At 37.0% G+C, this 72,089-nt stretch overlaps 1 protein-coding gene across 1 annotated transcript; it reads left to right on the forward strand.

Moving 5' to 3' along the window:
- Positions 1 to 539: 539 nt before the first annotated feature.
- Positions 540 to 47,899, forward strand: U2SURP (U2 snRNP associated SURP domain containing). The gene is given in 36 exon segments (XM_079101070.1): positions 540 to 637; positions 9,110 to 9,154; positions 10,435 to 10,566; positions 12,126 to 12,224; positions 13,952 to 14,066; positions 14,658 to 14,791; positions 17,590 to 17,657; positions 18,182 to 18,276; positions 18,359 to 18,394; positions 18,485 to 18,567; positions 19,669 to 19,834; positions 20,002 to 20,213; positions 21,141 to 21,184; positions 24,289 to 24,362; positions 24,365 to 24,392; positions 25,449 to 25,519; positions 25,599 to 25,758; positions 27,252 to 27,414; positions 27,804 to 27,881; position 27,883; positions 28,802 to 28,822; positions 28,825 to 28,862; positions 28,864 to 28,890; positions 29,972 to 29,998; positions 30,004 to 30,021; positions 30,023 to 30,094; positions 31,514 to 31,670; positions 34,838 to 34,933; positions 35,534 to 35,600; positions 37,775 to 37,934; positions 42,209 to 42,319; positions 44,824 to 44,942; positions 46,114 to 46,153; positions 46,155 to 46,208; positions 46,210 to 46,295; positions 47,550 to 47,899. Coding segments are annotated over 36 exon segments (3,081 nt in total). The 5' UTR covers positions 540 to 592; the 3' UTR covers positions 47,689 to 47,899.
- Positions 47,900 to 72,089: the final 24,190 nt, after the last annotated feature.

Below are 72,089 nucleotides of genomic sequence, written 5' to 3' on the forward strand. Positions count from 1 at the left end.
TTCATTTGCACGTGCCCCAAACAGTTTCTATCGGATCACCCCCAGGTTGAGTCCAAGGCTCCTCTTCTCGGCTTTGCAGACACAACTCCAGCTGGACATTCACAAAGTTGCGTTTGCTTTCCTATCAGAAGGCAGGCTCGGAGTTGGAGCGTGCAGTACTCTTGGCTCGATCAGACCTGTTTTCTGCATTGAAGGAAAAGGGCCTCCCTCTGCCGCCAGCGCATTTCTTAACGAGCGGCTGGCGCTCTTCCCTCCCAGGAAACACAAATGCTGGCTTGCATCGATCAAGGGTTGGCTCTGGGGAAACAGACTGAAATGTCAGCCGGCCCTGAAAGTCAGGCAAAGGAGATTCTTTAAATTCCCGGGGCCAATGACAGGCCCAGGAACCGCGACGGCCAGAAGACTAAGGAAGGGGGCGGGACCAGGGAAGAGACTGGCACCGGAAGTTAAGAGCGCGACTCGGCCTGAATCCACAGTCCCGGCGTCGATTACTCAGCCTTACGGACCTCTGGCGGGCTGCGCTGAGATCCGCTCTTTCGGTGCTCGACTCGCTCGTGCTGCTGCCGCCGCCGAAGGAGGGGCAAAGCTCAAGATGGCGGACAAAACGCCAGGCGGATCTCAGAAGGCCAGTTCAAAGGTAATTTCTTAGGGGTCTTCATGAGTCAGTGGGTCTGTGGCTATCATCCGGGGTCTATGGACGCTTCTGGCTTACTGGGGGTGGTTGGGGTGGGGGTCCCAGTTCCGGTCGCAACCGTAGGCCTGGGCGCCGCCGCACGGTGGTGCGCAGGTTTAGAGGCCTGATGTCCCCCTTCGGTCCCAGCCTGGATTCGGCTCGAGCCCGGCGTGCCCAGGGGCCGGTGGCGTGTGTGGTCTGCTCCTTGCTTGGCATTGGAGAGAAATCAGGAATTCAGATCGAGACCCGAGGTCCTAGACGTGCGCCCCTGTTTCCCAGTTTGCGTGCTCCGAGGCCGCGGTCTAGCGCCTGGGAGAGGCGGGAATCGCTTCCCGTGTTTTAAGTGCCCGTTTCTTTTTGTCTTGGGTCTTTGGTTTTTGTGTCTTACCTGCTTTTGGCCTTCCTCAATTTCCTCCATGCCCTCCAAGGAATAAACAAGCCCTGGGGTCGCAAGTTGGTGGAGGGAGGACCGAGAGCCAGAGGACGCGGGTGGGAAGTCCAGAGGCGGGAGCAGCTCTGCTTTGCAGTGTTGCGTCGCCAAGGTTAATGCTGCGCTCTACACGTGGCCTTCACCTCCCCTTAGAGGAAGTGGAAAACGAGCCCTCGCTCCCAAGGGTCGCAGAGTCGGGGTCTCGGTCTCTGCGTGGTGTGTTCCACTGAAGGAAGAACTTCCGTAGACTTGGGGAATCCTAGTAAATCCCACTTGAGGTTACGAGGAACGGAGCGCACATCTTGTGAAAGGGACGGGCTGTGGAAGTAGTTTAGCGTCGGTAAGGTTTTGATATCAGGTCCTAGTTGCCATCTTGGGCGGGTCATTTAATCGTGTTGTTTTTGTTGTTGTTATTTTTGTCTTGCGTGGAGTTTTTCAACCCGAATTCAATATTAAAATATTGCTGTTGCCACAAAGTAGTTGTTAAGCATTTAGACGCTGAAGAAAGAAGTTGTGTTAACGCTTAAAGGTTCTGGGGACTTAGAATATGATTTTAAGTCAGAAGTTTAGGTGGAAGAGGAGAGCTTTGCCTTTGCTCTTTGTTCTGCGAGACATCACAATCCATTTTATTTTTGCTTTCTCAGTTTCTAATAAACATGTCTTAATGCCATTTGGTAAATGATCACCAAATAATTTAGTTTGTAATTGTTAAAGTCCTTATCAGACATCTTTTAGTTAAGTGAAAGTATGGTGGGTGGACAGTTTGGGGTGCTTTACATCAGACCTTTAGTCCACATTATTTCCATCCCTCCCCCAGTAAATTTTTCCTCCTCCCCTTGTAGAGGGAGGAGGCTTGAACAGTGCCTTACTCTGTCCACTCTGCTATTCCTTTCCTCATGAAAACAGCTCCACGTGCTGTTAGGAACTGTTAGGAAAGCTAACTACCTTTATGATAATTCACAATTTTTGTTTCTTCTCCAAGTAGTAAGTATCCTGTATTTGAGACCTTGGATACATTGAAAACATTTCAATGTGTATGTTTAGGCTTCCTTCTAAAATAGTACTGATGGCTGTGAATGTGTGACTGTTCCTTCTAAGTAGATTATTGGGTTTTCCAATAATGAATCTTGCTGTTTATGTTCTTTTAGATTATCATTTGTTGATGCTTTTAACAGATTTCTTACCCATGCCTGTAAAAGGAATCAGAACAGATTCAAATCATGTATTGACATGATTTCTCTGTTTATAGGGGAAAACTCCATTACGTAGTGGAAAGGTCATGAATTTTGATAGCAAAAGATTTGGATTCAAATTCTGACTCAGTAGTTAATTATATTTGCAGTAATACTAATGAAAATCGCCTAAACTCTTAAATTTCAATTTTCTCACTTGAGTTGTAGATACATTTCCGTTTTACAGGGATGATATAAAAATTCAGTGACTAGGTGCCTATACAGTGCATAATCTGAGTCCTTGTCCTCCTTTTCTGTTTTTAAAGGAAATAAAAAGTACTTGTTTTTCAAAATGTCAGGATAGATTTTAATCCAGAGATTGGAATCTATGTCATCAGCTATTATAATGACTTCCCACATTGCTACTTTTTACTTCTACTGCAACTCCAGAATTTATATTATGGAGAATATAAGATCATTGTGGCTAGTAATATAGGAGTTGATATTTTCAGCAATTGATCTCTATGGTTTTATTTCCCTCCTCTGCAAAGAGCGGATAAATGGCTTTTATTGTACAATGCAGAGAGGGTGAACAGATACTTTGTTTTATGCTCATTCTTCTTTGGTAGTTTAAATTTCCATTGAGAGGTGGGATGCTTATTAATTATATTTCTTTTTATTGAGGAAAACATTATTTTAAAGATGTACATAGCAATCATGAGGCCTATGGTTCAGTCCCAGTGCCACAAAACAAACAAACAAGATGCAGGATTTTTTGCCATTGACAGTGGCAAAATCATTAACATCTCTTAACTATTGGTAACTGCTACAGTTTCTTCTTGCTAGCTTTAAAATTACCTTTTAGAAATATGTAGTCTCCAATGAAAAGACCGCCAGGCTCTTACTTTCTGTGTAATTTTTCAGTGCCTTTTCTTTTTTGTAGCACGGATTGAACCCAAGGGCACTTAACCACTGAGCCACATCCCCAGCCCTTTTTACTTTTTATTTTGAGACAGGGTCTCACTAAGTTGCTTAGGGCCTTACTAAGTTTCTGAGGCTGACTTTGAACTTGTGATCCTCCCACCTCATCCTCCTCAGCTGCTGGGATTACAGGTTGTATGCCACCATGCGGGCTTAGTACTTTTCATTTTAAAGCCTGGCAGATGTAGACATTCAGCAGATGTTTTAGAAATGAACTAAATTTTCCTATGAATTTATTTCTGTTTATATTTAGACTAAAATATTAATTGGGTGGGGCATGGGTTTGGTGCCATATTAGGGCTTTGATTTTGAAACGGAGAGGGAGAGACACGTGGGGACAGGGGAGGGCAAGGGAGTTGATGAGAGCTGAGAGCACTCTTATTGTTAGCTTATAAAATTGTTAAGCGTATTTCTTTAGGATTTAGTTTATAAAAATTAATTTATTATTTTGAACTTCATTTGTTTTATTAGTATGCTAAGCCAAAGAAGCATATAAAGAGAATCTGTTTTTTTCCTTTTCCTCTGTATCTCCCATGCTGGTGATATTGCTAATGTAATGGAATTGCATGCCCTGTTGTTTCACTCTGATGGTGCCTGTTTTTTTTGCCATATTATCAAAAATCGGATTAAAGAGGTAAATGGATAAAATAGGAGAAATCACTGGCTTCCTCGGACATCGAGTGCTGAATTGCTTTGGAAACTATTTTGCTGATTAACAGAAAGCATCACCTTAAAAAAAAAAAAAAAGTAAAATGGAGATCTGTTCTAAACTTGTGATTCTTATGATTTGTTATAACTGTTGATATGGTTTTTAAAAATTCTTACCTTACTGGCCTGAATTGATGGTTTTCTGAAATTCCAGCTTTTGTTTTGATTTTTGTTCCTGAAACTGTTTTTCTTGGAAAGTAAGCCTAAGAAAAGAGCCATTTGCCTTGGTGGCAAATGAGGGAGATCATTTGGCATACATGTTAAAGACTCCTGCCTGTCTACAGCTTTTTAAAAGAGCAACACTTTTGAAAGAAAAATAAAACTTGGTACAGGTAAATAACAATATTATTACAAGACATTTACCTTATATTAAGTAGTTTTAACATTTTTTTGCACATCAGCCATGTACTGGATATTTTTGCTGAAATGATTTTTTTAAATTTTATTTTTTATTTTTGGTGGTGGTGGTTGATTCTGCGGATCAAATCCAGGACCTTGCATGTGCTAAGCATGCACTCTACCACTGAGCTACACCCTCAGCCCAGAAATAACTTTTCAGATACATTTGCCAGTAACACTTGAGGCTGTTATATTCCTTGAGAAGTTAATTTTTCTTTTTCCTTCTTCTCTCTCTTAATACTGCAGGGCATTCAAAGTGTACTTAAAGCTTTTTGTATATTGGTAGTGTTTTGGATGTAATATTAAAAATCTTGATAGGTTTGTTATTTAAATGTATTACCTACAGTGCAAATCTTAATGCTCTTACAAAGTTGTTTTTGAGAGGTGAAACCTTGGTTTGGCTTGAGTAGTGGTATTAAGCCAGGTAGCTGCTACTTGTTAATGAGTGGACACATGGAATATTGACAGTGTGGGGTATAATTCTGGTACTTGTTTAGACAGGTTAAGTCAACAAGTGTATTGAGGATCTGTCATTTTTCAGATCTGTGCTTGCTGTTAAGATTAAAAAACAACAACAACAAAAAACGACATTAAATAAGCCTGTAACCACTCTTGTAGTGCATGCAATCTAGTAGGAGAGAGTCAACACATATAATAGTACGAGGTTGTCCTCTCAGAAGTGTCTGAAAGTAAGGAGGCGACACATTACAGCTTGGGAAGAACGTAGCATACAGTTTCAAGAGCATAGTGATATTTGGGTCCTTTGAGCAGAGTTTCGAAGGGTGTAGATAGGAGTATTAAAAGAAGAGGGAGGAGGTGAAGAAAATAAATAGCTGGGAAATAGATTGAGAAGTGGTCAGGGCATAGGGCACTTACTTGGGAAGGAAGACTGGAAAGATAAGTTTAGGTTTAACTGTGGAAGACTTTGAATGCTGGGGAATGAAATTAGCTGTGGGAAATTTGAGGCAGGAAAGTCCTTTAGGAGAGCTCGTCTGAGGTCATAGTTTAGGAAGGATTTGAGGGTTAGGACCAGTTCAGATGTTACTGCGGTGGCGCTGGCACAATTTGAAGATTGCTTTAAAAAATTGCACCTCCAGATCCTGTCCTGTGACGCTTTCCCTGACAGCCCTCGTTGTTTCCCCACGTAGTTAAGATTGGCTTGCCTTCTGTGCTCTTGTGGCATAGCCACATTGTTTTACTTGTCTTTTTAAATTTACTCTTAAGGACAGGAGCTGTATCTTATTTTACTTCATATCTAATGCAAGGCATAGTACCAGCTAAGAAGTGTTCAGTAAGTGATTAAATGAAGGGAAGATCTAAATCACAGTGGTGTCTTTAGAAAGGAGACAAAGGGGCTATGCAAGATCTGTGTTAAGGCTCAGGATTTGACTCAGCTGATTATGAAGGATAAGGAAGGCAGCCAGGATGACCCTGTTAGAATACTGCTACTGGTTAACACTGAGCAATTATGAAGTTAACCCTTTTCTAAGTGCTTCACCTGTATTTGCCTTTCACAACAATCCTGAGACAGGTGGTATTCAGTTTTACATATGAAGAAACTAGGCCCATAATTACAAAGCTGGTAAGTGTTACAAGTCTTATTCCAGAACCTGTGCTTTTAACAGTTTGCTATTTCCAGATGATGAATGAGAGTTATTACCCAGTGTCAGAAATAAGAAGGACAAGAGGGGAAGCTTGGGAGGAATTTTAGACATGTGAGAGTTGAGGACTTCACAGACATTCAAGTGAAGATGTCCAGGAAACAGTTTGAGATTGAAACCCAGGAGATGACCACAATTGAAGGTCAAGAACTGGAAATCATTTCAGTATAATAAAGGTGCTGACATACTTCCTTTGGGAGAAATTGTTCAACTTCAGATGAAAATTTCAATGCTTTTAGAGGGCAAGATATTCGGAGATGGAATGGTGAACTGAATAGGCAGAATTGATGGTGGAGGAGGAGTGTCGCTCTGCATAGCTTGCTAATTTGAAAACTTGAGTGTTAGGCTTTCATTTGAAGTAGAGGAGTAGTAGCAAGATAAAACACTAGTTTTTATTCTCAGACAATAAGATACAGGGCCATATGGATAGTATAGTTAGCTTTACAATTTTCCTCTCAACAATCATCAGGGCGATTGGTCCTTTTGAATTTTCTTATTTTTGCTGTCCAAAGATAAAGTTCTCTTACATCTGCTTCTTTTTTTTTTGCCTTAGTTGTTTCTTATTCTGTCCTTCGATTTCTTGCATTTGAGTCTTTTCATCTGGATGAGGAATTGTGTTATAGACTTCAGGAGATACTTAGGCATCAATGGTTTGTGTTCTTCAGTTGAGAAAAAACAGCCAAAGACTATACAGTTCAGTTTTAGGTAAAGAAGAGGGAGAGGTTCAGCCTCTGTAGTGTTGGATTTACTGTTGACCTCAACCACTACCTTTGAAATTGGTCATTCTTTTAAAAATCTTACTAACTACTGTTTGCATCTCTGTGTTAATCTTAGTTCTAAAAACGTTCCATTGAATGCTTTGTAGTTATGGCTGCGTATCAGTGGTCAATGTCTGGTTTGCAGTTAAGTAAAACCATGACTTCTTAGATTCATTATCTGATTGAATTCTCTGATTCATTATCCTAAGCCATGCTGTTGTTACTGCTTTGTTTGCAAATTCATCAAATTCTGTTTCTTAGAAAGCTGAAAAAAGTGCTACTTTTGAACAGATTACTTTCAGATTATTCACCTGTTTGGTGAATGGTTATTCAGGTGATATTCCCGATTAGATTATGGAGCTTCATCTCTAGACGACTTGATGTCATGAAGGAGTTAACTCTGTGGAAATAGGTGGAGTGTCCAGGTTCTTGTGGCTCTTGTTTTTAAATCCTAGAAATGAGGATTCAGATGATAGCCAGTAGAAGAAAGGCTATCCCTTTCTTGGCTACTCTCTTGCATGCTTATTCTTCTTGTGTTAGAGCTGTTTTCTAATTCCTTTGTCCCCTTGCAAAGATTTTCCTTTGGAATTTTGAGCTCTTGAATGAAATTGTATTAAATATATAAATAAAATTGAATATTGTTCATGTGGTCTTAATATTGACTTTTCCCATCCAGGAATATTAGTCTCCAAAAGGTGACTTGGGTAACAAAATCTTTCCATAAAGTTTGTGTTTTCTTCGTAAACGTTGTATGTATTTCTTAAAGTGGTTTCTACGTGTTTATGTTTTTTGTTGCTGTTATTATAATATTATTTTTGTTAGCTAGCAGGTTAATACAGGTATTTAGGAAGGCAGTGCTTTTTTTATTTTGTTTTGAGTTTTAAAGTCTATTTAGCCTCTTCACTTAATTTGTGTTCCTTTTACTGTCTTGGATTTTCTAATTTTTATATGTCTGCAAATGGACATATTTCAAGTTGTGTTTCAAAGAATGTTTAACAAAGTTAAGTTTAAATGTAAAAATGTTTCTTCTTTTATACCATCTTGATTATTAAGAAAGGTCAGCTGGGAGAAGAAAATGAATGGGGAAGGCACAGTAGAAGTTGAGAACAGGAAAATGATAGAATAAAGGTGGGCGATATCACAAGGCATGCCTATCTTGGGCTAGTTTTTGCCTAGGGCTCAGTGCAGTGGAGTTCAGGGAGTAAATTCAGTTAGAAAATCTGACCAGCTGCTTTTAGCCTTATGTTGGGACAAGATAAACTAAATAAAGCGATACTATATGAACTCATGAATCTTCCTATACTTGCTTTTTTCTAAAACAAATGTTTAATTTGCTTTAGAAACTTAGTGTGCGTTTTATTTGAAATGTAGAACTAGGAGCTAGGGTCAGATGAGATATTTGTGATTTCAAGATTCTTCATTTCACTTTAACTCTTAAGTAAAATCTTATCATGCAGTGTCTTCAAAAATATAAACAACAATGACAAAGTTAAATTCTTAGTCTCCACATAAAACTTTCAGAAAGATGCCATTTTTTAATTAGCTAATAGCCTTGCAGCTTGGCTTTTTTGTCTCTAGATGTTTAGTGGAAATAAAAGCAAGTTATTTTGTTCCATGTGTAATCTGAGATGTAAATCAGTTTAGAAAAAAATAAGATGAAATTATAACAGTCAGCATAGTTGGAAAGTGCCATTATTTGAGGATTTAACCCTGCAGGCACAGGGATACCTATAGCCAGCCTGTGGCCTGCTGAATTAGAAGCAGCCCCCTTAAAACAAGTTGTAAGTGGTAGCCTCTTGGGGATTTGATAGTAGTATTTTCCCTATTTTGTAGTAGACTTTGTACCTTTTTTCTAGAAGCAAAGGTTTATATGTGGATTTTCTTGTTGTTGACTCTCTTTCTGAGGCTTTGAATGGTTGGGAAAGGGAATTTTTTTGTTTTTGTTTTTGCTGTGTGTCAGGAAGTTGCTGCTTGGTCAGTATTGTAGCAATAGTCTGTCTTATGACTTGGGAAGAGCTTTTGCACCAAAATTCTGTTGTAAAAATAGTGGTTAGGTTTCTAGTCTGTACTGTATAAAGGTAACTATTCCTCAGATATAACATTTTATATCATATTTTGAAAATATGCTTTCTGAATTTTAAAGAATTGACTTCTTCCTGAATCACAACTTTTTCATAAGTCAGAGATTTCCTTTGTTCAGTTTTATTAGCTGAGAAGGAATTGCTAAAAGGTAGGGAAGATTAAATCCATATCACATAAGAACTTAGTTTAATAAGACTTTTTTTATCCTTTAAATATTGACTTAAAAACTTTTCTAATATTTGTAGACCAGATCATCAGATGTTCATTCATCTGGCTCTTCAGATGCACATGTGAGTATAAAAGACTGTCTTTTTTCTTTAAAAAGTAAAATTCAATTTTTCTTTGTGTAATTCTCTAGGCCTTTATGTGGTAAGTAAATACGTTTACACTGTATGCACATTTTTTCTTCTTGCCTCTTATTTTGTGTTTTACTTATGTAAGTTAGCCCCCTCACACCTTGTTAGAAACCTAATGTGTATATTTCCTTATTTTATGTTTAGCCTTTTATTTCCTCTATTTTTATTGTGCTTCAAAGTTTTGTGTACAGATACATGTGTGTTCTTATACACTGATGGGATTGCAAAGTGGACACTCTTTTCAGTATACATTATACCTGTTGAAATTCCCTGCAAGTCAACTGGCATAGCCCTGATCTGTTCTTACTAATGGCATCATAATGTTCCACAGTAAAGAGGTACAATTATTTATTAAGCAATTTTTGTGTTTGTAGGCACATTTTTTGTTTAAAGCTTTTTGACATTTTGAATACTGTAATAAGTAATTTTTTATATATGTCATTACAGCAGTATTCAGAGTGTGCTCTGTAGACCTCTAGGGGTTGTTGAGAATCTTCGGAGGTCTTTGAGTACTAAAGCATTAGTTGCTTTTCTCACTGTGTTAACATTTGCACTGATGATGCAAAAGCAGTGGGTGGGTAAACCATTGGCTCTTCAGTAAGTCAGGGAGAGGTGCCAAAATGTACTGGTAGTCATAGTGTTCCCCAACCAGGCACAGTAAAAATATGCTAGTTTCACTTATGAATGTTTTTAGTGAAGTAATAAAATTAGTATTATTATTATTAAATCTTGACTTGAATGTGGGTCTTTTTAATAGTGTGTAGTGAAACAAGAGGTATAGCACTTCTCCTTTCCAAAGTGCGGTGTTTGTCTTGTGGAAAAGTACTTGTGCAAGATTGAGCTGGGGAGCAAAGCTAGCTGCTTTTTGAATGCAATACTGTTTTCACTTAAATGAAAACTGTGGTTAGTCAGACCTGGGTATTTCGCAGACGTTTTCTTGAAAATGAAGAAAAGAATCTGTTACTTAAAGAATAACAACTTACTTTTAGCTCTATAACATTTGAGTTTTCAAGTGGAAGTTAGAATTATTAAAAACTTGGTCCCATTCTTAAGGTCTTTGCTGATGATATCAGGGGTGATTGCAGCAGTACAAGGAATGTGGTTTTTGATAATCTGCAATGAAATTTGTCAATATTTGGACATTCGGATCATTTATAGTTTTCCGTACTATATACATGATTAAAAAAAAATTTTTTTTAAAACTTTTCCTGAAGATGGATGCATCTGGACCCTCAGATAGTGATATGCCAAGTCGGACACGGCCTAAGAGTCCAAGAAAACATAATTATAGGAATGAAAGTGCCCGTGAGAGCCTTTGTGATTCTCCTCATCAGAATCTTTCAAGAGTGAGTATTGGTAGATGAGAAAGGATAGTTAATGATTTTAACTTATCCTTGATTGTATTTGATGATGGAATATTTGACTTTGTACATGTTTCATCTTATCTTAGAAAATAATATTCTTTATTAAACTCAAGTTATATAAGAAAATGTTTTTTAGTTTTATGAGATATGTTTCATTTAGAATGTTTAATGATATTTTAAAAACAAAGCAGCATTTTAGATGTACAGTGGCTATTGTCAGATTTATCTTTACCCCCTTGTTTGTTGAACCAAGTGCCAAATACCAGTCACTGGAAATACATACATATGTTATTTAGTCCTCATTCTTAGAATGCTTATGGTCTTACCCTGGGAAGCAAATAGGAGCAGGCGCCATCTGCTGTGAAGTGTAGTGCCTGGGGCAGACAGGAACAGAGAGAAGGAACATCTTTCCTCCTGCATCTGCTAAATACTCTTGGGACTTTTTTAGTTTTTTATCTATTTAACATAACTTCTTTTTCTGATTAAATTCAGAAAATACAATAACACAATCATTACCAGTTAGTCTAAGGCATCAGATGTGACACATTTTTTTCTTGTTTAGTATTTCTAAGCATAAATATATTTTTCCTTTTCTCAGATCCATTTTACTACAACATGTCTTTAAAATATCCTGTTTTTAGTCTAATGTTTTTTTCATTTCAGCAGAAACTCTGTAAACAAACTTCAGTGGATGACGGTTATTCCTTTGAGTAAACACTCTGATTTCCTTAGCCATTTCTCTCTTGGATGTCTAAATGTAGCTCTTAGGATATAAATAAAGCTTGAGTGCAGAAATTTTGTTTTGTTAAATTATGGTTTTCATCGAATTTAAATGTAATTTTATCATTCATTTAAACTTTTGAAGTTTATTCCAGAAAAACTGAATGATGGCAAAATATTTTTCTTTCCATTTGAGGGGGGAAAATTATTTTAAATTTAACATTCAGAAATGTTTCTGTTTCTGAAACCCATGGGATGGGACCCAAGTCTTAAACAAGAAATTCATTTATGTTTTGTATACATTTTATACTTATAGCCTGAAGATAATTTTATATAATGCTTTTATTGTACCTAGGTTTTGACCATGACTAGTCACGGTCAGGTGTGGAATTTTCCACTTATGGCATCATGTTGATGCTCAAAAAGTTTCCATTTTTCCATCCTCATTGCGTATTCAAATTAATTGATGCAGTTTTCCTTGAGATGAAATGTAAAATTAAGTGATATGTTTCCAGCAAAGTAAATTATTATGTTCATCAATATCAATATTATTGGTGTAGAATGAGGTAATTACTAAATTATAAAAGGACATGATGTGATTTATAGTATGTTGAAATAGGAACTGTAGATGGCTGATTCCTGAACCATAGAAAAATGTATCCCTCTATATTTGAGGATGTTTTTTCTATCATAGCCTGTCTCAGTGACTTGTAGCCTGTCTCAGAGACTTGGTTATCAGTTGAGGTGTATTAAATTCAGAAATAGCATTAAGCATGTGTATGTAAAGACATGCTTTTTTTTTTTTTTTTTTCTTCTCTTAGCCTCTTCTAGAAAACAAACTTAAAGCATTCAGCATTGGAAAAATGAGCACAGCTAAGCGAACTTTAAGTAAGAAGGAACAAGAGGAACTAAAGAAAAAGGTAATGTTTAAAATATATTTTGAATTATCCTTCAAAATAAGTGTGTCTTAAGGGCAGCACAGCATTGTTTCCCAAAGATATTTGACTTCAGGGATATTCTCAGTCCATCCCCAAGTCAGTGTCTGTGCCAGTAAGGTGTATTCACAGGTATATTCAGCTTCCATCCCTGTCCTTTTGACCTGTTTCCTCCCTTCTGTGTAACAATTTTTGATTATTTTGACCTATTCTTTATGAGGAAGTGTGTATGCATAAATTGTACCCACTCCTCTTAGAGGAATGATAGCAAGCTATATATAGAACACTGCACCGTTGCTTTCTTAAATGTTTATATCATAGATATTATTATAGAAATATTTTTTGTCCATTTTAAAAAGCCGTACAGATATACAATTGTTTATTCACATAAAAATCTTACTGAGGGCATTTGTGTTTTGGTCTCTTGCCATTACACATATTGTTATGCTATTATGCATATGTTTTTTGTTTTGTTTTGTTTGGCAAGTGTATCTTTGGGATACATTCTTAGAACTGAGACTAATAGACTGAATGATAAATGCATAAATATAGTTCTGCTATATTTGTAATATTGTCAAAATCTCTGAAGGGTAGGGGCATTTTGATTCCTGAGTACATATGAGTGGTTGTTTCCCAATGGCCTTGCAAGTAGAAGACATTAGTAAAGAAGCTTTACTAGTCTGCTAAGTGAAAAATAGTTTCTCAATGTAGTTTTAAGTTTGCATTTCTCTTATGAGTAAAACTGACCCATTTTTCTTGTGTTTGTTTCTTTTCAACTGTCTGCTAATATCTAAAATATTTCTCTAAGTTTCTGCTAGTGCTTTATGATTTAATTTACTGTCGTTCCCTCCCCTAGTTTTTTGATTCTTTTAAAATTTTCCTTCTGATATTGTCATATAATCTGATTTGTCAGTCTTTTCCTATGATTTCTGATTTTTCAGTCAAGTTTTTTCCACTCCCAGCTTATAAAGAAATTTCCACATATTTTCTTCTAATACTTATATGTTTAATTTTAAGGAAATAAAATTGATTCATTTGCAGTTTTATCTGGTAATAGCGTATAAAGAGTTGATTGATTTTTATCTTTTTCAAATGATTATCCAGTATCCTAACATCACTTATTGAAAATTATTGAAAAGCTAATGTATTTCTCACTGATTTGAGATATTCCTCTTATAGATACTAAATTTTTACATGCTGTTAGATTTACCTATTTTCTATTCTATTGGTCTTTTTATTCATACATGCTTTGGGAACATTTAGAATACTTATAATTGAAAATGTCAAGATTCTTCAGGTGTCTGGAGTAGATACTGCTGCTTTTACTTCATATTTTCAGTGGTTTGAAAAGAAAATCTATATTCACTGAATGAAGTCATCATGCCTTGAAAACTTCGAATATGTTAGTATAATATGTTTTCATACAGTCAGTTGTTTTACAGTTTGACCCTTGAATCGTTGCTAAGGAAATTTACTTGCTAATCTTTATGTAGCGGGTTCTTTTCAGGTCTACCAGTTGTTACTAAAGGAGCAGAGCTCCATTTAGTTTCAGTGTTACTTAATATCTAATGTCTATTAAGACTTAGACATTACTACTAGAACTGTTTAACTTGGGAAGGGAAGTGTTTTTTACCTACATTATTCCTTGATGAGTTTAACCACACATACAATAATATTTTCATATTGTAATTAATATTTTGTTATGTATTTAGGAGGATGAAAAGGCAGCTGCTGAGATTTATGAGGAATTCCTTGCTGCTTTTGAAGGAAGTGATGGTAATAAAGTGAAAACATTTGTGCGAGGGGGTGTTGTTAATGCAGCTAAAGGTGAGTGTCAGTATTTTAGTTCTTGAGCAAATCCTGAGTCTTGGTTGAATGACTGTAGGTAGATAATTATGTAAGAAGCCTGACTGCTTTTGACTTTCCCATTTCCTTTCTATTAGCACCCTCTAGTGGTTATATTAATTAGCAGAATCAATGGCCAAAGGTGGCTTAGTGAGGTGATATTGAAGCCAGATAATTTAAAAAAGTTAATACTTTTCAAGATTTAAGATAGGGGAGCACTTTGCAAAAATTTTATTGTATGATAGTTTTACTGTAATGATTATTTTTAGGGGTTATGGTAGTATTTAAATTTAATTACATATTAATAGTGATAAATCTTTTTTGAGAAACATTTTAAAAATCTCTTTTATTTTTAGTTGTAGATGGACACAATACCTTTATTTTTTTATTTATGTGGTGCTGAGCATTGAACCCAGTGCCCACACATGCAGGCAAGCACTCTACCACTGAGCCATAACCCCAGCCTGATAAATCTTAATACTAAAACCTAGTAATTTTTTGTTTATTTTTTAAAAAAATAGGAAAGAAAGTCAAAATGTAAAATTAGTTTTAAAACAATCTTTTGCATTTCAGAAGAACATGAAACAGATGAAAAAAGAGGTAAAATCTATAAGCCATCTTCAAGATTTGCAGATCAAAAAAATCCTCCAAATCAGTCATCCAATGAAAGACCACCATCTCTTCTTGTAATAGAAACCAAAAAACCTGTAAGTCATCCTTAAATAATTTAGGTTCAAAGATGACACTCCCAGTGATACTTTCAGTACTACCACTGTAAGCAGTTTGTTTTTAATTTGGGGGGGTGGGTAAACATTGAGTTACCACACTTTCTAACCCAGTAATTTATGTAGATGAGAGATAATAGGAGTAGGACATGTAGATGATATTCTTTTCTGAACATTGGTTGTTCAGAACATTGGTTGTTCATTACATATATTGCAATTCATAAGTTGTCTGCCTTTTGGGTATAAATGTTAAATAATTGGGGTTAGCTTTAGAATCATTTCTGAACTGAGGTATTTAAATTATTAGCAGTGTGTAGTATATGTTTTCCAAGTCATTTTTGAACTTTTTTAGGGGAATTGCTATCAGAATTAGTGACATTGTATCTTAAATATTCTCAGTGGTATAAAAATTTTTATTCTTGAATGGTGGGGTTTTTATGGAGGATAGTAGGTAGGCAGATGTGGGTAAAGTCATTTGAAACTGTATTTGATGAATTAGTATGATAAAATTGAACAGTAAGATTGATTTTTTCAGTTTTTTAATTTTTTTTGTTTCCATATTTTGTTGGTACATTATAATTATATAAAAAGATTTATTACATATTCGTACATGTACACTATTTGACAGTATAATTAGGTCAGTGTCATTCCTCAATATTTCCCCTTTCTTCCTCTTCCTCCCTCTCCTTTGCTTTTTTGGTTTCCTATTTTCATGCGGCATCTCCACCCTACCATCTATTTTTTTCTATTTTCCCTTTCACATATAAGAGAAAACATGATCCTTGACTCTCTGAGTTTAGCTTATTTTGTTTAACATAATGCTCTCAAGTTCTATCCATTTTACTGCAAATGACATAATTTCTTTCTTTACGGCTGAATAAAACTATTATATATATATACCACGTGTTCTTAATCCATTCCTTTATTGATGGGCACATAGGATGGTTCCATAATTGGTCTACTGTGAACTGTGCTACTATAGACATGGGTATGTATACCTGTGTTGCTAGAGTATGATGCCTTTAATTCTTTAAATACTAAGGAGTGGTATAGCTGGGTCATATGGTAGTTCCCTTTCTATTCTTTTGGGGAATCTCCACACTGATTTCCACAGTGAGTGTGCTAATTTATAATTCCACCAAAAGTATGAAGGTGCTTTTTCTAAACACCTTCTCTTGCATTATTTTTGTGTGTATTCTTAATGGATGCCATCCTAAGTGGAGTGAGATGAAATCTCAGTGTAGTTTTGATTTGCATTTCCCTAATTGCTAATGATGAACATTTTTTTCACATTGTCCATTTGTATTTATAATTTCTTTGAGAAGTGTCTGTTTAGTTCATTTGCCCATTTATTAATAGGGTTATTTGGTGGAATTTTTTTTCTTGGTATATTCTGATATTAATCCTGTCGGAATAGTAGCTAGCAAAGATTTTTCTGCCATTCTCTAGGTCTGTCTTCATACTCTTAATTGTTTCCTAATTGTTCAGGAGCTCTTTGACACTGTCCCACTTATTGGCATTATTTCCTGAGCTTTAAGAGTCCTGTTGAGAGGGTTATTGTCTGCACCTAGATGTTGGAGTATTGACCCTATGTTTTCTTCTATGAGTTGCATAGTTCTGGTGTGATTCCTAGGCCTTTGATCCATTTTGAGTTGACTTTTATGAAGGGCGAGATCTAGTCTCATTCTTCTACATGTGGGTAGCTACTTTTCTCAGCACTGTTTGTTTAAAAGGCTTTCTTCTCCAACATACGTTTTTGGCATCTTTGCCAAGGATCAGGTGACTATATCTGCGTGGGGTTGTCATTGTGCCTTATATTCTGTTCCATTGGTCTATGTGCCTGTTTTTATGCCAGTACCATGTAGGTTTTGTTACCATGGCTCTGTAGTATAATTTGAAGTCGGTATTAGGCTACCGCCACCAGCATTGTTTTTTGGCCTAGAATTGCTTTAGCTAGTCTGGGTCTTTTATTTTTCGAAGTGGGTTTTAGAAGTATTTTTCCTAGTTCTGTAAAGAATGTCATTAGTATTTTGATGAGGATTGCATTGAATCCGTAGATTGCTTTTGGTAATATGGCCATTTTAACAATATTAATTTTACCTATCCATGAACATGGGTGGTCTTTCCATTTTCTAGTGTCCTTTTAAATTTCTTTCTTTAGTTTTCTGTACTTTTCATTGTCAAAGTCTGATTTCCTTGTTTAGGTTTATTCCTCTAGGAATTTTATAGTTTTTGCTCTTACATTTAGGTCTATTGGCTATTTCGAGATAATTTTGTATATAATATGAAGTAGAGGTATATCTTCACTCTTGTGTATGTAGGTATACATTCATTGTCCCAGCACTCTTTGTTGAAAAGACGGGTCTTCTCCATTGAATTATCTTGGAGTAGATTTCACTCATTGTTTTAGTAATTCATATCCCTCAAAGGTGATTGCTTTGAATTGTGCATATTTTCAGTAGTTATGACAGTTATTTTATGAGACAGTTCATTTCATTACTTCTTGAATTCCATGCCCACATTCCTTTTTTTAGGACTACTTATTAGTGGCGTCTTTATTCACTTGTTTTAATCATTTTAATAATTTTAATAATTTGTTATTTTGGGGGAGCAGAATGAATAGAGGAAATATTCAATGATAATAAGTATTCTCCCTTTTGAATTTAAATAATTGAGACATATTGAAACTAAAGTAAAAATTATTTAAATGTTTTATACAGCAATTAGTTTTTTTAAAATCTTATTTTGTTTGAATTGTCATTTGTCATATCTTTTCATAGCCACTGAAGAAAGGAGAGAAAGAAAAGAAAAAAAGCAATTTGGAACTTTTCAAAGAAGAATTGAAACAGTAAGTTTTACAGTAAGCAATAGGTATATTGAATAGATACTTAGAGATACAGATATGAAGAATATAGTTGTTATAACACCTACTTGCCATGTGCTTCTTTTAGGTATCATAAAGATATTTGATGGAGTGTAGTTGAAATGAATTAGCATTTAGTCCAGCATCAAGGTTGCTTGCGTTATGTGGATTCAGTTCTTTTGATTTGTTTAGTGACTGGAGTCCTGTTTGTGATAGAAGCAGTGTACTCACTGGAGTAGGAGTCGGGGGCGGTTAAGCATAACAAGAAACAGCAAATTCAGTAGTTTTAATGCTGAATTTCCTCTTCACCTTAAAAGTGGGCTTTGTTTTCCATTGCTAGAATGATAGATATAGGGACACTGATCTTGGTTATTTTTGTAATATTTGTGAGCTAAATACTCACAATATTTCCAGTTATTTGGGGATGGCACTTGGATAAGCTCTGTTCTTATTAAATGTTGGCAAGCAAATAGAGGCTCATTTTTATTGGTTGTAAATATTTTCAACAGAATTCAAGAAGAGCGTGATGAGAGGCATAAAACAAAAGGCAGGTTAAGTCGATTTGAGCCACCTCAGTCAGATTCTGATGGTCAGCGTCGTTCTAGTAAGTAACATTTATTTTAATGTGTATATTTATACTTAATCATACTGACAATTAAGAAATATTCTTTTTTCTCTCTTTTAAGTGGACGCGCCTTCCAGGAGAAATCGATCATCTGGTGGTAATACAGTTTTTTGCTTTTTTAATTAATAAGAAATTGTCAAGCTTTGTATTTTGGAGGGTATAACTTTTGTTTTCCTCTTTGCCCCAGTTCTTGATGATTATGCACCTGGCTCACATGATGTAGGAGATCCAAGTACTACTAATTTATACCTTGGAAACATTAATCCACAGGTAATATTAGTTAAATAAAATGAAGGTTGGTTTTGGCCTGTTGCTTTATGCTTTAGAAAGAAAACTGCTTTCTTAGTTAATACAGAAATAAAATCAAGATTCTGATATTGGCAAATCTGATGAAACTAGATAGTCTCTAAAATTGTCTTGTAAACTTGGAACTTGTTGGTATGGCCCAGATTGTTTTGCTACAAATTTCTTGAGGGCTTGTCTCCCTCTTCCAGTAACTGGACTAGACACTGAATACAGAATGGTTTGGTAGGTGTTGATTTTATTATTTATCAAATTGGGCTATGACCAGTGATGGCCATATTTTCATAATACCTAAATACATAACTTGCTTTTCTTTTTTCTTCTGATAGCAAACTAGTGTTTGCGGTTTTATCTTTGATATTTTAATTCTTTTCCTGCTTCAGTATTGTAATTATAGGAGTTATAGTGGTATCGAACAGAATATTCTTTCTAAAACCTAGAGCTGGGCGTGATGGCACACACTTGTAATCTCCCTTGCAGCTCAGGAGACTAAGGCAGCAATTTAGCAAGATCCTTTCTCAAAAAAATAAAAGGGCTGAAGATGTGGTTCAGTGGTTGAGCACTCCTGAGTTCAATCCCCAGTAACACCAAAAAAAAAAAAAAAAAAAGAGAGAGAGAGAGAGAGAGAGAGAGAGAGAGAGAGAGAGAGAAAGGGAAAGGAAAACAAACAAACAAAAAAACGCCACCTACTTTTGACCATCCGTTCACTGTTTTGTTTTCCCTACTTTTGTGCTACACTGGTGGGAAATAGTTGGGCGTTGGAAAGAGAGAAGGTTATTTAGATTCCAAAATATTAAAACAGAAAGAGGGGAGTTACATATGCTTTTGTTTTCTTCAGCCATGCAGCCTTTCTACCCTGGCATTTTATTTAAGTGTAACAGTGTTTGTGATTCGAAAATAAGTGCCCCAGGAGTGCAGGGTTTTACTTGTGTAGATTTTCTAGTGCTTGAATGGAAAATTGTTATATTAATATGTTGCTTTTCATTTTGCCAAAATTTCTTTGCTTTCTATTGCATAGCTTTTTTTTTTTTTTTGCATACCAAAAAAAATCTTAATGCCTTTTCATAGATGAATGAAGAAATGCTGTGCCAGGAATTTGGAAGATTTGGACCTTTAGCTAGTGTGAAAATTATGTGGCCTAGAACTGATGAAGAAAGAGCCAGAGAGAGAAATTGTGGCTTTGTGGCCTTTATGAATAGAAGAGATGCTGAAAGAGCTTTAAAAAATTTAAATGGTAAGAAAGTTTTAATTATCCACTTAGACATTTCTTTGGTTTGGAAAAGTGGTTATAAAAACTCCAGTGAGGAATGAAGATGTTAAGAATGAAATAAAATTCAAATCTTCAGAAATAATTTTTCTTTAGAGACTTAGCAGAGTGATCTTTCTTTTCTTTCTTTGTAGGAAAAATGATTATGTCTTTTGAAATGAAGTTAGGTTGGGGTAAAGCTGTACCTATTCCTCCACATCCAATATACATTCCGCCTTCTATGATGGAACATACACTTCCCCCACCTCCATCCGGACTGCCTTTTAACGCGCAGCCTAGAGAGCGGTTAAAAAACCCCAATGCTCCAATGTTACCACCACCTAAAAACAAGGAGGATTTTGAGAAGGTAATTTAAAAAATGTACATAGGGCCGCATCTAATTTGTAAATACTAAATCTGTGGTAGTGTTTCTTTTCAACAATTTTATAGAAAATGTGTGTGTAATTCTGTTTGGCAACTTCTTAAAGAAATAAATAGATGTGTTCCCTGCCTTAGCCCATGGAAACCCTGTATTGAAATACTAGGTCACATTTTTATTTGTGGCTAGCATTCCTTTTTTGACCACTCGTTAAGTTTTTTTCTCCCCCTTTGTCCAGTGTTGTATCCAGGTTTGCTTAAGTGCAGTATCTAAATTTACTTTGTTCTAAGAAAGTGATAGTTTTTATTTGGTTAAGTGACTTATCAATTAGAAAGATCACCTAAATAGTTAAATTGTTTGGATGGCAGCTAGCTAACTCTCAAGGTTTGAGGTATTAGAATATTTGAGAATATATGTGATATTTAAAAAAAGTTAATCTAGTAAAAGCAAAGGGTGAGTATTTCTCTTTATTAAACATAAAACCAACTGAATTTCAACTTATAAGAATCTGTTGGTTCTGTTGTGACTTAATTACACTTAAAATGACAGGGCTGGTTTTAAAGGCTTGGGAACAAAGTAGCAAAACTGTATGATCAGAGGCAAACGGCTAATTATTTCACAAATTAAAATCTTTATCTGATAATTCTCAGTGTAGTACCTATTTCAGTGCATTGATGTGCATTCTGGCAGGAATGTTCTGATTCTTTGCATTTGGTGAACATTTATTGTTCACTGAACACATCCATTTGCATTTATGTAATTGCTTAGTGTATAATTACTTCAAATGCAGTGATTGCCTGCAAAACTTGTGATTAGATGTGTAGTATTTTCAATGCATATGTATATTTTTGCTTGTTACTTGTTAACAATACTCACATATTCTATGTTTATTATCTGATGTGACTTCATATACAGACTCTGTCGCAAGCCATAGTCAAAGTGGTTATCCCAACAGAAAGGTACATGTTTTTCTTTATTATTACTGATCTAAATATAGACAATATCCCCTTATGAATTTAAAAAAAAAATGGTGTTGAGGAAAAGGTAATATCTTGACTGAGCAATGGTTCCTTCCCAGTACTTTTGGGGGGGATGTATGAAATTTAATTAATTTTAGTGTACTTTGCAATTTTACATCATTATCTTTTGTTTTTATTGTTATTAATGTAGAGAATTTTTATAGCTTTGGTAGCTAGAATATGTTTAATAGATTTAATCTGCAGTTGTTCTAATGTTAAACTATTATAATGGGAGAATAGGTGTTTTAAATAAAACATCTTAAATTATAGATAATGTTACAATTTGACCCAATCTTATTTTTTTTTTTTATTTTTTGATTTCTGAATTATCCACGTTTAATATATAATCTTGGGTTTGCATTCTCCTTACTGAGGGCATAGTTTTATTTTTTTTCTAATTGATTTTAAGAAGAAATTCCTATTATTTTTGCAAATGCCGTATTTACTAGAAATTTTTTTCCATGGTAACAAGGGTGTTTGGAATTCTTTTATTTTTCTTTCTCCCTTTTTTTTTTCTTTCTCAATATACTATTAATGCAGAATAATTCGTACTCTAGGTATGCTCTTGCTCAGTCAAGCTAAGCCTTTTCCCAAACACAGGAACACAACACTGGTTGAATAATAAATGAACACAAAAGAATACCAAATTCTCTTTGACATTGGCCTTGGTGAGCAACACCAGCTGAACTGTCTGCGGCAGCGGGGGACCAGGAAAACATCATGGGATGGATTGGGAAAGTATACAGTTTTTGACCAGACATTGGTACGATCGACTCCAATAAATGTGGTTTTATTATAACTGAGAGACAATTTTTTTGTTTTTTGTTTTTTTTTTGTTGTGGTTGCCCAGAATAAGATAATTACCATTTTAAAATAAAATAATGCACTTTAAAATATATTATCTTTTTGTACTACACTGTTTTATCCTGATAGAAAGTCAACATTTTTTTAAAAAATAAGGAAATTACACAATTCTTAAGGAAAAAAGTGTGATTACAATTCTTTAATATTGAATTCAAGTTAGCAACAACTAATTGTCAGATTTTGATTTTAAATAATCATATGAAACATTTAAAAACTTTTTAATTTTGTAAAAATAGATTTTATCAGTTACAAGCCTGTTTAAAACTATAGTGGGTTTTTTCCACTGATAAAGCGTTCACAGGAAAGTATTTTTGCAACATTCAAAAAACATATATCCCATAGTAGCTTTACTTGTGGCTCAACTTATTTCTAAACAAAATTTTGAGTATACATTTTGCTGAAAAATCTCGACTCACCATTAGAGTGAACCCTTTGGTTTTAAACTTGCTAAACCATTTTTCATCTATCTTTAATACTAAAGTTGCTTTTGAATCTTAATTCACACATGTTTCTGGGTGTATTGTGTTTGTCCACCTAGTAAATGGTCTTATATATTATAATTCATAAAATTTCCCTATCCTTTTATTTGGCTCATAGCAGTAAGAATTTTGGAACTGAATCATAATTTATATTATCCATCTCCCTTTCTTCAAAATAATGTCATTAACTTTATGGATGCTGAGAATACATACTCATTTAGATTTCAACTGCATATTTGCAGTTTAATAGTTATGAAGGAAAAATGATTTTTAAATTACAGTTCAGTGATTTTTGTTTTTAGTTTTAACAATTTAAGGTTGAATTAATAGTTTTAAATATATAGTTGCCCCTTTGTAAAGATTTATACCTGCATATAATTTTTGATCTTTAGAATTATTTTTTTCCACTATGTAGAGATCTTAGCATCCACTTAAGTAGATTTGTTTGAAAACTGTGAGAAAATAATTATAGTCAACATAAGATAGGTTACTTTACTGTCCATGTACTCTGAAACAGGGAGTTATATACAGCCAAAAAAAAAAAAAAAAAAATTCCGTCTTGTTCTATAACTATATTTATATTCTAGCAGTTATATGAACTTAATTTGATCTGGGAATGCTAAAGATGTAATTTTAAGTGTGTGCCTTATACCAAGAGCCAATATCCTTTTGCTTTTCCCAATTGTTATTTGCCAGCTCTGTATGCTGGGTGGCTGGTGAAATGAGAAATTAAAAGCAGCTTATAAATAAGCTGAGTCATTTTTGCCTGATACCATAATCAATGTCTGAAATTGTGTTTGGAGTCTTTTATTAGACATTTTAGCTTTAGATTTAAAAAAATCAATAAAGGCTTTCTGTGAATTCAACCAATGAGTATACTAAAAAGTTATGTATATTTATTTTTGGCTTAAATATTGGAAAATAATTGTCATGGAAAATGGAAAGGGCATCTCACCATGTCCCCCAGTTTGGAAAGAGTAGGACTCCATTCACTTAAGGCTTCGGCAATATAATTTCCTTATTGATTCTTAACATGTAGGCAGAGTTACATGCCATGAGTTGTGAACTGGTTTAAAGTGTGCTTCAAAGGGATGTTGCCTCATTAGAGGTCAGATTTAATAAAAACTCCATCTAGCATTATGTGTACCAGAAAAGCACAGGAATTGGATGGATTTTTCATTAAATCAGGCCTTAAATTTGACATGTAGTTTTGCACTTTCATAAATTATAGTCATGGTCATAACATTTCAGTACAACTACAAAAGTGCTTGGATTAGGAATATTTTCTTTTAAAACAGATAGTATGTAAATTTTAGATGGTTATAATATACAAGTTCTAAGTTACTGATTTTATATATTTACAGCTTTCCAATTTTAGTTGTGATTGAGGATTTAATGTTTTGCATTTGAAAAATAAAATTAAGTGGCATTTAGAAAATTAAGTCTTATTACTGTGAGGCTGTGTTATGGTTTCCCACCCTCCCTTCACCTTTCCTCCCCTCCCGCTCCCCTACTCCCACCGTCCTGCTCCCTCTTAATGCACAAGGCATTAACATATGCTCCAGGTTACTTTTTTGGTATAAATTCTGTTTTAGTCAGCAGAATAATCTTTTTCTGCACAATTATAGTAATTTAGGTCAAGTATAGTTTTATATAGTGGTAGGTCTGAATCCATTTTCTTTAACTGTGTTGTTGTTGTAGGAATTTGCTCGCCCTGATACATCGAATGATAGAGTTTGTTGTACGTGAAGGGCCAATGTTTGAAGCTATGATTATGACAGAGAAATCAACAATCCTATGTTCAGGTGTGTAGTGTTTTAATTGTGGTAGTATAACATAAAACTTACCATTATAGTAATTTTTTAAGTGTACAGTTCAGTGCCTCTAAGTCCATTCACATGTTGTATAACCATGACCATCATCCATCCCCCAGAACTTTCTTTCATCTTCCAGACCTGAAACCATGTACCCATTACATAATAACTCCATCTCTCCATCTCCTCACGGCCACTGTACTGCTTTATGTCTCTATGACTTTGACTCTAGGCATCTCATATAAGTGAAATGATACAATATTTGTCCTTTCATTACTATCCTATTTACCTTACCATAATGTCATCAAAGTTCATCCATGTTATAGTTATAGACCAGTATTTTTTTCCTTTTTAAGTCTGAATAGTATTCCTTTATGTGTATGTGCCATATTTTGTTTATCTTCAGATGGATATTTTAAAACTTTTTAACTTGTTTTTTGGAATTAAGAATCAAAAATAAAATTTAAAAGTACAAGATTATTTTTGCAAAAGGATAAGTCATTTGTCATAGATTGGAATCTTAGGTCAGTTTTCCATCACATTTTGGTTTAGTTAATTAAATAGCATTGTTAGCATTGTCTAGGAGAAAAATTCTCTTCATTATGCTTTTCCATGGAAGAATCATTTATCATCAAACTATAGTTAAATGAGTTTGAAAGGAAATTATTTATTTTCTGAATTGACATGATATTTAAGACACTAATTTAACACTCTTGAAGTAGTGTAAAATCTCTGCTTTTGAAATTAGAGAAAATGGAGAAAATCTCTCCATTGTCTTATCTAACCTGTAAGTGTTCCATATAAATCATTGTAAGACTAAGCAAGAATCATGCCTTTTGAGTATTGAACTCAGTCACTTGAGTCATCTGGGCTGGGACATCAGAAAGGGGTAAGGAGCAGGTGGCAGTGTATAAGGAATATTTTTGGGATCTCTTTGCTTTTAATTGTTTTTTAGAATTAAATGGGCAAATAGTATTTCTCATTTGTTTAATTGAAGGTTGCCCTTTCTAAAGGAATATAATGTTTAATTTTTTTAATTTTGTTTAGGTTCTTATTTGAAAACCAGACACCTGCCCATGTTTACTACAGGTGGAAGCTTTATTCTATTCTGCAGGCAAGTAGAATTAATTTCTTTGTTAACTTTCACTCCTTAGTTTTTAGACCTTTCTAATAACTGCCTGGATATTTATTAGGGAGATTCTCCAACTAAATGGCGGACGGAAGATTTTCGTATGTTCAAAAATGGATCCTTTTGGAGGCCACCACCATTAAATCCATACCTGCATGGAATGTCAGAAGAACAAGAAACAGAAGCTTTTGTAGAGGAACCTAGTAAGAAGGGAGCACTTAAGGAAGAGTAAGATTTTTTTTTTTCTTTCTGTTATACATGGAGAAAAGTCACTTTGCTTTAATTAATAGTCTTACTGGTTTAACCATAAAATAAAATGTTTTTCTCACTTGTGAATGTTTAAAATATTGACATCTCAGAGAGTAGGAAAGATGGTGAAATGATACAGACATTATTACCCCGTGTACGTGTATGATTACTCGAATGGTGTGGCTCTACATTGTGTAAAACCAGAGAAATGAAAAGTTGAACTCCATTTTTGTACAGTGAATCAGTGCATTCTGCTGTCATGTTTAACTAAGTACAACAAACAATAAAAGGAATTAACATCTTTCATCATATGCTTTATAATTTTAAAAATTATGGCAAATACACGTGTCTGTCCTGTTAACCTTGTCCTCTGCCTAGTGATAAAATTATTGATGATCTCTTAAACATGATTGATTTCTTTCTCTGGCATTGGAATACTTCATGCTCTTAAAGGAATTATCTGGGACCCTTAGAATTCTTGCCTCTTTGAGTACAAACATAAAGAGGAAAAAATTACCGTATGGCTAGGAGGGGGTCAGATGTTGACTATGCAAAGCCTTTTTATAGAGCGTACAGTGTGTGGTGAGCTGTGAGGTGGCTTCCATGGAAACATATTATTAGTGCTCACTCAGCCCTGGCAAATGCAATTAGCCTGGTTTTAAAAAAGCAGAAAACATAATTTATCTATTAAATATTTGGAGGATATTCTATATATCTCATAGGAAAAATAAGCTAAAAGGATTTTTAGCATTTATACTTCATTGCATAGTCTATTTATCTTAAAACATGTTGCATTGATGCACTGTTTGTGAGAGCATTTGCTAATGGAGTGTTTATAGTATTTGAGTGTATTTGTTTCTGTAGGTACAGGTTCATCATTACTTTAGTCCAGGAATCTGCAAGCCACCTCAAAGCATAAATCTGACTGCCTATTTTTATAAATACGTTTTGTTGGGATATACCCCATCACCATTCTTTACATGTCTGTCTATGGCTGCTTTGATGCTACAGCAGTAGAGTAACTGACAGACCATATGGTTGCCAGAACCTCAAATATTTGTTGATCTTATTTCCTTTACAGAAAAGGTTAGCCCTGTCCTAATTCCCCTGCTAGTGCTTGGACGTAATCGGACTTCCTAAGGAAGGAGAGTACAGAACTTGAACGGTTTTTCTTCAGCGTGATGAGAATAACTCTTGACGTTTAGAAAAATACCTATAATATTAAGTTTACTTAATTCGTAGGCTTAAACAAAGTCATTGAATAACTTTTAGTTTCAGGAAAAGTTTTCTTACCATTAATAAGTTCTTAAAATAAATTGCTAATGAATTTGGGGGGAGGGGACTTAATATCATTCAGTCTTTTAAGAACTATTTTATTCTGAAGTGAATTTTAAAGAGATTAGTTTATGAGCAAAAAACTGTAATAGCATTTGAAATTTGTATCTATTTATAATTTAAAAATTTATATTCAGACAGAGGGACAAATTAGAAGAAATCTTACGGGGATTAACTCCAAGAAAAAATGATATTGGAGATGCAATGGTCTTCTGTCTTAACAATGCTGAAGCTGCTGAAGAAATAGTGGATTGCATTACTGAATCATTGTCTATCTTAAAGACACCTCTTCCTAAAAAGGTATGGGAATGGTTTCTTTTTCTGAACATTTAATTAAGTAAATAGGAGATAATAGTTGACTTCTTTTTGAATTTGAATTAGTTTCCTTTTTGCATGAAGAACTTTTGACACAGTCTTTCCCATGTAGTTTTATTTTGTTCATTGACATCCAAGTAATCAACAAGCCGAACTGTAAATGAGTTACAGATTTTATTTCTGCCAGTGTCATGGCATGGTGATGTTGAATTTCATATAACTCTTCTAATTGGTAGTGATTATAAAATTAATAGCTGAACATTAGCCTTATATCCCCGGTTCCAAGAAATGACAATAGAGTTTTTTTCTAGATATATTATTGGCTAATGGTTTTTTATTTTTAATCCATTTTGTGTTATCTTTTGGCATTATAGATTGCCAGATTATATTTGGTTTCTGATGTTTTGTACAACTCTTCAGCCAAAGTTGCCAATGCTTCATATTATAGAAAATTGTAAGTATGATGATGTAAGCTGATATTCCCGATAATAAAATAATTAAGGGTAAGGAATTTAGAAAAGAGGGATCAATTATTAACATCCTCCACTAAGACGAAATAATTTGAATTTATTTATGGTTAGAGAATTCTGTTTTATATTGGCTTGGATATTATTGAACTAAAACTGCTATGATCTTAATTACTGTTTTTATGATGTTTTCATTTTTATTTCAGTTTTTAAATATCATTTTCCTCATTGTCGACAAATAACAAGATATGTGAAGTTAAAAAATAACTCATTTTTTCTTGTTTAGCTGTTGCGTAATAAGCAGTATAAGTATTGTTATACATAAAGGAATAGACCAAAGATACATTAACTATAGCATCTCCATTTTTTTTCTGTTCATTATTGTATTGTTTTTGTTAATGACTTTTGAGGCATTGAGAAATTATGCTGCTATTCTGTAATAAATCTTTCTCTTCTGTTTCCTAGAGTTCCTATTCCGTTTTTATTTTATAAATTAGGCTTGGGAATAAAACTTGTCTCCGAAAGAAAATTTAGTAATCGATCCAACTCTGTTGTTAGTTTTCGCTATGGACAAGTTACTTAATTTTTTATAAGTTTCCTATTTATAGAACAAGTTGAACTAGGTGGTTCACCTGTGTCCTAAATGTAAAGTACCTTGTTTGTGAAGGGAATTAGTGTTTAAGACTCTTGGGGGAGCTTTACTGGAGAAAATTTGGGAGAAATAGTAGAGTTTAAAGCAATTCAAATATGGTTTTAGAATTTACCCTAGGTCTTATTTTTAAGGATTTAATCAATTAATTTTTAAATATTTTAAGTCCAAAGAGGGGTTTCATTGACTAGTCATATTGAAGAGGAGGTAGAATCTGAACAATTTATTTTAAAGAATAATATTATTTGAATTTCAGTTTTTGAAACAAAGTTATGTCAGTATTTTCAGACCTCAATGCTACCTATCGTACAATTCAAGGGCCATTTGCAATCTGAAAATTTTAAGGTATGTGTATTGTCTTTACTGTTTTTGCCTTAGTTTTCTAAATAGGTTAGAGTCAGGAGGGCATTGGAGGGCCAGAAAAGTACATAAGACAGGTATAAGGCATACATTTAAAACATTGGTGTTTTAGGAATATTGTTTAAAAATCTGCCATTTCGTCTTCATGTTTAAAAGCATATGAAAATTTAGGATGATCACCTTTTGGAAAAAATACCTTAATATTAAGTTTACTTAATTTGTAGGCTAAAAAAGTCATTGAATACTTTTAGGTTCAGGAAAAGTGTTCTTCCATACATAAGTTTATGATTAGTTTTAAGTGTTAATTTATTTAAATATTTTTTTTGCCCCTTGACAAAGCACATTCAGAAGTTCACCTGTTTTGTAATGGTACATACAATATTATTGGATTAGGGAACATACATTTTAGTTATTTATATTTATATATTCAGTTACTAATTTTTTATAATCTCATAAGCAGTAAACTGATGTTAAGAAAAGCCAAACAAAGCCAAAAAATAACTTACTTATAATCGAATAAGTGCATATACTTTCATGGAAAAGAAGACTTTAAGAAATTTTTTAGCTTGGAAAGGATAACCAGTGACCCCATCATCTAGGAGATTCAGACAAATCTATTTTTTAAATGTTTGATCTGAAATTTTTGCCCTAAGGTAGAACTGACAGAATAGTTTAGGGAAGAGGCAGAGGAAGATATTAACCAGACATGTTCAGTACTTTATTGGGCCACAGGAGATTCAGGTTAAAACTTGGCCACTTTGATTTTCAATTTTCCTAAATTTTCTGTTAAGTGTATCCCAGAATATGGCTCATGTTAGTACTAATGGCATTGGAATTGACCTTATGTGGTGAAAAACAACGTTATGGGTGTCCTGGCCCCCTTTTAATTTGAAGGTGACATCAATTTTGTTTTTTAAATATGAGATGTTAGTTATTTTCTTTAAGTTTTGTAAAGAATGTTAGTTTAAAGGAAAATTCTGCAGATTATGATGGTTATTTCTTATGAACAGAAGTTTGAGACATTGCCCACAATAGTAACTGCATTGTGTATTTCCTGTTTATTTAGGCACGGGTAATGACCTGCTTCAGAGCATGGAAGATTGGGCAATTTATCCATGAACCATTTTTGATCAAAACTACAAAACATTTCTTAGGACTTGTAAATAGTATTGAAGAAAAGGGAAACAAGGTAGCACTCTGTATTTGTCTGATTATTTTTGAAATTTGTTTTGGGACTGTGGTGTGATATGTTACATATGTGTATAGCATTTTTTTGTAAAAATATCTATGTTTAACACTAAATAGTGATTTTTTTTTTCAATTGCTAAAATTGCCAGAGCCCTGGAATCAAAATTATATATAGTGGGAGTTTTCTGTGTTATGTTCTTATATACAAGTTATAGCTATTTTTTTTTAAATTGATGACATGAAGAGATTTATGATATGGTAGAGAAAGAAAGCAATATATAGATGTTCCATGCCTTATGATGGGGTCCTAAATGACCCATTAAGTTGGACCCATTGTAAGTTGTTTGTATGGTAAGTTGAAAAAACATTTGATGCAGCCACTCTACTGAACATCATAACTCCCTCTACCGTAAACATGCTCAGGACACTTAAATTACCTAACACAAAGCCTAGTTTTAAATAAAGTCTTGACTATCTCATGTAACTTACTGAATATCTGTATCCAAAAATGGTGGTAACACAGTACACTGTAAAATACCAGGTGGTTATCCATGTGATCAAGTGCCTGAACTGAGAGCAATGGCTTGCTGGCTGTTGGCCCAGTGTCACAAGAACATACTGTTATCCTAGAATATCTCACATTTCAAAATTTGGAGTACAATTAGGCTCTGATGCATATCACTGTTGCACCATTACAAATTTGAAAAATCGTAAGTTGGGAGCTGTCTGTATTTAGCAAGACTTCATTTGATTAAAGATAACTATTTAAGTAAATATGCACATGAAAAAATACAGCACTGTGGTAGCAGATTCTCTATTCTGTTGCTTTTTACCTCCTAAATAGTTCTTGAGTCTTTCATCTTATTTTACTAGTCAAGCTGTACGTTTTCACTCCAAGATCCAACCCACACTCTAACTCATGGATTTTGTTTCAGTTTCTTAAGTGTGTAATGTCTTCTCCTGCCATTCCCTTTGTGCATTATCTTCTGTGTTTGGAACCTCTCTTTACCTAACACTATCAGATCTTAGTCTAAATGTAACTTCACGGAGTCTTCTCTGACTTCTGTAAGTGAAACCTCCTTATTAACCATTCTAGTGTTATGTCTTTATTGTAACAGTATTTGTATATTGTGATTATCTGATTTCCTGACACACTTCTCAAACAACAACAATAACAAAAATCTTTGCTAAGTTCTGTGACGGGGTTACCTGGATTTGCTCATCATTAACTCACATGGTACCTAGAAGCAATAAGCACTTGGTAAATATTATATAAAGAAAGGTACCAATTCCTCTTTCTTGGGCAGACTAGACAATAAAATATTGTCTTTACATTGTACCTTGGGATGTGGTTATCCAACTACGCTGACTTGTACTGAATTGAGCAAAGAAAACGTTACAGTTGTACGTGGTTCTACAGGATGTACCAGATGATCTTGATGGTGCTCCCATTGAAGAAGAGCTTGATGGTGCACCTCTAGAAGATGTAGATGGAATTCCCATTGATGCTACTCCCATTGATGATCTGGATGGAGTTCCTATAAAAAGTCTTGATGATGATCTGGATGGAGTGCCTTGTAAGTTCAGATTTTAAGCATTAAATGTAGCAAATAAGTTTAATTACCCAAACTAATTTCCACACATGCTAAGATGGAAAAAAATTATTTCTATTTAAGGTATCACTTTTTTTAGATGTTTCTAAATTCAAATATCCTTATATATGTTTATACCAAGATAAATGTTTATACCAAGGACAAGACTTTTTTATGGTCTCCTTTCTTTGTTGAGATAGCCTCCCTTAATATTAGTAAGTTTTTTTTTTTAAATTTATTTTTATTGTAAACAAATGGGATACATCTTGTTTCTCTGTTTGTACATGAAGTAGAGGCATACCATTTGTGTAATCATACATTTACCTAAGGTAATAGTTTTTGATTCATTCTTTTTTTTTTCCCTCCCCCCCCACCCCTGCCACCCCTCTTTTCCATCTGTACAGTCACTCCTTCCTCCATTCTTGCCTCCCTTCCACCCCCCATCATCTGCTTATCGGCGAGATCATTCGTCCTTTGGTTTTTTGAGATTGGCTTATCTCACTTAGCATGATATTCTCCAATTTCATCCAATTGCCTGCAAATGCCATAATTTTATTATTTTTTAGCTGAGTAATATTCCATTGTATATATATACCACAGTTTCTTTATCCATTCATCAATTGAAGGGCATCTAGGTTGGTTCCACAATCTGGCTATTGTGAATTGAGCAGCTATGAACATTGATATGGCTGTATCTCTGTAGTATGCTGATTTTCAGTCCTTTGGGTATAGGCCAAGGAGTGGGATAGCTGGGTCAAATGGTTTTTCCATTCCAAGTTTTTCAAGGAATCTCCACACTGCTTTCCAGAGTGGCTACACTAATTTGCAACCCACCAGCAATGTATGAGTGTACATTTTTCCTCACATCCTTGCCAACACCTATTGTTGCTTGTGTTCTTGATAATCGCCATTCTAATTGGGGTGAGATGGAATCTTAGTGTAGTTTTGATTTGCATTTCTCCTATTACTAGTGATGTTAAACATTTTTTCATATATCTGTTGATTGCTTGTAGGTCTTCTGTGAAGTGTCTGTTCACATCCTTAGCCCATTTGTTGATTGGGTTATTTGTATTCTTGGTGTAGAGGTTTTTGAGTTCTTTATAGATTCTGGAAATTAGTGCTCTATCTGAAGTATGAGTGGCAAAGATATTCTCCCACTCTGTAGGTTCTCTCTTTACATTGCTGATAGTTTCCTTTGCTGAGATAAAGCTTTTTAGTGTGAGTCTATCCCAGTTGTTGATTCTTGCTTTTATTTCTTGTGCTATGGGAGTCCTGTTAAGGAAGTCTGATCCTACACCAACATGTTGAAGATTTGGACCTACTTTTTCTTCTATAAGATGCAGGGTCTCTGGTCTGATTCCAAGGTCCTTGATCCATTTTGAGTTGAGCTTTATGCAGGGCGAGAGAGAGGTTTAGTTTCATTCTGTTGCATATGGATTTCCAGTTTTCCCAGCACCATTTGTTGAAGAGGCTATCTTTTCTCCATTGCATGTTTTTGGCACCTTTGTCTAGTATGAGAAAATTGTATTTATTTGGGTTTGTGTCCATGTCCTCTATTCTGTACTGTTGATCTACTTGTCTATTTTGGTGCCAATACCATGCCGTTTTTGTTACTATTGCTTTGTAGTATAGTTGAAGTTCTGGTATTGTAATACCCCCTACTTCACTCTTCCTCCTAAGGATTGCTTTAGCTATTCTGGGTTTCTTATTCTTCCAGATGAATTTCATGATTGCTTGCTCTATTTCTGTAAGGTACGTCATTGGGATTTTAATTGGAATTGCATTGAATCTGTATAGCACTTTTGGTAGTATGACCATTTTGACAATATTAATTCTGCCTATCCAAGAACATGGGAGATCTTTCCATCTTCTAAGGTTTTCTTTAATTTCTTTCTTTAGTGTTCTGTAGTTCTCATTGTAGAGGTCTTTCACCTCTTTTGTTACATTGATTCCCAAGTATTTTATTTTTTAAGAAGCTATTGTGAATGGGGTAGTTTTCCTAACTTCTCTTTCTGAAGATTCATCACTTATGTATAAAAATGCATTAGATTTATGAGCATTGATCTTATATCATGCTACTTTACTGAATTCACTTATGAGTTCTAAGAGTTTTCTTGTGGAATTTCCAGGTTCCTCTAAATATATAATCATGTCATCAGCAAATAGGGATAGTTTGAGTTCTTCTTTTCCTATTCGTATCCCTGTAATTTCCTTTGGTCTGTCTAATTGCTCTGGCTAGAGTTTCGAGGACAGTGTTGAATAGAAGTGGTGAAAGAGGGCATCCCTGCCTTGTTCCAGTTTTTAGGGGGAATGCTTCCAGTTTTTCACCATTTAGAATGATATTGGCCATGGGCTTAGCATAGATGGCCTTAGTAAGTTTGTTTTTGTCTTGTCAGGAAATTATTGATCAAATCGTATTCACATTTATATTCACAATGCCATATACCTGGTCTTACCAGTTCTGTTTTTATTATTACTTTTTCTAATCTAACAGAGTCAGTTTTCTTAGCTGCCTAAAGTTGTAAAATATTAACAAATTAGGAATTTGATAGTTTAGGCAACAAATAGGTAAAGGTGTTCAAGATATATGTATGTTTTTTACTTCTCAGCCTCTCCATTTGCTTAAAATATTACTAGCCTGTATTTTCTGAGTTGATAGTACAGTAGTTCCCTTACTTGCCACATCACTTTTCAGTTTCAATTACCTGCTTTTAACCTTGGTCTAAAAATATTAAATGGAAATTTCCAATAATAATTTGTATGGTTTACTTGTATCACAGTGCAGTGTTTTAATTATTCTACTCTATGATTGTTTTTGTTATTCTCTTACTGTGCCTAATTTATAAATTGAACTTTATTATAAATATGCAAATAGGGGAAAACATAGTATATATAAAGAGTTTGGTGCCTCTCTGTGGGTTCAGGTATCCACTAGGGTCTTGGGGTGGACTGGGGTTCTGTATAATGTTCAAAACTTGGACCTCAGGAGCATAGAATTGAGGTAATTATAATCCTTGTTCTTGATACTATCAATATTTTCCCATGTGTGACCTTATTTACTTTGTTTTTAAAAATTTTGTGAATATTCCTGAACCCTTTAGCTTGTATCATCCCCTAGTAGTGAGAGTTAATAGTTCTTCTTTTTCCATTAGTGGATGCAGCTGAAGACTCAAAGAAGAATGAGCCTATATTTAAAGTTGCCCCATCAAAATGGGAAGCTGTAGATGAATCTGAATTGGAAGCACAAGGTGAGTAAAAGTATAATAAATCAATTTTTAAAAAATTTGAGTCCTCATAAATTAATCATTAATGTGTATGTGTGTTTTCCTTTTTTGTTTTATAACATACTTCATTCTTAAGATTCAGTGTTACCACGTGTTATGTCTAGTGTGAGCTGTCATTGTGCTTGCTCTTGTTCTAGTCAGTGTCTCAGATTCTTCCCTTTGGAGGCTTGGAGAGTAATCACAGAAATACCAAAAACTTTTTTAGTAGAAAATATAGATGGGAAGCTACCTGTTGAAATTCTGCTTAGAGGTCAGTTTCAGAGAAATCAAGCTTTGACCCTCCCATAATGCTTATTATGCAGATTGGACCTAGCACTAAATTGTTAATGATATTTGTAAGTTCTGATGACACAAATGTTACCATCCAACACAGAAATAAGAATGACAAGTTTTTGAGTTTGAATAAAATTGTAGGTGTGAAGAGATTTTACAGAGAATTGACTGTTCAAAGAATAGATAAACATAGATTAAAAACTTCTATAATGTAAACATTCAGTTGTTAAGCTGTTGCTGAAAAAATGCTGATTTACCATATGGAATTACATCCTCTTTACTTCCATTTAGCTGTAACAACTTCTAAGTGGGAGTTATTTGACCAGCATGAAGAATCAGAGGAAGAAGAAAATCAAAAGTAAGAATCTTAAGTTTCAGATATACTGTTTCCAGTGCATATACACTCCTTTTTTTTTTTTTTCTTTAAGAGGTAAATGGTTGAATTAATAGCGAAGAAAAAAAACTTCACTTTTAAAAAAACTTGAGAGAGGGTTGTTTTTAGTCGTCTATTGTTTTTCTACTGAATAAAGAGTTTTGGTTTCTGGTCTTTTTATGCATCTTGTTTCACTTTGCTTTTGAGTACATTCTGGTACATTCTCACTTGGTAGTTACTAAGTGATTGACTGCATTTATTTCAAATATTTGTTACCAAATCTACAAAAATGATTTTTTCTTTGGTCAAAAGCCACAAAAAATGATTTTTAAAATGTGAGTGGGAAGGTTATACTTCTTTTCTTTTAGGTAGTACATTGCTTTACATTCTGTTATTTAAATGTAAACACTTCAGATGAACTAAGAATGAATAAAAGTAGTACAGTCTTTTCTTTGCAGCATAGAAAAGTAATAATCTTGATTTTTGTTCTTTGGTAATCACTCCAAAATTGTTTTTGCATTTGACAGTGTTATTGTAGGAATCTCTGTGCCCAGATTTTCCTGCAAGTTTGTATTGGTAATTTTTAGGGGGCATTGGACATTTAAAAAAGCCATTGGCAAAGGAAGTAAACTTTTAAGTAAAAAGAGGTGGTATCAAGAATGTAAACAAGACTTTTGATTTAAAAAAATAGACTTACGTATCTCAGATGGAAAGGGAACAAGGGAAAAGTTCCTTTTTGTTCTCGGCAATAATACAGGATTTATGTGGATTTGATAAATGGGTTTTTAGATTGTTAAGGAAGGTAGGATCATTCAGGTTGTAGAAACACAGCTTGATATGAGGGAAACTTGACATAGTGAGGTCTTTGCAAAAAATGTGTGATCAGAGTAAGTCAGCAATGTTGTGATAAAATAGTTACAAAATAGAGTGGCTTGCTAATGGAAATAGCTGTCTGAGGTTGAGGAGTTTGGAGTAGGTTTAGTTCCCTTTGCTTTAAAACAGTGATTTCTTATACTTTTTATGTCCATGATCCTATCATTAGTCACATCTCATGATTGGAATCATCACTTTAGAATGTGTATTGTACTAATAAAAGTAATTTAGAAGGCAGGAAGGGTAGGAAAGCCATCAGAGAAACTTGAAGAACTCAAATATATTGTTAAGTAGGTTTTATTTCTGAAGGTTTTGGAATTTGGGGGGGTACATAAAGTTACTTATGATAATGTTTAGAATATGAATGCATTTTAGTATTGATTTTGAAATAATTCTTTGATAGCAAGAATCAGAATAATTTACACTTTTTTTCCTTCTTGATTTTTTTGATTCTTCTTAGGAACTCCAAAAAAAATCTTGATAATATAAAAATAACTGAAAGTGAGAAAAAATTACACAGACTCACTACTACTCTCTAGTGGCTGCATCCAAAATGCCTTTTTACTTACAGCTGCTTTTTGTATCTACTGATTATTGCATTTGCAAAGATTTTTAACAAAAATATAGCCTACTAAGACTTGGCAGAAGAATTCCAAAAATTAATTTCTTTTGTAATGAATTTATGTGAGCTTTTAATTTTGAATTTCCCTTTAAAAGAAGTGAATGCAAAGGAAGCTGCGATGAAAACTGAACCTAGAACTGTTAACTAAGGGCTGAGGCCAAAGCCAATTAAGACAACTGCTCAGGCCTTGAAAAATTATATTAGCAATTGAAAAATATGTACATATTTAACGTTATCCAAGCAGCATAGCTCTTGTTTTTTTCTTTTTGTAGTACTGGAGATTGAACTCTGCCTCGTGCATACTAGACAAATACTGGGTTACATTCCCAGCCCTTTTTATATTTTGAAGTTTATATTTAAATTTTATATTAACTACTGCAAAGAAAATTTGTTGCAGAACGATAGGCACATAGATATCATTAACATAAGCAAAATTTGTTCAAGTGTGTAGTGCTCAAACTTTCTGTGGAGAAAAAGTTTTACAAAAATGTTCATAAAGTATTATTTACTCAGATATTTTGCAAATATGTTTTAGGGATGAGTTGTCCTCATGTTTTGCTAATGTTATTTAAACTCTAAGGTAGTGAAAAATAAAATATTCAGTCCGTAAAACATAACCTTTTTTGATGTTCGGATGTACTATGTATTCTCCTTGTTTCCAAAGTCAAGAAGAAGAAAGTGAAGATGAAGAAGATACCCAAAGTTCCAAGTCGGAAGAGCATCATTTATACTCTAATCCAATCAAAGAAGAAATGACTGAGTCCAAGTTCTCTAAATACTCTGAAATGAGTGAGGAAAAACGAGCTAAGCTTCGTGAGATTGAGGTTAGTATGGCTTTGACACTGGAGCTAGCTGTACTCCGTGGGCCTTGACCTTCTCCCCCAGGCTTACCTCCCCCTGGCAGCATACCTGTGTACACACCGTTCCCCCTCTCTGCTCAGAAGCCTCTTGAACCTGTCAGGCCTCTTAGTTTAAGCATTCCTTCTCTCACAATAACCTTTTCTTCCCTGCTGGACTGTGTTCCTTCTGTTTTTCTCTGTGATTTTACACGTATTGTGGGGTGCGCATACCTGTGTTTTGTTTGCCGGCTTACTTCATTGATTAATATCTAGTTTCCCCATTAGGTTGCAGTTTTCATGAGGGGAAAGGACCAAGTCTGTTTCCTGTTTATTGTATCTCTAGAATATGGCAGGTACATAGGGAATCTTCCAAAGAAGTGAATTTAATTAATAGATTTTGTCTGATTCATATAGGAAATTCATTATATTTTGAATGTATATAGTCCTGTAACAAGAAAAAAGATAAAATACTTTCTGGCACACTCAAGTGATATATTTTATTATAGTGAGCTTATTTTAAATGTTTGTACCTTTAAAGACTGGGGAAAGACTAGATAGACTTTGAGTGGGTCTTATCTTTAAGAGGAGAAAAATATATAGGATAGCTCAGACTATCTCACAGACTTTTCTCTCCTTTTTTCCATCTCCTTTTTAAAAATGCCCTTTTTAAAATCAAAGCTATTCAGACATGTCAGAAAAAGAAAGGTTGTTTTAGTACTCCAAGATGATGAAACATTCCCAGCAAGTGACAGCAATGGTCAGTCTAGAACATCAAAAGAATGCATGAGAATGGATTTTAACACTGCCATTCCCTGAAGTTTTTTGAATGTCTGCTGCTGCATAGCAGCCTTATTCTTCTTACTAATTAAGAGCCACCACATTAGTGAGCTTATCCACTTCTCCACAGAGTTACTGCTGGTCAAGTTCTTGTCTACTTCTTTCTCCATTATCACCCAACCAAAAGTCAACACAGAAAACATTTGGTTTTAACCCTATACAGAATCAACATGGTGTCAATTATAAGTGGAGATGAGAGATTTTTGGAGTTAATAATTTAATTGTTTTAGAAATAGATGATGTGTATCAGTGAACAAACATACTGTTGGACCTTTATATTAAAAGCATACAGAATTATTTATTTTCAGAGACATTATAAGATAAGCAGTTAAGCACCATTGGGTAGTATAGGAATAAATAAGTGGTAGTGGAAGGCATTAAATTTTGCAAATGTTAAGCCTGATGCTAACAGCAAATTCAAACACAGCTAACACTAAGTATCATTAACTACTGTTAATTGCTACACAGTCAGTCTCTGCAAGAACCTTATGAGGGAAATACTGTTTTCTTTATTTAGCAAGTGAATAAATGGAGATAGAGAGATTTTAAATAACTTCTCTAAGCTACCCATATGATAGTGGCAGAATATGTATTGGAGTCTAGAATGATCAAAAATTAGAGACAGACTAATATAAACTCCTAGCCATAAAGCAATCTAGACATGATTTAGCCTGGTTTCAGTGTTTCACAGTTAGACAGGGAGTTGGACCTTTTTTGACGGGCACATGCCCCTTCCTACTCTGAGTCCTCCTTTCATTTTACTGAGAAGCTTTGCCTTACTGCTGTAATGAAACCTTTAAAAGTAAAGATTGAGTTCAATAAAATATATTTTCTTGATGATTTAAGTTACCTCTTAAAAGTGCCAAAATAAACTTTAAAATTATTTTAAAATGTTCTATTTGCTGCTTCTACATAAAGAGAAGAAAACTTTTCTTAACTTGACTGGATTTTATGAACTTCATTCTTTTTACGTTCTGTGTATAAATGTGTGTGTGATACACGTGTTTGTGCGCACCCCCCCGCACATACCGTGTGAGTATACATTTCCATGCTTTGTGTGTTCTCTTACAGTCTGGCCTCTCCCTTTTTAAATATTCAGTGACTATTTGTCCTGCTCTCATGGTGCTGCCTTTCACAATTGACTCATGGGATTTGGACTCTGAACCAAATCCTATTTTTTAAACATAGATCTTGGCTTCATCTTAGTATTATCTAATTCTTCTCCCTTGTTTGCTAGTACTGAGATTTAATAACATGGAATGAAGTTCCCACTTGGTGGTTATGATATTGTAGTATTGATCAGGAGCAAATTTTTAATTTTTCAGACACCACTTAGAGTCATACCTAAGGTGGAGTTGCCTTTTCCTATTCTGCTGTCCCCGTTTCAGCCAGCAAGAGTTGGAGAATAGTGGGCTGGGAGCCAAGTGAAGGATCTTCTGTATTTTTGAAGGAGAAAGATCCCTTTCTAACCTGGTTCCTAAGGAAAGAATGAGTAGTTAAGTAGGAAGGGATACCTGGCTATTGTCCCAAGGCAACAAGGGAATATAGATGGCTAATGAGCCATTGTGTGGACTGCTTTCTTTTGCGTTGAGGCCTGTAATCAACCTTTTTTTCTGGGGTATCTTGATTTATGATTGAGGCCTAAGGGTAGACTTGTATTAGCAGAGAACTGAGTTAGAATTTTATAATGATTTTTTTAAAAATCCCTAGGAATTCCTCCTTTCCCATAAGTAACAGTTTGGTTGTTGCCCTTTGGACAGTTAGTTTTGGTTTAAAAAAAAAAAAAAAAAAAAAAAATTCCCATTTACTTTGGTCAAGGCTGCATACAATAATAAGCTCAGCCATTTTTATTGCTGCATCCTCCTAACCCCCAATCTTACAGCTTACTGTCTTTTTAAATGTAATAATCATTAAAACATGAAAAAAGTGCAAAGAGTTGTAAGATTTTAAAAGAGGAGAGTACCTGAAAACTCTTGATTATAAAACCCTGACTACAGAAGTGAAATTAGGTAGTAAATGGGGAAAAATTTTGAGAACTTACGAAAAACATTCATGAAGTCCAAAAATCATGAAAATACCACTTTAATTTTGGACTGGGAGGAAATTATAGTTTGTTTCCATTTTATTTGTAATGAAGGGTGGGGATGGAAAGCCTGAAACAAATAAGATGTTGTTTTTCCAATATAAATAAAATGCTTAGTAGCACATAGCCATTTAAAAGAACATATTAGTGCCTGAATAAAACAGGATTAGATGTTAACCTCTGGTAATTCCAAACAAGACTGCTTTCCCCATCTCGTTGAATAGAGCTAGATCGGACAGGTTTGGGACTTCACAGGGTGGATCCTTGCACTTACCACCTCCACTTCTAACAACTTCCAAGTTCTCATGGTTTTCACCTTATTTGCTCTCCCTTAGTCCAAGAAGAAAGTAGTCTCTCCTTGGTAAATTTCTTGCATGAGTTAAACTCCTTTAAGCCTCCAGGTAGTTTTTATTATAGCTGTTTTGTGAAATCTTTAAGTTCAAAATACATGATGAGTTTGTTCTTTTTAGTATTTTTTTTACATAATAGTAAAAGATAACAAAATACTTAAATCTCTAGAATAAAATGAAATTAATCTTGTCTGTTCCATTCTTTTTCTCCCTGTAACTGATTTTACCAATTTCTTGTATATGCTTTCTGATTTTCATTGCATATTTATTTGTGTATTTTGTATAATTAACCAGAAATCTCTTGTTGAACATGTAGGTGATTTAGTTTTACAAATAGTGTTGTAGTGAATATTCTTGTATAAATAGCCTTTATGTGGACATTCTAAAGGATAAGTTGTAAGAAATGGAATAGAAGTTTTTCAAATTTTTTGAATTCATATTTATTCTTATTGTCTTAAAAATACATTCCAAATATGACTTAATGTTTTCTTTGTGTATTGTGCTAGAAGTAGAGTGAAATCTTCAGACTATGCAGCTCTGTGTTTGGTCTAACACAAGCTTTAATCAGAATACTGCCTTTGTGGGAGTTTTTTTTTTTTTTTTTTTTTTGATTGTTTGTCTATGTTCTGCTGACACTACATCTTCCTGGAGTATGCTTTCCTCCAGTTTCCTTGCTTTTCTAATTTGGAGAACCAGATCCCAATTCATAATTGTATTGAGAATAAGTTCTTAAGAGTATGAAGCATAGTTTGTGGTTTTTGAGTTCTTTCATGGCTTTGTAGAGAGCATGTGGCCTGATGTCTGATTGCTTGCATTTTGTGTGGATGGGTTTGTCTGACAAGTGACCTTCAGAAAAGACAGTTTTATGTTTAGTGTTATTTGTTGACTGAATCCTAATCAGATAGCATTTCACTGTAGGAGAGCACAAGAGTGCTTAAGAAACTATAAGTAATTGAAAATACTTATTTTAAAAATGTTTTATTTCACAGCTCAAAGTTATGAAGTTTCAGGATGAATTGGAGTCTGGAAAAAGACCTAAAAAACCAGGCCAAAGTTTCCAAGAGCAAGTAGAACACTACAGAGATAAACTTCTTCAACGAGTAAGGAATAAATATATTCAATAATATGTGATTTCCAAAATTACTTATGTGACATCCTAGAATATTAGTATATTGGTATACTTAAGGAAATATATTTCAGATTATATCCTTCGATGTGTAAATTGTTGTGTACTGGTTGTGAACACTTAGAAATGTGAATTTCAGTATTTTAAGATCATTTCCCCTTGGAAAAGAGGTCTTAAGGCAACACACATACTGTTTTATTCTGCATACTGTTTGTGAACTAGAAGATTAATTCTAGTACGAGCATACTTTAAAAGCTGAAAGAACCCCACAGGAAGAAGTTTGTGGCAGTGAGACAATAACCACCCTGAAAACTGGCATGGAGATAAAGATGGAAACAGGGTTTGAGAAGTTCTGGTGTCAGGAAGCTCATTCAGGACTTCTTTAAGTGGCAGAATGCCTCATCAGTGAATTCCAAGCTTTTGAGGGACTTTGTATTCTTGTGCATAGCAAAATATATAGGAATATGCAAGAGAATTCTAGAACCAGCAGTCCCACATGGTAATTGTTGAAACTCAGGGGTTTTGATGGGGCTGATATTTTAGCTTCTATTTTGACTGTCATTGCAAAATAATAATAATAATATAATAATAATAATAGAAATAAAAATAGAGAACTAGGAAAAAGTTATAGAAGAGAGCTTGAAATCACTTGTGTGCTATTTATTTTCAGAACTGGTATTGGGAGTGGTCTAGTAAAGGGGCTGAGGCACTTGCTTAGACCTATGGAATCCTACTGCCACTTTCTGATGTGCACCCTCAGGCTTTTCTGTGAACTGGATTGATGTTTCCAATTCTGCAAGATTGTTAGATGACAGCTACTATTATTACGTTTTATTGAATTGAAATGTGTAAGATATTTTAAGTTGTTTAACTGTGGAATGGTTTCTATATAGTATGCATTTCAGTCAGGAAGATGTTTCCTAAGGATCTGAGGAAATCAGTCTCCTCAGCACCACTTTTAAAATGTGCACTCTGTATGTTGTATTTGTAAAATAAAAATAATAATAATAATAACAGATTTTTTAAAAAGATGCTAGTAAAATTTACCCTTTGAGTTCCTTTGGAATAGTGGTGAAATATTAATCTGCACAGAAGCCTTGTGTTGCTCACTTGTGCTAATGGTAGCAAGTTCAAAACGAGTTATACATGTATGACCACGTTAGTCTCCTTGCATTCCGTGATTTAGTTGTAGACAAGCTTGTGTTTTATGAAGGCATGTGTTGAGGATTAGTAGACTGTGCCTGATTTTTTTGGTTAAATATTATTAGAACACGCCATGCTCATTCAGTATGAATTGTCTTTCATGCTGCAGTGACAGAGTTGAGCAGTTGTGACAAAGACTGTGGCCCACAAAACAAAATATTTACTATCTGGCATTACACAGAAAGTTTTCCAACATCTGGTACAGGCTTTTTTAACTTCTTAAAAATTGGAATTGTCAGCTATCAAATAGCTTTTTTGATACATACATATCGTAGAAAAATTTCTGTTGAAGAACCAAGTTATCTTTATGGATATTTTTTTTAAGGGATAGAAGTATTTTTTTAATATGTATTTTTTTAGTTGTTGATGGACCTTTATTTTATTTATATGCTGAGAATTGAACCCAGTTCCTCACACATGCTAGGCACCCCCTCTACCTCTGAGCCATAACCCCAGCCTGTCTTGTCTGTAGCCACTCATTTGTTTATAACTTATCAGCACAAATCAGAATTTCAAGTGAGAAGTGGCAGTTATAGCATCTGGAGATAAGCAAAGAAACTATTTTCTGGTTTATATAATTATATCATTATGTAGTCTGCTTATGTTTTTATAAATTAGCACGTAAAATTCCCATTATAGCTGGTACTTGTTTCTCCGTAATAAAATTATGGTGAAGATTATTATGAATGGCCATTTCACCCTTTTCAGCTTATTCCTTTAGTAAGAACTCTTGATTAAATCAACTTGCTGTGCAATTAGAAGAGTCACTTTTTACTAATTGTAATCCATGATAGAACATTTAGTGCATCGCTAACTTTTTCTGATTTTTTTTTTTTTTTTTTTTTTTTTGGTGGTGGGGGTGGTGGTGGGTATGTGGGATAGGAGGCAGGAAGAGGTCTGACTGTAAAGCTTGGGCTGTGACCATGGACATTGTACTTAATTTTTTCAAGTCTCAGTTTTCATGTCTAGAATGAGGGTGATATTACGGATCCTAGGATATGGGAAATTGTTTAGTACATTACTTGGGCTATGGTAAACACTCAGTAAATATGTAGTTGCTGTTATTATCACTATAATATCATTATTGTTATAATAATAATTAATATTCAGTATAAAAGCTAGTTTTCCTGGAAAGGTAGATTTTTTTGAAAATTGTATTATACCTTAAGATATTAAAAATTGTTCCCTAAGAGAAAATTTTGTTACATTAAAGTGATTAGCCTTGATTAATTTTTTTTAAGCAACTAAATATTTTCTTTAAAAACAACAAAACAGGAGAAAGAGAAAGAATTAGAAAGAGAACGAGAAAGAGATAAGAAGGATAAAGAAAAGTTGGAATCTCGATCCAAAGATAAGAAAAAAAAAGATGAGTGTACTCCAACAAGGAAAGAAAGGTATAACATCTCTCATGTTTGTTGTGTGTACTGATTTTGGAATGGTTTTTCATTTTATAATATTTTCATCTTGATACCAGCAAACTGGGTGTGTTTTCATGATAAGCTTGTTGATTCCTGCCTATAGGAGGCAAAGTTAGCTGAAAAAAATGGGGTAGGCTGTTGCTACTACTTGGGTCTTAAACTAACTAGGGCATCTTCCCTTTACCTGGGCTCTTATGGTATCCTTAGCTGTAGTCGAGTGCAAGTATTCAGTTAGCAGTAGTAGGTAGTAAACCTGAAGCCTTAAATAAAAGAACAGCTTGCTAGATCTTCCTTTTCACCTCCACTGTTAAGAACTTTTTTCCAGTTTCTGTGCAGAGGCTGCTACCTGTAAACTTGAGTCTCTCAGTCTTAGTTTGAAGGAGATTGTGTACATAGGCCACAGTGACTTGCTTTTTGCTTTAAGCCCTCATTCTCAGCATTTCTCTTTCAATTTTTATTTCTTACTCATAGTTTCTAGGTCTCTGACTTAGTAAAGAACATTGGTTTAGTTGACAGAATTGAAGCTTTTCACATTAAAAAAAAAAAGTAATTGCAAATAAATTCTGGCATAATTACTCTAGAGCTACTTCAGATAACACTAATTGAGTAACAAAACCTGTTACTTTTGTGTATTATATTATTTGATATAATTTCAGATTTACAGAAAAGTTGAAAGAATAGTATAGTTCTCTGGGTCCCTTCATGTACATTCCCCAAATGTCAAAATATTTTTGCTTTTGCTTTATTCTTCCTTTTTCACTCTTGATTCCAACCATTTAAGGATAATTGAACAACAGGATATCCAGTTCTCTTAACCATACTCATTTAATCTCAATAAAAGTATCAGATCAGAAAAATAACATCAAAGAAAACTGTTATCTAGTCCAGAGACTGTAATTAAAGTTTGTTGATTGTCTCAATAATCTGTCTTAGAGCAAAAGAAAATTTAATTATAGCTGAATTCTGTTTTCTTTCGATCGGCCTATTTTGGCTTGTTTGTTCTAGTTATAGAGAATTTTGAGCGTTATGGAAAATATTAACAACAGTTAGTGTAAACTGGTAGGAGTTACTAGCTAATCTAATAAAAGGAAAACACATACCTTATCCTTTGTTCACTCATGAAATGTTTTGGGGCTTTGTTCCATAGGAAAAGGCGACATAGTACATCCCCCAGCCCATCTCGCAGTATGCAGTGGTAGACGAGTTGAAATCCCCCATCAACCAAAATCGGAGCGCTCAGAGCCGATCAGAAAAATCTCATAAAGAAAGCTCACGGTCCAGGTCATCTCACAAAGATTCTCCAAGAGATGTTAGCAAAAAAGCCAAAAGGTAAATATGCAAGTCATTTTTTTATAGCATTTCAAATACCAGTTTCCTTGTTATGCTACCAGCTTTTGAACATAATTTGGTTGGCAGAATTTTAAGAGGATTTTAGAAAACAAGAGAGATAACACTTATTTTAGGTTATTCTTCCCTACATCCCTACCAGCTCTCATGACCAAAGTACAAGAAGGCTCCCAACAAGTTAAAGACCAGCCAAGATTTTAGATGTATCAGTGTTTCCTATGGCCTGGGATAGTTGCTTTACTTTTCATTCTGCTCTTTAGTTTCTGTTGAATATTCTCAGATTATGTCAAAGCTGAAAGAAAAATGCATCCCCCCCATAGGAATATTTTAGCAAGTTTGTGGTTGGAGATTTGTGGAAATAATACCATAAATACCATTTAATACCATTCTTCAGGTATAATTTAGTATTTCCTATACTTTATTTCCTCCCTTAGTTCATAAACCTAAAAGTGGTTCAAGAAAATGTTAAATTTATTGGTATTATAGAGATTTTTCTGAGAGCTAAAACTGCTTTATATACTAACATTTTATTATCGTAACTAGTAGTACAATCTCTTGATAGCTTTCCCCTTTTCTAAATACTCTTGCATGTGTGTGTAGTAATGTGGTATATGTATATACGGGTACATGTTTATTTCTTGAGAATCTCATGAACACACTTAACAAAATTATACTCTTAGATAATGCCCTTGAATGATATTGCATTAGTTGAAGTTTCTTCCCTCAAGATGATAGGTTGCAAAGCTGCTGTGTATTTAAAGTTTTGTGACTGATCTTAGGTGCTATCTTGAAAGTTACCTTGTAGATCAGAGGTTCAAATTTTGATAATTATTGGTTGACTGGTGAACTTGTTAAAAATGCAGATTCAGTCCCTGCCTCTAGAGATTTGGATTCAGTAAAGCAGGGGTGGGGGGCATAGAAATCTCTCTTTACAAACAGGTGCTTAACCGTGGTGATCATTGATGAATTGCATAGTAACTACAGAATGTGTGTGTGTGTGTGTGTGTGTGTGTGTGTGTGTGTGTGTGTGTGTGTGTGTGTGTGGTATATCCACACAGTGGGCAAAATATAAATTTGAGACGTTCACAGTCTTATTTTAGTGACTTTTGTTGTGCTCTCTTAAAGATCATTTTAAACAATTTATGGATAAACAGTTTTGATCACATGAGTACTTGATAAATTGTGGTTTTTTTTGTTGTTGTTTTTGTTTTTGTTTTTGTTTTTTTGTTTCCTTAGATCACCATCTGGGTCAAGGACACCTAAAAGGTCTAGGCGATCACGATCTAGATCCCCTAAAAAATCAGGGAAGAAATCCAGATCCCAGTCCCGATCTCCACACAGGTCTCATAAAAAGTCAAAGAAAAACAAACACTGACATACGTTTTTAAGATGCTGTCACTTACTGGAAATGCGATTTTGTTTTGTGCCTGAATGGTCTGTTTTTTAAAAAAACAAAACAAAAAAAATCAAATGAAAGAGCATTCCTGGGTTTTTTTTGTTTGTTTGTGAATGCATGTGTAAACTCATGAGTAACTGCATCTGTAGACCTGTCATTGTTTTATATTGTATAAATTACTTTCATTGTGGCTGTTTCCGAAGATGAAATTTTTATTGTGCTAATGAATTTCATCAGAAATGTGTATAATGGATCTGCTGGCAGTAGTAGTATTTTGTTTTAGGATGTTGTGACTTAGCAAAATAATACAGATGTCTTCCCCCCTTTTGTAGCTTTGACAATTTGAATTAGATTTCAAATAAAAATCTGACAGAAAACTATAATGTTGTTTTGGTTGCCCAGTTGGTGATATTAAGTCCCTTAAGTTCCTACAGAGTGAATTTGGCACTAATGTTGTGTTTCATATACCGTAATGCACTTTACAAGTTCCAGTGTTCAAGTAGCCGAAGTTTTATATTTACTAAGATGAATATCAAAATTAAGGGACCTGAAACTCCTCTTGGTAGATTTGCTGACTAGTTTTCCTCAGTGGGGTTCTCTTGGACAATACCAATACCCAAAGAATGGAATTCCTGACTCATGTTTTTCTGTTTTCAAAGAAGCAATATTCAATACACTCAGCCCATGTCTTGAACAACTACTTATTTTTAGGAGAAAATGGAAATCTCTTGATTTTTGTCTTCTATCATGAAAGAAGTTTATTTATAAAAAGAAATTTTTCTAACAAGATTTGACCATAGAATTCTTTTGTATGATAGTTGCCCCTTTTATAATCTTCCATAAGCTCTTTTCAACACTGGTATTAGAATATTTGTATAAATTTATGTTTTAAACACCTTAGTTTTTTTTTTTTTTTGTTTTTTGTTTTTGTTTTTGTTTTTTTTTTTTTGAAGAAAAGTTTGACTTTAGCTGTAGCTTTAAATAACATTTTATAAAAATACAATGGTTTTCAGGAAAGTTAACATCCAGTCGTTTGTAAATTCAGATGCAACAACACCATTCTCAGAGGTTAAAAATCTATTATAAATGAGAATAAAATCCTGTAGTCTGAGAATGAAATAAGGAAAACTTGTGTAAAGTTGACCATAATGTTTCTATAAATATAATGTAATAAAGGGTTACATAGACTTGAACTGATACTGTCAATCTTGCTTTCAGTTTTTCATTCAGGCATTTTACATAGTGGTTTGATTTTTTTTTTTTTCTCTTTAATAGAGAAAGTAGAGAGCTATTATAATAAAGGATTGTTTTGATTTCCTTTGCTTATTAAAAAAAAAAAAAAAAAAAAAAACTTTTCAACTTGTTTTGCTTAATCTTGCCTTGCCAAAAAGTGAGATACTCTGTGCCCATGATTTGGGAAGAAGCTCTGTTAGCTGAGCAGTGAGGCATGCTGTGTCCAAACTGGGCAAATCTCAGGAGCTTTGGAAATGAGCCAATCAGATTATTTTACGTACTGGTGCTTAGCATGCAGGTATTGCTTGGAAGGTATTTCCTTACTGTTCACTCTTTTTTTGTGTATCCATTTTGTTAGGAAATGTTAATTCCTAAAACTTGCTCAGAATAATTAATGTGAACATTTGGTGCCGATATTTGAAAACCTATAAATGTCATTTTAAAGTAACCATTTTCTTCCCAGATCATTGCCTGGGAGAAGGGAGTTTTCATATAATCTACATTTCTTTGCAAAAATACTACTAGTGTTGAATTGCTGGTGATTTTGGCATTCCCCATTCACTTGTATCTTGTATAGACTTAGAAATAATTGGTACATGATATGATTTTTTTTTTTCAATTAAATTGCAAGGGATGCTTATTTTTCTCTTGCTCTTAAAAAAATATCCTGGAGAAGGAGGAGTGAGTAGTGGTTTGGGGTGCTTATTTGTAGTTTTTCCTACTACAAAGGAATTCAGCAGTTTTATTTATATGCATCCTGATAAAACTGTTGTAGTTTGTCTTGCAGTGGATAAAACTGGCTTACTTTTGGGTGAGGGGGGATTGCTTAAGCCTAGTAGAATATATTTGGTGAAATTTGTTAATGTGTTCATTGGATTTTGTTTCCTTAAATTGCAAGTAGTAAGATAGGTTAGTTCCAGTTTTACTTTATAAGGTAACATCTAGAGTAAGCTTGTTAAATTCCCTGTAGATTCTGTGGAAGTTTAATAGGATCAGAAGTTGGTAAATTGTCGGAGGAAGATATTCTACCATATTTTATAATAGCTTATTATTTTTCAATTTGTATCTAAAGAACATATTTTATAGCCAGATGTCTCTAAAATGTGCATAGGCACTGTCTTCTAGTTACCGGAAAGACCATGTTCTAGCTATTTAGCAGTCACTGTCCTCTACCACAACTACACACAAGAGGAAATTCTTTATTGTCTACCCTTACAGAGGACGTAGTTTAAATTCTTTACCCTCAAATCTACCATTTATACACAGGGATTCCTTACCAGGTTAACACCATTTAACTCTCCTCTCTTCTACCAGGTGAAAGAAAGGAAATAAGTGTTGGTCTCTCTTTCCAGAAGGAGACCAGTGATTGAAAAGGATCATGGTGAATCTTTTTGATGTTTGTATTCCTTATTAAGTTAGTACATATGGGAATTTCTGAACTCTAACATCTTGAAAAGTTAGAAGCTAAAGAACCAACATAACAAAAAGCCCTGATCCAAAAGAATGCTTTTATTTGGCTCAGACTATCCTTGTTTTTTTTTTTTTTTTGCTAAAGTTTGCAGAAATTACTTTAAACTGACCCAATTTTTCTTTATTACAGATCATTCCTAGGGGCTTTTCCCAGAGACTTTATTCCAATTAATGAATCTTGGGGGAAATGCTTGTGATTTATGTGTTTTCCCCCCAAAATTTAATAATAGTCTTGAGCACTTGAAAATATTTTAAGGAAATTTTTGATGCATGATTCAAATTTAGGTTTATTAGAAATATTTTGTATACATTTACTTCATGGTGATATAAGTTCTGAAAAATTATATGATCATGATAATAGTTTTATTGTTATTATTATTAAAAATAAGAACGAGTAAATATATTGCCAAAGTGACTTAAACTAGTCTGGTGACCACAACAGTGTGATTTCTTTTGCAAAGGTTTTTAAAAATATGTACTACCACTTTTCTGAGATTGTGTATTTTTAAAAAATACACTTTTTTTCTCGATTACATTTTAATGGAAGAGTTATATAAAATTCAGTGCATATACTAGAGAAGACACGAGATTAAGTTTAAAGGAAATGCTCTTGTAAAAGCTCACATTTACAAAGTGCTTGGTCTCTTCATATTTTCACGTGCATGTTTTGGAATAGATTTTTGACTTTTTTTCTTATTTTTATCATCTACTTGCTAGGATTTAGGTAATACACAAAAGTCCCAGGGGAGGGAGGTGTTGTGATGACAGACTAAAAAGGTGGGAATGTGCTGCTGTCAGAGTGCGCCTGTTCCATTGTTGGAAATTCAGTGCTTCAGTGTTGATTCAGTACCACCTCACGGAGCTTCAGTGTAAATGGATTATGTGTATAATTGGTCATTTGTATAGTTTTGCAGATCTGTAGATTAACTGCCCTCAATCATTTTTACATGTAATTGTGCTTGGAGTATTTGTGTCTTATCCTTTCACTTCAACAGGCTCTTGAATGTTACGTATCTGGCAATTTGAAATAACAGAAAACACAATTTTTCAGAAATAAGCATAAAATAGTTGAAATCAGCTCTGCTGAAATATTCTCCAGCGACTGAGTCCTTGGTCGGGTTGCCCTCGACATAAGGCTTAGGGTCATTGTGGAGCTGCTTTCCAGATCAGACTGTCACTTTGTAGTTTCTCTACATAAAGATGATATAGTTGCAAACAAAGGTCGTGGAATTTCTCTTTTGTTGTTTTTTGACTTTTAATTACTTTAATAAAAGTATGTTGTTTTCATAGTAAATTCAGACTGTTGATGTGGTTTTCTCCATACAGTCGTCCTGATGAAAGCCTGGTGAACCATGTCTAGTTTCAGCAGCTTTCTCCCAAATGAAAAAACCATGTGCCACATTGGTCAGTTAAAACTAGAATGTCTACATTTTCATGATAGATGATTCTCTTGATTGGGAAATTTCATTTCTTGTTTCTTTGTTAAAAAAGTCATTTTGTTCTTATTTCATTGAAGAAAATTTCAAATGCATACAAAAAGTAGAATATAACAACAAATATCCATATACCTGTCAACCTATAAATATTAGTTTGTTAGTTTGTATGTTTTGTTTTTAAAACATAACCACAGTCTCATCACATTAAAAATAATTCTTTGGTTCCTTTTTTAAGATTTATTTTTAATTGTGGTAAAATGCTATTAACAAAATGCACCATCTTGACCATTTTTAAGTATACAGTTTAGTTTAGTAGTGTTAGGTATGTTCACATTGATGTGCAGCCAATCTCCAGAACATTCTTCATCTTGCAACACTGAAACTGTACCCATTGGACAACTCCCCGTTTTTCCCTTCCTTTCCCACCCCTCACATCCTCATTCTACTTTGAGTTTGATTACTCTAGAAAGTAAAAGCACACAGTATACCCTTTAATTAAAAGTCTTTACCATTTTCCCAACCTCTTTTGCTTTCTGTTCTTTTATGGTTATATGTGATGTGATTTCACATCTACACTTCATAGCATGGGGTGAAAATACACTTTCAATGCAAACCAATTTTGAAAGAGTAGTAGATTATTATCAATGACCATACTTGAATGCTTTCCAGATTTTATGTATTGCCTCATGTAAAGGAAAGGATAAATTTGACATATAGTAAGCTTAGGTTTTTTTTTTTTTTTAATTAGATTTTCATTTTGCTACAAAGGAAAACTTTTCTGATTTTTTTTTTTTTTTTGAAAGTTATGTTCCTCTCTCTTAGAAAACAGTATCATTCTCTTTTAGAATAATTTATTTTTGTTACTTTAGTGTGATGTGGCATGGTAGTAGTGGAGGAAGATTCTGAGAATTCTGTTTGGATTTGAACACCAACCTTTCTCTTCTACTAGGTGTGTTATGATCTTTTGGCATTTCATCTTCGTACAAGACTAAGGTAATAGCCTTAAGTGATTATTCAAAGGATGAAATCAGTAAATTTCCTGATAAACCATCCTGGCACGTGGTTGTCATAGGGTACTTAAACTTTAGGTGTTCTTGAGAATGAGTGATGGGAGCATAACTAACATTGGATAAAGTAGCACTGAAATTCGAGAATTGTTACATACTCGATTTGTATTGGTTAATAGATTTTATAAATTTGGTGATATGTTAGCACACTTATTGCATATTAAATACTTACAATCTGCTGTTCCAGTCTTTCAGATGATAATCTGCTTTGAGAAAAACATTTTTATGAAGTAGATTTTTAAAAATACTTTTTTATCAGTTGTTATTTATGACTGGAATTCCACCAAGCAAAGGTTCTGAAAAGTGGAATCCCAGAAAGGAAAATCAATGTAAATAGCTGGAAAAGGGTGCATATGGAAATAGACTAGAGAATAGTATTAAATTTGATGAAGCACTGGATTCTTTGTCCAAGTATGTAGTGAAACAAACACATACACACACACATCCCAGTTACTATAGCTGAGCAACGAAATGATTGGGTACAGAGCAGTATCTGGAGAGGGAACAAAGAAAGGATTAAGCGATGGGAGTGTAATTAAACTCTTGGTAGCATTTAGTTAATGTGAACTTAAACCCTGTGCATTTCAAGATTACATGTCATGTATAGCTTATGTATTTCATAGAATGCTCATCCTCAGCCTCTGATAAATCGTTGGAGCTGGGGATGGTGGTGCACACCTGTAATCCCAGCGCCTGGGGAGGCTGAGGCAGGAGAAGTGAGTTCAAAGCCAGCCTCAGTAAAAGCGAGGCACTAAGCAACTTGGACCCTGTCTCTAAATAAAATACAAAACAGAGCTGAGGATATGGTTTAATGGCCAGGTGCTTCCGAGTTCAATCCCCGATACCTAAACAAAAAATAAAAAAGACTTTTTGGAGTTCTCTGAGCTATAAAACATGAATCTCGAGGAGCATAATGGGTTAAAAACCCTAGGGTCCTCCAGATAGCTGAAGCATTAAAAGAATAAACACCTCACTATAGCTTGATTACCTGAGCACTTAAATATTCCTATTAATGAAGTGATATTAGATGATTTTTCTTGTTTCAGCATATTTTGTTTTATAGCCTTATGCAATAGCTACTGAGTAGAAACAGTTTATTAAGAACATTTACGGAAACGCTTTTCAGTTTGTTTATGGTTGTGCTAACATTTTAATCAGGGATCCGTCATATCACTAACTTTTGGGAAGGTAAAGAGTCTGAGCTAATGTAGGCCTCTTACACAGGCCTATCTTACCTTGATAGGTCCTTACATAGCACCCACTGGGGATCCAGGCCCCTGTGGGCCTAACAGAGCTGCTGTGACTGTGGAAGATGGTTTACCTCTGTTGATATAATTTGATATCGGGCTCTAGAAAATGTTCTAAGTAGATAACTTTATATTCTCCAATTATAGTAGCATTTAGTTAATGTGAACTTAAACCCTGTGCATTTCAAGATTACATGTCATATATAGCTTATGTATTTCATAGAATTCCTCATCCTCAGTCTCTGACACATCCTAATCTTACTTTAAGAATGTATTCTTCCAGAAAAGTCTGCAACATGTCCAACTTTGTGCCGGATACTATATAAGTACCACAAAACAGAAATACCACTCTTCAAGAATTTCCCAAGAGACAGCTACATCTAGAAATATTGGTTTCATTCTGAATGGATTACCCTGAAAGCATACTAAATTTTATTTAAGTAGTATGCATGTTAGAGGAAGGCTTTAGGCGAGATCATTTTAATTGTTCTTGTGACTAACATGAAACTTACCAAAACTTCTCAGAGTATTCTTTTGTTTGGGGGCATGTAGTGGGGTTAGAACCCAGGGACACTTGACTATTAAGCTACATTTCCAGCCCTTTTTATTTTTTATTTTGAGACAGGGTCTTAGTATATTGCTGAGGCTGGTCTCAAACTTGTGATCTCCTGCCTCAGCCGCCTGTTTTCCTGGAATTGACAGGTGTGTGTCCCTATGCCCAGCCTCAGAATATTCTTTATTAGTGTATATTTTGTAATAAAATCTTGTGTATATTTTGTCAATAGTATATAAGATCACCACTAACAATGTATGAAGATGAGAAAAATTTTGCATTAAAAGTACTCTGCCCACTGTATATTTCAAAGCCTTCCATAAGTTGCAGAGTTCAACTCTCTAGAACACCTTATCTTTACAGTAGTCCTCATGGTTAACACTTGTAGCACAGATGTTAATACAGCCCTAGCCAGTGAAGGGTTGAAATGATTCTTTTCAGGTGCCAGAGTTGACAGTGGAATTCAGAGTCCTTGGCTACACAGGTCTCACCTTAGCTTTCCTGGGACCTCATATCTCCTTATTTAACTCAGATTGTTATTAGAAGAAAGACTTCAAGCTATTTATAGTGTCCAATCTCACATTTTGACCCTTTGTCAGTGTATCTTGATAGGTCCTTACATAGCACCCACTGGGGATCCAGACCCCTGGGGGCCTTGCAAAGCTCCTGTGACTGTGGAAGATGGTGTTTACGTCTGTTGAAAAGACCCTTTTGGTGAAAATAGAAGAGTTGTGATGAACTTTGGGAGGAAATGGAAGACTTGTCCTGCTTTCCCTACCTCTTCTGATTCCCTTGCGGTGCCTCTTTCCTCTCCCCTTTCTCTGCAGCTTTTAGTTTTTTCCCTGCAGAGTGTGTTGCAAGTAGGGCAAATGCGGTAAACTCCCTGGTCGTGGCTAAAATGGTATTTCTCTGATTCACGAATACAGATCTTAACTTTGAGCAAACCGCAGCCTAATACAAGAAGAAAGGTTGGGGTAAAGACATGCAACACTAGGTGCCATCACTCGTAATCTCGTTTGAAGGAACCTAGCTGTCACACCTAAGACCTTTGGGCTCTTTGATGTTTTGTGTGGAATGTGATTTCTGTAGATTATTTTCTGACCTTGATCATTTTTAACAAATGTAGATTAACTCCTACAGGGCTTGATGAGACAAGGTTCAGTGCCTCCTTGCAAAGCTAGCTTTTTGTATCGTGTGGCCCAGCAGGACTTGGCCAACTGTACAACATAATGCCTGGACTCCAGAGAACCAGAGTCCTTCGGCCTTCAGAAGTAAAGCATGGGTTCCACTTGCTTCCCAGCTGTGTAGCCTCGGTGAAGATGTTTAGCTGAGACCCTCTGAGCCCATTTCCTCATCTGCAGCTTGAGTGTGCCAGCCACGTCCTGGGGCTCATCAACATGTGCACCAGGCGCTGGGGGGACAGACAAGCTCTTTACTGTCATGGAGCTTCCATGCTAATGGGAAGAGCCAGACTAAAAATTGGAATAATATCGGTGGTAAAATGAGTGAGCTGGAGCATGTTTGAAGCGGGGGACAGCGTGACCTGACTGCAGTGAGGACAGGAGGGGATGTCACCAGGTGAGGTTAGGTAGAGCTTGTCGGTTGTAAGCAGGGGAGTACTCTAATGTTGTCTTTCAAAAGATCACTGTGGCCACTGTACAGATAGATGGGGTGGGGCCAGAGAAGAAGCAGGAGACCAGAAAGGAGGCTCTTCGCCTTAGAGGTGAAATGGGATCCTTTAGGCCAAGTATCCAGCACTGTCCCCAGCGCGGGGCAGCTCTCTGATGCAGAAGTGGGCCTCCCCACACTTTCTCTGGTGCTGTTGATTCGTTTCCCCCAGCGGAGGCGAGGAATTCACTGTAAGAGTGACTTCCCCTGACCTCTTGTTCAGAAATCCCAACAGCACGATCAGGACGTAGTGCTCCTGTTACTCTCGGCTGGTATGTGAAGCAATGACAGATTGTGTAGATGGCCATCTGCAGTGCTTCTGCTGCCACTGTGCAACCCCCTACTGCACTGCGCCGTCGGTAGGTATTACCTGTGAGTGGAGCGCGTGGGTAACGAGCTGGGAAGACCTGGCCCAGCAGGCTTCTTTACAGCAGCACTTCCCCGGACCTTGAGGATGTGCCACAGATCTCAGGCAGGGGACTGTTTCTGAAACCTAACTGATTGCAGAGGGCTAACGTTCCACTGAACATACTTTGAAAACACTTTGGAATTGTGATTAGGCAACTTTATTTTTCAGAGGGTCCTTTGGTAAAAACAACAGAGACCTAGTTAAATTAAGAAAAAAGGAATTAGTGGAAACCCATGGAGGCACCGAGGATTGACTGCACCTGGAAAGCCAGACATGGGAATCGGCAGGACAGGAGACAGCAGCAGAGGAAGGAAGCCAGAATCTCAGGGAAGCGGTGCGGCCAGAACCCCACTGGGAAGGACCGAAGCTCCAGCCTTCTTCGGCCTTTTTTCTGGAGGTTCAACTTCCATGAAGGGATCTCCTGTTGGATTTATATTTTCTGTTACCAACTTTGAACATAACTTTAATTGTTACATGTATTTATTGTAATTTACTTTGTCGATACCTTGTTATCAATTTGGATTGTCTCCACTTTTTTCTCTTCTAAATAATGCTGTAGTGAACATTACTATGCCTAACACTTTTTAATTTCATTTAAAAATTTTAAGTTATTTTCAGTTATGGAATTATTGGGTCAAAGATATAAACATTTTAAAGTTCATATGATACATGTTGTCAACTTTCTTTCCAAATATAATATCATTTTAGACTTCTTGTGTTGGGGAATAGGTGTTTCACCCCACCTTGGTCAGCCCTAGGAATTTATGACATACTATTTTAAAAAGTAATTCAAATTGGGTGAAATGACTTGCTCCAGCTGGGGAGATTTCTGGAATCTATAAAACAGAAGGAGATTTTGGCAGGCTCTCTAGATGAGTGAAGTAACTGGTTTGGTCATCTGGAGAAATCTGTGGGTCTAAAGCAGTCCCACTTGCATAAGCCATGCTGAGTGGCAGCCATGTCCCCAGACCACACTGATTTCTTCTGACAGCTGAGGCAAAAAGCCAAAGACTCCCAGTATGAATCTATTGTAACTCATTCCCTCTTCTCTTTTAACCACAATATTATTTTTAGAAAAGAGAAAAGGTAAAATAGCTTAAATGTAAGTCTTTGGATGACTTAAGTGGTTTTCAATTTTAATGTATAGTTTTGCCAGGTCAGGTGTGTATGTGTGTAAGTATATGAAAAGATGTATGTTATGGGATGAGGATTAGGGAAGATATGAAGGAAAACATTTCTGATAAAAGTTTTAAAAATCAAGCCAAACAATGCAGTATCCTTTTCCAGACAGGGGACCACCCAGGTGGGTTTCCATTTTTCTGCTCTATCCTGTGTATGATTAGGGGTAGACCTTCTCCCAAATGACCCTTGGACTGAAATGTCATGAGAGCCTTCTTCACTGTGAGTTAATCTGAAACTGGACCTTAAGTTCTTGTGCACTATTCAAAGTCAAATGCAGCAATGTGGAAGAGGAAACTAAGTTCCCCTAAGCTTCCCACTCCATTAGGGGTGATGTGACACCCCAGCTTCTGGGCCAGAGAGGGTCATTGCTGACCACCAGCAGTGGTAGTTTAGGAGTCAAGAGGAGGCCCTCGTAGAACATAGGAGGAAACCAGACACTCAGCCACCCCTTACCTCATTCTGTCACAGTTTACAACCTCTTCTCCCTCTATGTTCCGGTAATCTACCAAGACCGAATTGATCCAGTCCTTCATGTCAGTGTGTCAATTTCTGCAAGAAACCCAGGCTCAGGTTACTCCTCACCTCCAACATTCTAATACTCCGAAGATTGGATATCTCCTATTTTGTTTAGGATTCATAATCTAGCAGCAAAACCATCAATCTCAAGAAGTGGTGTTTGATTAAAGAGTAGCAATTTTGACTGTCAGAATAAATGTGGCTTAAGAACCTCACAAGAAGTTGAGGATAGGGACCATACTGCTAAAGCTGGACTTCCAATCATGGAGCACGTCTGGGGAAGGTTGGTGACCTCCATTTATAATCTCATTTGGAAATAACATCTGAAATCTGAGTTTGAGTTCCCATGCACAGGTCTGACTCAAAAGACTCCTTCCCTTTCCATAATAGACACTGAGGTGCTCATGGACAGTTAGTCCCATGGTACTAAGGTTTTAGGGGTGACAAACGAGCCTAGGCAACTCCCAAGATGCCATCTAGGCACAGGTATTTAAAGGGGTCAAAGCAGCATGTTACCTAAGAAGGGAGAACAGGCTCATCTGCCCATGATCTGGGAAAGGACCCTGGATCAGAACTCGGGCAACTTCATGAATTTGCTGAGTGAGCTTGGGCAGGAAGTTTGCCACCCCTGTGCCTCAGTTTCCTTGAGTCAAATCACTTTCCCAGACACTGGTTCACAGACCACCTCTGTGCAGGGGGTTTAAGAGCTGATTCCAGAGCCCTACCTCTGAGATTCTGGTTCAGCAAAACTGGGGGGGGGCCCAACACCAGATGTTTATTTATTTGCTTTTACGGAAAATTCAAAAGTACAAAACTGAAAAGAATAATGAATCCATTCATTCACAGCCACTTTGTATAAATTCCTGATGTATTATTTTAATTGTATATTTTAGCATGTTTCTCTACAAGTGCAGACTTTAAAAATATCCACACTGTCCTCATACACTAGAAGAAAAACTAACAGTGGTTACTTAATATTGTCAGAAAGTCTGTCAGTGTCCACAAATCCATAATTGTGTTGTAAAAAGTTTTCCTTTTCTTTGTTGTTGGTTGAAGTTTAAATCAGGCCCGTGCATTACGATTGGCTAATTTATCTCTTCAGTAATTTTGAATACACTGGTGTCCTCAATTTCATATTTTTTCCTTTAACATTTTTTGTTGAAGAAGTGAAGTTGTTCTAAGACTTTGCCACAGTCTGGGTTTTGCTGACTGTGCCCCACACCCACCATGTATATTTTCTGAAAATCAGTAATTTGATTTAGAGGTTTGATCAGACGGACGTTCAGACATTTTGGCAAGACCATTCATAGGGGCTGCAGAGCGCACAGTGTGTGCTGTGTCTCTTTTATGGTATTAGCAGCCATTGATGGTCACTGCCCGAGTCTGCTAATTCATTGGGGTTGCAATTGGCAGCAGCCTCAATTTATCGTTCCCTTTTCATTTGTTAGCAGGATAATACAGAGAAACTTCCCCTCAGCTACTCTCTGCTTACTCCCTGGTACAGTTCACATAGGAAAGGCTGCTGAAGCGCTTGAATCTCTCCTTTTAGTTTCCAGATTTCAAAGTCACTTTGATGCTGGATTTTCACTGTCATCCTCCAGAGTGACCACTGAAGTTTTATTTTTAGTATCATTATAACCTCATGGGTTTTAACATGTTTGATGTGCTTTAATCTATCAGAATTCTTATCCTTAGAATTCCTCTCTTTGGTCAGTGGGAGCCTCTTCAAGTTGGCTCGTGGGTCCTTTTAACAGATGACAGTGTTCTTTCATAGCTTCCTGATTTTCTGAAATAGCATGTCCTCCAGGCTCCTCTTGAACATTTTTACTCCAAACCTAAAACAACCACTTCTTCAAGGAGCTTCAGTGGAACTCATACTATTCAAAGATTTCTCAGGTAATTCCGATGTGCATACAAGTTTAAAAATTGTTAGGTTAGATCTGAGGTTCCTTCCAACTCCAAAATCCTGCCCTGCGTTTCTCTGTTAAGGTTGTAAACATTCATTTGAAGCCTATATATGAAATAAAAAATATTCCAATGGCTCATATTCTCCTTTGCTTATTGCACTGTAAATTGGTACAACCTTTTTAAAATGCAATTTGACCGAATGTGTCAATATTCTAAATATCTCTATATACTTTGACCCAGAAATTGCACTTTTAGAAAGTGAATCTAAGGAAATAATAATTAAAAAAAAAAAAAAAACACAGAAAAGATGCATGCATCAGAACTTTATTTGCACCAATAAAGAGTTAGACATAATTCAAACATCCAAATGTAGGGGAACCGTTGGGTAGATTGCAGAGAATTTACTGGACAGAATATTATGGGGCCATTAAATGAGGCCGGAGGACTCTGCAGCCAGATGCAAAATTATATTTATGACACATTAAAATATGCATATGAAAAAAGGTTAGAATGGAATATATCAAAATAATAGCAGTAGGTTAATAGACTTAAAGATGATTTCTCTCTATCCTGTCTCGTTTTCCAATTTTTCCTCAGATATCTTAAACATATATTTTAGAATCCTGTAAGACTCTGCTATTACATGATTAACTGATTCGCAGTCCTTTGTTACTTGGGAAGAACAGGCTTAGGGATAGGGAAAGCACAGCCGGAAGTCTGGGCATTCCTGGGGAATAACGATGGGTCGGGAGGATGAAGACTGGTAGAGTGTGCCAGTGACCTTGGCCCTGCGGTGCCTCCCCTGTGAGGCTCACAGACACTTCTGCTACCAGCGTGAGCGTGGAGTCTCCAGCTCCCTTAGTGTCCCTGTCAGCATCTCGGCGTTTCATCACCGGGGAGTGCTGTGGGTCCATTTTTGCACCGAAGGCAATGACCCATGTGGATTGGTGGTGGGGACAATCATCCAGCTCCAGTGTTACACAGTAAGGAATTTGGTGCCCAAGGAAATCAGTGAAAATTTGGGTTTGTTCTTTTAGTGATTTAGAGCCAACAGACGCACCTTTGGGAGGGCTATATTCCTGGCATTATGAGACATCTTTTGTCAAACTTCTCCTCCCATCTGGACACCCCAGCCCGGGGCTTTCCCTGTCTTGACAGGAGGTGGTACCTGAGGTGCAGCCTAAGGGGAGGGGAGAGGCCCCACCCCACTGCCAGCACCTGCTCCAGTCCCTTGCATCTGCCCTCATGGCATCTACTCAAGGTCCCCTATCCAGTGTTTTGCTGTCTCGGAAGAGATGGCACATGACAGGCAAGAAGAGGAAGGCAAATAGGAAGAGATTCACAGAGGGCTTGGAACAGCAGGCCAAGGATTTGGGACTTTCTTCTAGGGGATCCACAGGAGCTTATGAACAAGGGAGTGATGCGATGTCACCATCACTTAGGACCATGTGGAGTATGTCTGAGGGGTGTCCTGTTTCATATCCAAAGTCCAAACATTGACACAAGAGTATGTCCTACTCAGAGAAAGTCAGCAACAGCAATAGCAAAACAATAGATCTAAAAGAAATTCCATAAATCCTTTATCTATTCTTGCTAGGTTTCCATAGGAGCCCATTTCTGAGGGCAGGGGGCAACTGGACGTGTAGAGATGCAGCCAGTCCAGCTGTGGTCAGGCTGTTCAGCTGCCTGAGAGGCTTTGTGGCCACAGGGTGAATGGCGGGGCTGAGCCAGGTGCCGGTGTGAAAGAGGAGGGCTGGAGGGAGCAGGGCGGGAGGGGGCGTGGAGCAAGGTTTCTGGATGAAATCTGTTTTGGTGGTGGTCCCAAGTAGCTTTCAGTGCTACACACACTCAGACATAATTTTGGAAAAGTGATAGGAATTTTAAAAATTTAGGATACATACACTGGTAAGTGAAAATTCCTGGTGGGAATGTCTCACAGTTTGTTGTTAGGTTTCCTGAATCCCTTCCTGTTCACGTCCCCTCCCCATTCCCAACTTGCCTTTTATGCTTGTGTATTTTGGATTTACTTTGTCGTTACCTGTAAACCCTCCTTGTTCTTTTTTTTGCCGACAGGCACTCAAGTTGTTTCCATTTTGTTTTATCACAAACATACCCATGAACAGGCTTTGAGCATTTGTGAGACCACTTCAATAAAGGGATAAATCCCACGGAGTGGAATTGCTGTATCAAAGTATAAGAACACTTTACAATTTTGAGAGGTATTTAAATTTTTCTCCCCAAATGTGCCGATATTCCTTTTTTGAGAAGCAGAAATTGTGCAGTCAAGGAGGTGGGCTCGGTGGACTCTTCCAAGAAGACCTGAGGATGACAGGAGGATGGGGCAGAGAAAGAATCAGGGTTTCAGGTCTGAATTGCAAGCCCCAGGACCAAGCCCTGGGGAAAAGGACACATGCTTGGTTTAATGCTTTGTTGTTGCTCTATTGAAATTCTTAATTTTTGAAAAATAGGCCTCTTTCCAGACTTTCATTTTGCACTGGGCCTCAAAAATTATGTAATCCATTCTGGCAGGGACAAAAACTGGCAGGAGGAGGAGCTGCAGGCACGGCCCTGGCCTAAGGTCAAGTGCTTGGGCCTGGGTCCCTCTGGGGAAGGTCGGACTTCCAAGGGAGGGATCTGTAGTGCCCTCAGTGGGGATCAGGGACCCAAGGACCAGTTGGCCCCCTTAGAGTATCCTAAAATGCTGACTCATCCTGGAACCCCAGGTGTTCTAAGGCAGAGTCCCCAGACCAGCAGCAGTAGCAGCCTTGGGTAGTGGTTGGAAATTCAGATTCCTGGGCCCCAACTCAGGCCTATAGAACTGAAGATTCTGGCAGGGCTCAGCAATCTGTTTCATCAACAAGCAAACCCTCCAGGTGGTTCTGAGAAGCACGCAACTTTAAGAGCTGTCGCTACCAGCTCCACTCAACTCTTGGGTCCGACAGGGGCAAAGGGGGATTGGAAAATGAAGATTCACAGACACAGGTTTTGAAGATTAAGCTGGGATCAGGTGGCGCTCTGCTCTCTGATGGAGATGCAGATCTAAAGAGTTACACCAGCAATCTTTATTTATATATGACTCCTTATCAGGTTAAAGACTATGCAACCATTATTCTTTGTGTTTAGGGAAGATACAGAAATTAGGACATGTATGTAGCTTTCCACAGTTGCAATCCATAGTTGCAAAGTGCAATGTTAGGAGCTTTGTGTAGCTCTCAAGAAAGTCCAGTGTTTAAATTTAGTATAAGGCAGGCAGGAACAGGAGAAGTGGAGCTGGTGAAACATTGTGGTTGTCTAGGGTAAGAATTCCTTCCTTCCCAGCAGCTGTGCGCCTGAGATCAGGGTCAGAGCTGATAGGACTCTTGCACAGAGCCTCCTCATGCAGGGCACTGCCACAGCAGCTAAGCATCCTGTGCCCTTGTACAGAAACATTCCCAGGCACCAGGCATGCCACAGCCATGAGGTCATCAGAGACCCCCAATCTCAGTCACTGCTGTCCCATTCTCTGTCACTGCTCTCCACATACAGCCACTGTCTAGACAACCCAGAATTTGGAGGTGATCTCTCAGAGTTGATTTCCAAAAGAGCATCAATATTCTAGCCTCTCAAGGGTAGAAGGGACTCAGGAGCTTGGCTTTTCCCTAGCTTAGGTGAACACTTCACCTCCTTTGGGCCTGAAAGAAAAGCTTTGAACCACATTACAAGACTCCTGGGGATGGTAACTTGCTTTTTCTCCCTCTCCATCATGAACATAATCTATTGGGCTAATAAAATGCCACACAGCTCTCATTCTGTGGGTCCCCTGGTGGATCCAAGATATAGTCTATAATAAGTCCTCCTCACATAGGGGGATAAAGGGGAGCTTTGCAAAGAAGGATATCTTAAAAGACTTATTAATGGTGTGAATTCTGCTTTGGAGGAGATAAAAGCCACCATGTTAGCTAATAATAGCTTTATGATCATATTTTAGACTCTTGGAAGTTACATATATCTAAGGTAAATATCTTTGTCAGGAAAGGGGCCTCTTGGGATGCACAGAATATGAGAATATTAGAATTGAAAAGGGCAGCTTGAGATGGTAATAAAGTTGTGTCTCATCTAGGAATAATATTGAAAAATGCTAACACAAATTATTGAAACTCTCTAAGGAGTTAGCTCTCTGGGCTTTGGCTGGCAGAACGTGTCATGGAGGCCCTGTAGAGAATGGAAATTTCAAAGACATATGGGGCATGGCGGGTGAGTCCAAGTCTGCAGGCTTCCTGGCTGTCCCCACTGGCTAGGGAGAGGGGAATGCGTTTGAACTTGCAGTGACTAAAAATCAGGGATCTGAACATATCTTTTTTTTTTTTTTTTTTTTTTTTTTGTAGGGGTGTACTGGGATTAAAGTCAGGAGTACTCGACCACTGAGCCACATCCCCAGCCCTTTTTTGTATTTTGTTTAGAGACAGGGTTTCAATGAGTTGCTTAGTGCCTCCCCTTTACTGAGGCTGGCTTCAAACTCTCAATCCTCCTACCTCAGCCTCCCAAGCCACTGGGATTACAGGCATACGCCACCACACCCAGTTCCTGCACAAAATCTTGAATCTGTGTCCATCTCTGATTGGGTGGAGGTCTTTCCTGGTAAAGGGACACAGCCGGTTGAGGACAATCTAGGATGCTCAACCTCCTCAAAACTGGGAGCTGGAACACCCCAGACCCCTGCACATGCCTGAGGCTAACCTGAGGGAACCACTCCGAATTGGGCCCTTCTGTGCTGCGGGGAGAGGTCAGGAGCTGGACCTGACCTTGCAGTTCTGCAAGTGGTCTGCGGACCCCTCTGCTGGCGCACACCCTCCAGGACAAACTCAGAATGCAGAGCTGGAGAGTAGGTGACCTTTCCCTGCTCTCTCTGGTTCCCAGGAGAGGTGCTGTTTCATGGAGAGGGCAGAGGGCCTGCCGGTCTCTCTCATGTGGGCCTACATTGAAACTTTTCTCTGTAGCACCTTCTCCTAAAAGGAATCTATAGGTTGTCCTGAGGCCAGCTGGCCCTAGCCACTTCTGTGCCCATTGGAGATATGCCGAGGGCAGCTGGGTGACAGACAGATTCATAGAATTTTCTCTAAGAGACAGGAATGCAAGAAAGATGGTTCAGGGTGTCCTATCAAATGACAAAGACTGCAGAATACAAGTGACTTTCCAAGTGGGCAGGGACTGTTAACTTGGTCTGAGTGACTTGTCTTGGTCTCACACCTGGGAGCCCCTGGGGGCTCCCTTCCTTGCCTGTGGTGACAGTCCAGGGCAAGCTCTCATGTTCATCTTCTTTAACATATTAGTAGTGAGGAGGGACCTGATCTGATGCTGTTGGATGAATCTGTAGGTGAACATGTGTGATAGTCTCTAATGGGTGCGGGTGTCTCGGCCTTGTAAGATTAAAAAGCAAATCTTAATCTTCTTCAGATACGCTGCTTCATTTATTTTTTACTTCCACCCTCTTAAAAGTGACCTTTTCTTCCCAGGCCTCTGACCTTCAGGGTTTCCTTGTGTTTGCAGCTTTTCTTCCTTCCGGGCTCATTCTCTGAGACACGATTACAGTGTCCCTAGCCACTGCCTCAGATGCTGTGATTGGAGGTTGCAGCTGCCGAGAAGAAAACAACTCACAAGATGAATTCTTAAGAGACCAGGGTCGTGTATTTATCTCAGTAGCATAAAAAAGGTACAGGGCAAGAAAATTCATAGAAACTGTGAAACGCAGGTGGACATATGGCCGAGGGAAATGCTTTTCAGAGTGTTAGCTGGCTCGTTGGATCTGTGAAAAGTCCCTTCTTTTCTCCTAGGTGGCTCCATAAATTCTGAAATCCAAGCAGGGTGCTGTGTGGGCTGGATTCCCATTGACTCCTGAAGGAACATTCTGGAACGTGGCTTTGGGACAGTCTTTCTTTACGGGAATTTTTCTCTCCTCTGACTCCAACATTTTCATTCCCTGTAGTAAAATAAACTCTTGGGGGAAACATACAGTCTTGTTTTGTCATGTAATTCCAAAGAACTTATGCATTTTTACAAGTGATTTTGAAAAAGATCTGGTGAAACAGAGCTAGCGTGAGGTGGATCACTCAGCCTTTTGTTGCTGTGATAAGAGTACCCGACAAGAACAACTTAGGGCTTTGTTTTAGCTCATGGTTTCAGAGGATTCAGTCTATGGTCAGTCAGCTGTCTGTTTGGGCCTGAGGTGAGGTAGACCATCATGGTAGAAGGACGCGGTGGAGGAAAGCTGCTCTGGTCATGGCAGCCCAGAGGGAGGTGGGGGTGGGGGAGAGAGAGAGAGAGAGGGAGAGGGAGAGAGAAGAGAAAGATGGATGAAGCGGCCAGGGATAGGTGGAGTCCCTAAGGCCAAGCCCCCAGGGGCCTATTTTCTCTAGCCATGCCACACCTACCCATGGTTTTCACCATCTCAGAGTAAATCCAGGCAAACATCAATCCAGGAAAATGGGTTAATCCACTGATGAGGTCAGAGCCCTCCTGAGCCCATCATTTCATCCCTGAGCATGGCCACTCCTTCACACATGAGCTTTGGGGGATATTCCAGATCCAAAGCACAAGAGCAGGGTGGGTGGGAGACTGAGGCACGCGTTTGAGACTTGGCGCGTTATCCAAGCACAGTGTCCCCACTCTATGAGTCAGGGTTTAACATTGTACAAATCAGTGCTCTTAGCTGCATGCCACAGAAACTGACTTGTGCTGACCGAGGAGAAAACGTTACTGGGCAGCTCCTTCCTTGATCACCAGGAGGGTAGACAAGCCAGGCCGAGACAGTGGCAGGCTCCAAGGCATTAATAGCACAGATGGCCACCATCAGACTGAATTCTTGCCAGTTGCTCCCTCTGTGTGGATGACCAGGTTGAGGTCACGGCTGGGCCCTAGATCCAAGGGAGCCTGGCAATGGGAATCTCAGTCCCTTTCTGATTTTCCAGTGGGGTGTGGACCCTGCTCTCATGTTGGGGAAATTTCTTAAATATGAGAAGGGGATATGGTTCCTGGAAGGGTGTCTGTTCAAATATTTTGCCCAGACTTTCTTGCATTAACTCATTAATTTTTTTTTTTTTTTTCTGGAAAGGCTTTCTTTAACATCTATCTTTGGAAATTTCTGGAAAATAATGAACAGCTTAAGAAGCTGAGAGCAAGTTTATTGCCAAGTCATAAATTTAACATTAGCTATATTTACTTCTCAGACTTAAATATTTATTGTTGGCAGTATGCTGTATAGGGGTATTTGAAAATGCTTGGTGTGTGGAATTAATAAGGAACCCTGGTGTGCCATGAGCGATCAGGTTTTTTTTTTTTTTCAGCTATTGCAGAAATGAATGAAAAATAATTAAACAATTGGTGAAGAAAAGAATCTCATTTGCGGTGTTTTGATTTTCAGAAAAGATAATGTTCTAAAGTCATAACCTCAGAAAACCAAGGAATCGTTTCTTATTTTGAACCCATTATTTGAATCTGTGAGTTTTTCTGTAATTGTAATGAAAACATTTAACTTAGAATGCTTTGATCTGCTGGAATTTCATCCCACTTCCTTTAAACTGCACAACCCATTCTTCCTCCTACATCTGTTAAAATGTGTTGAACATTTACTGCAACCTATCATTAAGATGTAGAAAGACCCGAACTTGAAGCAGTTGCCAATTCGACGGCGTGGGCTGGTTCCCTGTAAGGACCCTGTTCTTGGTTCCGTAGAGAAGCACAGCTCTTCAGCCGCTCAGACTGTGGAGAAATCAGGCAAGGACCTCACAACTAGATTTCTGGTTTGATAATCTGGTCAAGATGTTTCGCAGGCTCTCTGCAAGCTTACACCTTGGAATTTCCCAGCCACCTGGACCCATTGGCCTGTTCCCTTTTTTCCCTGTTCATTCTCTGCAGTCTGCACGCATCCGTCGGTCCGGCTATGGCCTCTGCCAACATATTTAATGAGAAAGGGGAAGCAGTTGTTCAGTTCTTAGCACATCAAAAGACCAGTGCTGGCCAAACACAGAATGAAGGGAAACTTGGAAGGTGCCAAGATCAAAAACACAAAGTCCAAAGACCCCTAGGGGGAGTCTAGGCTTCAGGGTGGAGTGGCATTTTGCTAGATTTAGAACAATCCCATGGTCCAACCACAGAAAGGGCTCTTGTTTAGCAGTGATGGTTTTCTTGTGGAAATCACGCAAACTGCACCCAGGACCCCTGGAATGGACGCTGTGTGAAAAATTCACTCCTGTGATCTTAAGTCTGTGTGTTGGTGAGCTTGTACAACTAGTGTGTTGAAAGGACAGGAGTCCAGAGGACTCAGAAGAGACCAGATGTTTCCTCCTTTTGCTCCACAAGCTCTTACAAAAGCTCTCCTGCTTCCTACTTCTCTCCAAGAAAGGAAGGAGAGGAAAATTTTCCCATCTCAATTGTAGTGTTCTCTGTGACCTCTCGGCATCTGCCGTCTGAGGCTTCAACACCCAAGGCAGTGTTGGACTCAGAACTGCACTTTTTGACCCAACTTTTGCAAGTCTAGTATGAGTGTCTAGTTCCAATGTATAAAATGTGGACGTACCTTGGCATTAATGACAGGGAACAGACAGATGTGAACGAGGGAACACTAGGCTAAGGGCACACTGTGCTGACCCCCACATGCTTTCTTTTCTAAAAAGCAATTTACCTGCAGACCTGCCAGCTTAAGTGAACAAGGCGTGTTACATTTCTCAGCAAACAACCTATTACCTGCAGGAGAAATGCAGGCCTGAGATGCAGATAAGAACACAAGTTACCCTGAAGCGGGGGACTTTTGTGACCCTTACACAGACCAGATCCCAGAACTCAGGGAGATTAGGATGGTTCCCCCTAATTCCCCCTAACCATAAAATCTGTAAGAGCAGGTTCCAATGAGGACCAGTCAGCATGGGCCAATGTGACCTAGAGTCATGCAGCAAGGAGACTGGAAAGCCGATGTCACCCTGCTGTTTATCAGAGGTCAAGAGGTGGGCCTGGGTGGTATTCTCTGGAAACTTCCCTGGACCCCCAACAAAACCGGAGAGCAGGAGGGGCAGGCCTGTGTCCTATGACACTATGGGAGCTCTGACCAAAACTGAGATTGAAGGTAATTCATGTTAATGGCCTCTGTGTGTGTGTGTGTGTGTGTGTGTGTGCGCGCGCGCACACACATGTGCGCACAGATCACCATCTTCATCACCATCATCTACATCTCCTGGTTTGTACTACCCTAAGGGGACCTTCAACAGAGAGTAGGTAGAGTTTCATAAGCGGTGTATGTAGTTTCTTTTCTTTCTTGTTCCCCCTGTGCTGGGGATGAAACCCAGGGCCTCACCGTGCTAGGCAAGTGTTCTACCACTGACCTGTACTCTCGTTCCTAGGAAGGGAGTATGGAAAAGAGAAAAATAGGTATGGATATAGAAAAGGAATGAAGTGAAAAGCCACATGGTTACTATCAGTGGGCTAAAATTTGGCTCTGGGCTTTCTAGTTGAACCAGGAAGAGCTGGTGGTAAGGACATGTACTAAAAGGAATTTCTTTTCTTTTCTTTAAAAAAATTTTTTTTTCAGCTATAGATGGACACAATACCTTTATTTTGTTTATTTATTTTTATGTGGTGCTGAGGATGGAACCCAGTGTCTCACACGTGCTAGGCAAGCGCTCTGCCACTGAGCCACAGCTCCAGCCCCAAGAAGGAATTTCTTTTGGGCCTAAGAAATTTATAGATGGTGAGGACAATAGTACTTCTCACCTATTTAAATTGGATTTATCTTCCAAAGCTAGACAGTCGTAATGCTTCTAGTGTCCTCTGTTGCCCACCCTTTCCCTCCCCAAAGCTCCAACATCAAATAAATAAACATAAAAACCCCCAAAAGAACCAGATCTTTCCAGAAGACCCAGACTTCTTTCCAGCTTCCATGGGCAGTTGGTGAAATATTCTACCCACAAACCCTGTTGAAGAGGCAGCCTTTATAATCAAGAAGGGGACGAGAGTCCTCTCACCGTGGACAGTAGTTTCTGGTGTGTGCTATCCATTCTCTAAAGACATTTGGGCCAATGTAGCTCAGGGGGGCGGTGGACCCAAGCAGATTGGGAGGAATTCCCACTCTGGAATTTGAATCGCTGCGTGATGACGACATTCACTGCTTAGCTGTCTGTCCTTCATTCCAGCTCTGTTCCCTGGATGGGGCTGGAGGTCTCTGTGGCCCCTCCACCCCCTGGCCAGATCCAAGCTTGGATCCTCTGCCTTCCTTTCTCTTCTGTGAGACTACCCCTTCCCTGCAGCCTTCTAATAAAATCTCTTTTTACATATGGTAATCAGACTCAGTTTCTATTTTTTGCAACACAACTATTCAGACTGATACGCTCTCTATAGGGTTTCAGAGTGAAATGCAGTCAGTGGGATGGTTTTAAGTGGCACACAAGGAACATTTACATTTTTCAGTTATGTAATTATTGTAATGCACATTGAGAAAAACTATAAACAGCACATCAAACCCACAATGTCATGGGTATTATCGCTTAGAATGACTTAAAGCCATTTATTTAAGTCAAAAAGTGAGTCATTTGAAAGAAAAACACAAAATGATAGTACAGGTGTCTATGGTAATGGGGAAAAAAATCTCAAATGCGATGTGCACACAGTTGGTGGAAGCTGGGGTGGGGAAATGACACATGGTCACAGGAGGGAGGGCACTAGATTTGAATTGTGGAGAGTTCTATCTGTTTCATCATGGGAGAAGTTTAGAGAGAAGAGAGGCTGGAAGCATCCAGAACTGGGGAGGGTCCTCCTGCCGTGACCCAGGGAGAGAGGACGAGGTGCACAGCTTGGCAGGCACAGACTGCTCTGGGACCCTCAGATGACCCTTCCTCTCCCACCTTGACCTGTGTGCGTGCAACAATCAGCCGAGGCGGGGCAGAAGAAGGTGCTTCCGGGAGCCCTCTCTGGGTTTCTTATGCTCTCTCCCCTCTTCCTCACCTCTGGTCCTTTGTCACTCAGTGTCCCCGACCACCCTCACCCAGCTCAGGCCTGTCTGGCTTTGCTGACTGAGCAGCCCAGGGTGGCTGTGGCAGGTGTGTGTCTTGGAGGTTACCTTGCCCACAGCAAGGGGACGGATATGAGCGTAACCCACACTCTGCAGCCTGGCCTCTGAAGCTTAGGTCACCAGGAGGGGCCCGTAGAGACTTGTTCTCAGCACAAGGCGGAAGAGCTCTCCAGCCTTTTCCCCTCTGCTTGCCACTGCCCACCCCGGGGGCTGATCTCCAGGTCGCCTGGGCACTTTACCAAGTCAGAGAATGGGGAGGGTCTGACCACTGCGGCCTGAAGCTGGGACTCTCCTCCACCCACCTGGCTCTGGTCCCCGAGCTGGCTTCCTAGCGCTCTAGGTCACGGCGTCTGAAAACCCCACAGTACCCGAGGGCTTCTCGAGCAGAGGCGTTGTTCTGTCCATGGCAAGACCTGGACCAGAGGCGAGCAATAGCGGCTCCATCTTAATGCTGCTAGTGGGACCTGTTCCATAGCTTTACCTCTGGTTTCTCAGTGGTACAGTGACAGTGTTGTGCTATCTGATCTCTGTATAAGTCACTGTGGCTGCTAACAAACCACCCCACACCTTGATGGCCTACAGGGACCATGACGTGCAATTTCACAGCTGAGGGTTCACTGGAAGGCGATTTGCTTGTCTTGCTCCTGTGCCCTCCACGG

This window comes from Sciurus vulgaris, assembly GCF_902686455.1.
Source record: "Sciurus vulgaris genome assembly, chromosome: 10".
Classification (NCBI taxonomy): Eukaryota; Metazoa; Chordata; class Mammalia; order Rodentia; family Sciuridae; genus Sciurus; species Sciurus vulgaris.